The following is a 58,375-nucleotide window of genomic DNA, read 5'->3' as shown; positions in this document are numbered from 1 at the left end:
GTAGTCAGCAAGACCCGCGACGCACACACCGTGTGCTAGGCTCTCGGGACAGGGAGGTGACCGAAACAGCTTTGCGTGGTCCCTGCCCGCCTCGAGCTTGGAGCCTGGCTGGGGACACGGGTGCCAGATTGGCCAGATGGTCACTGCAAAGAGATGCGGGCTCTGAAGGGAAAGAATGCGATTCTTGGAGAGCAAAGAAACTGGACCTAAGTCAGGGGTATCAGGTAGGGCTTCCCTGAGGAAGTGACATCTGAGCCGAGACCTGGAGGAGTGAGAGGTACAGCACAGTTAGAGGGAACAGATGCCCGATGCTTCTCTGACCGGGGCTTCTCAGCCTGGGACGTCCTGGGTGAGGCGGGTCCTTTTCGGGACACTTGAATAAGCAGATCCTCCGGGCCGAGCCTCGGTTTCCTCACGTGTACAATGAGGTTTGGACTTCCACCTGACTGCTGCCTCACAACATCCACCAACAAGTGGCAACGGCGGCCATCTAAGGGCTCTCAGTGACCTCTGTCCCTGTGACCCACAGATGCCTCCTTTGCGTCCTCCGTGGTCAGATAGCGAGTGACCTCCGGGCTTATCAGCCTGACCTCCGATTACCCCCACATATGATGTCACATACGGGTTGCAAAAAACCGCCTACTTCCCCAGAAGACGGCCTGTCCAGACCCGCTTGGCCCAGACCGCTGTTCTTGCCTGCCTGGGAAATGTCAGCCCCCAGGGGAAACTGACCTGGGGTCAGTGCTTTGAGGGCCGTTGCAGAAACAGCTCCATTTCTGGAGAAAGTCTGCCTTCGGTGGCAGCAAAGCTGGGTCCTGGGCTCACAGAGCCACGAGTGCCTCGGCGTATGTCCTTGGGCCATCCATGACTGCATAGTTATCACGTCGTACCCTGGGGGGGTCTTTGAGCTTCCATTGGGTGTCCATTATTGACAAATATTTACTGACTTTCCACTACGTGCCGGGCACTCTCCTGGGCGCTAAGAGAGATCGTAGCCGACAAAAACCAAGCAGAGCAAAACCAAACCAAGAACCCTGTCCTCGCGGAGCTTCCGTTCGACTAAGGGGGTGAACGAGGGACAGACAAACGTACCACAGTGCCAGCGGTGACAAGCGCTTTGCAGAAAAATCCAGGCTAGGAGCCAGCAAACAAGACAGGGGTGTCAAGGTAGTAATCTTCTCTGAAGAAGTGATGTTTGAGGATAGACCTGAAGGAGGTAAGAGAGGGGACTACGTGGAGAAAAGATACACCAGGCGCTGGAGGATTTTTTACCTCAATACCCGGGGTTCGTTGTCCCACCGCTTCCAAGAATGAAGAGGTGGGACACAAAATGAGCAGCAGGCGGAAGTTGGTCAGAAGATCAGAAAGTAAGAATAGCAGGAGAGCTCTCTTTACAGAGAGGGGGCTTTCAAAGGTGAATGCCCCCTGGCATTCAAGCGCCAAGGGTCAAGGGTCAAGGACAAGGGTCCTTGTTTTATAAGATTCTGGTCAGCACCACCACCCCCCCTCCTTTCCCTTCCCCCTTGTTCCTTCTCAGGCCCTGTCCTTACTGGTTGGATCACTGGGTGCTGGGTGGTCCGTTCCTGATTGGCTCCGCTCCATTGCATGAGGCGTCAGACTGGTCATACTGTCCCTTGTGTGACACAAGTTTTATGGTTTACCTTTTTTAGTTAGGTATTTGGATTGTCAAATTCCTGAGAGGAAACTGAGGGGGAGTAGGTGATGTCTGTCACATTCCGAAGAGGGCCCTTGCACCCTATGGGGTTTGCTGTGGTCAACCGCTAACAGCATTGCTCCAAAATATGTATTTTTCCCCACCCAGGGCCCTCAGGTCCTAACCTTTGCCTCTCTGCCTATTTATCCTATCTTTCTTTATCATACAAGCAGGAAAAAGGGGGGGGGTGGGGAAGACAGTGCAAAGGTCCTGAGGCAGCCATGTGCTTAATGTGTGAGGAATGCCAAAAGGCCTGTGTGGCTTGACTGGAGTCCAGTGAGGGAGAGGGAGAGTGTGTTGAGCATCGGAGTTGCATTCAGGAGTGTGTTTTGTCAGTGTGTGTGTGTGTGTGTGTGTATGTGAGAGAGAGAGAGAGTCAGAGACACAGAGACAGAGAGAAACCTAGAGACTGTCTCCTTTCTTTCTTCTTCCTCCCCCTCCCCCTCTTGGCCTCATCAAGATTAAGAGGGGAAAAACACAGATGATTAAATGATTTAAATGTGCGAGTAAAATAACACCTCAGTGAGCACATTATGCAAATCTATGCGATTAACATCACAAATGAGGTGAAGCCACCCAGGCCAAGGAACTAATTTCTCTGGGGGTTCCAGCTCCATTCTTGCCCCTCCCAGCATGCCAGAAACTTCTCTGGGTAGAAGGGAAGAGAAGCGAAGTCTTGCCACGTGTCTGGGCACAGTGTGGTTTTACCTTCATCACTTCTTCAGCGCATCTAGCACCTGTCAGAAGCAGCGAATTATTGCCCTATTTCACAGAAGAGGAAATCGAGGCCTGGAGAGAAGGAGGTTAGAACCCAGGCCTCCTGGGGACAAACTTAGAGGTTTTTTTTTTTTTTTTTTTTTTTTTGCCGAGAGGTTTCCAATGTGTCTCTGGGGAGGTTTGCACTTCTAGAAGGGGCTGCGGTTTCCCCGGGCCTTTAAGGAAGGCAAACTTTCTGGAAAGGGCCAGGAAATAAATGTTCTAGGCTTTGTGGACCATCCTGGACTGTGCCCTCGTAGCATAAGCAGCCACGGGAGTTCTGTAAGTGAGCCGGTGTGGTTGTGTTACAATAAACCCGCTTACGAAAACAGGCGGTGGCCCAACCTGAAGGCTGTCGAAGGCATCTGGTTTAATAAGAGTTTCCCCTGCCGCAGAGCGTTTAGCCGCCCAAGGCTGTGTGACCCCGGACCAGTCCCTGGTCCCTCTGAATCTGTTTCTTCACCTGAGCAGTGAGGGGATGTTCTAGGGGAGGCTGGGTAACGAGAGGGGAGGAGAGCAGCCATGGTGGGGAGACCTGAGAACCTCGGGTGGGAAACCCTCAGCAAGGCACGCTGTTCCAGTACTTTCTCTGCATCACAGACCACTCAACGCTCCATGGGGTAAAATGACCATTCCATGACGCTCCTAGGTCCCGTGGGTCAGGAATTCAGACCCAGCCCAATTAGGGACAGTTTGTCCCGATCCATGATGTCAGCTGGGAACACTTGCATGATGATTCAATGGTGAGGGTCTGGAACTATCCAGAAGCATCCTCACTTGCAGATCTGGCGACCAACGCTGGCTGTCAGCTGGGGGCTCGGGGAGGCTCTGGCCAGAACACCTCCACGGGACCCTTCCCAGTGGGGTCTCTCTGTGGGCTAGTGTGGGTTTCCTTACAGCATCGTGGCTGGGTTCCAAGCGAGCAAAGTAGATGAGTGGTTTTAGGACTTAGCTTTGAGAGCCACATGGCGTCACTTTGGCCGGGCTCTTTTGGTCAGTCACAAAGGGGAGGGAATATAGACACCCCGCCCGCCCCCCCCCCCCACTCTATGGAAGGAAAGTCAGGGTCACATCATAAGAAAAATGGAGGACATGGGAGATGTCATGCCCATCTTTGGGAAACACAGTCTGTCCCATATACATGGTAGGAGAGCCCCCGAGAGGCGTCTGGACCCGGGATCTCCTTTGCCGGTTCCAGGCAGCACCAGCGCTGTCGCGGGGAGCCCATTCTGCTCAGACCCCTCCCTCAGACCCAGTCAAGACTTTTCTGGTCCAACTCAGCCCATGCTCAATCCCAGATCTCCACGCAGAGCTGATCCTGGGACCCTTCCTGCAGAGGGAAGAGTGGTGAAGTCTTTTTCTTACAAACAGTGAAGGAAACACAAGCAAACCCCACCCCCCCACACACACACACACATCAGCCCTGTGACCCCAGCATTTGCAGGAGGGCTGGCCAAGCAGATGGGGAAATGTCGAGACAAAACCAGCTGGGAAACGCCTCCTCAAGCCAGAGGACGCAATTGCGCGAGGGCTGGAGGGCGGAGCTGGGGTCCTGGCCTGGCCCAAAGCGCGGAGACTCTCAGAGAGCCGGCTGTCAAAATGGGGCCTCTGGAAGAGGCCAGGAGCACACGAGGGTCACCTGGCTGTGAGCAGATGTCTGAGTGGAAAGAGCCATTGAGATTGGGGTTGCTGAGGTTCTGGGGGCAGATGTGAGAGGCGGGCCAGCCCCCTAGTTAGATTAACGACAGGTCCCTAGAATCACATCCAGCTGATTCCCGACTTCTACGCTCCCCAGCAGAGCGAGAAGAGCCTGGGGTTCAGAGAAGCTCACAGTAAACCAGTGGCCAGGCTGGGACTTGAACCCAGGGTTCTGCCTTCTTCTGCTGAGGTGGCCCGGCAGAGAACTCTTAGGGTTCAAAGTCTCTTGTAAATGGATCCAAATGTTAATAACAATGTGGAGCCCCTAGGCTGAGCGTTACATGCCTTTCCTCACCCAGCCCTACGTAGGGCAGGGCGGGAGGGTGGGGGCTGTTACTGACACAGCAAATAGGTGGGTTGAGCAGGGATGAGACCCTGAGCCCGGCACTCACTCACTCCGAGAGAGGGAAGCGTCCTGCTCTGAGAGGGCTGGGCATGCTGGCATATTCCCAGTCCTCGCTCAAGCGTGTTGGCACTTCCTGCCCTGGATCATTGGCGACTAGAACTCCCAAGAACCCCAGTCAGATGTGGCTATGTCAACAGGAGTTCCTCGGGGTGGGGGTGGGGGGGTGTGGAAGCAGGTGGTCCCTACAGACATCCCGCTCCCAGCCATTGTATCCCGGCCTCCCGGCAACCAGAGTCAGGACGATCGTCCCCATTTTAACAGATAGGCAAACTGAGGCCCAGAGGAAAAATCAGATCATCCCTCTTCTGGAGGAGTTGAGTTGGGGCGGGGAGCACAAGCCGCAGCTAGATCCCACCTAATATCTTGCCCACACGGCTGCTTCCCCAGGGTGACTAGGATGTGTAGGAATGATGGAGTAACAGGAATGAGCCAGCAGCTCCTTCCCTGCAGACATCAACTGATCAGATAGTCCCCATGACTCATCCCCACATCCCCATTGCCCCGAGGCTGCTCTAGCTTCAGCCTCCTTACCCCAGCCTCCTTCCTCAGCAGCGAGGAAGGCACCAGACCTTCCCCGTTCCTGGGGAAGCGTTGTCCTCCAATGAAAGGCACCAGATGGGTAGGGTGACCATGTAATTTACTGTCCAAAGCAGAATGCTTTGGGGAGCTATTAATAATTATGTGGGGACAGGAGGCATTAACCTAGGCTTTCTAAGGCAAACAGGGAAGTCTGATCACTGTACTGCTGGGCTAATTGCTCAGCTCAAAGTGCAGAAAGCACAAATGTCTGACACCAAGGCTCCGGCCACAAACTAGGGCAAAAGAGTTCTTTGGAAGATATATTCTTGAGAACCTCTCAAGTCCTAGGACATGCCTAGGGGGATTCAAATCTATGTGCAGAGCTTCAGAAACACATACTCTGAAATGAGACTGTCTGGGTTCACCTCCTGATTCTACTAAGAAGTAGAATCAGCCCTCAAGAGAGGGCTGTGTGAGCTCAGGTCTCTTACCTAACCTCTCTGACCCTCAGTTTTCTCATCCATAAAACCGACCTACCCGCAAAGGACTGAGGTGAAGGGGAGCTGAGATAATGCAGGGGAGTCATCACAACAGTTTTGGCACAGATTAAAGGCTCAGGGAATGAGGCCATTGTTATTTGTATTAATTTTATTGTTATTAATGAATGATTCCAGGCACTGAAAGGGGCAGACCTCTGAGGTCTCAGGTAGGGCCCTGTCCTCCCGTAGGCACCCTCTGGTGGGAATGAAGTCTTGAAAGACAGACCCAGGGCTGTGGAGTTCAGAGATGTAGGAGGGTCAGAGTTGGCTGGGAGCATCAGGGTGGGCTTCCTGAAAGAGGTAGCCCCTGGGCAGGGCCCTGGTCCAGGCCCTTCTGTAAGAGTCAGAAGTCATAGTCATAGTCAGAAACTGCCTGGCATCGCCGATTCCCAAATTCAAATCCTGGGGAAAGAATCTTACTGGCGAACTTGGGTCACATGTCTCCTCCTCATCCAACCGGCTGCAGCGACCCTGGACCTGGGATTCACAGAGGACTCCTGGCTGAGGGTGTTGGACCGCCACTCTCAGAAAAGGGAGGTCGCTTTTGCAGGAGGGGGGCGCCGCTGGGGCAAAAACACGGAGGTGGGGAAGCGGAGGCTTTGCGTGAAGCGCACCCAATGGCTGAGTTCGTGTCAACCCCGCTGTGGCGGCTTGAAGGGTGGTTGCTGCAGCCACAGCCCTGCCTCTGTGCCCAGTGGCCCACACGTGGCTGAGAAAAGGGAAGTCGAAAGTGAATTAGCAGCCGAACCAGAGCTCAAAGCCGGGTCCTTCTCCCAGCCCTGCTGGCTTGAGTGTCTGAGGGGTGGGGGGAGTGGGGGTAGAGAAGCAGGGAGAAGGAAATCAAGAAATAACAGGCTTCACAGGAGCCATAATGACATTTTAACTTGAAAATTGCAAGGAGACGGGGCTGTGGAGGCGTATGCAAATGTCCATGCAGATGAGATGCAAATGAACCTGCCTGCTCTTGCCTGGCGCACCTGGATGCGGTCGGTGACAAATCCTAACGGGCACCGCATGGCTGTGTGATTGATTATCAAGGCCAGCTGGGATGACAACTGCACTCCCCTCCTGGGAGCTGGGCGGAGATGAGATTGTTTCTAGAGCGCCCTCTGATGGGGGACCCTGAGGCATGGCCCTATCTAGCTCAGCGATGGCAAATTTGGGACACATCTATTACTTCTGTCTATACTGGCATCCATGGCAGACATCATTAATCAATCATAGACTTCTTTTTACTGAGCCCAACGTGCACTCTAGGCAGTCCCTACTAATTGATCAAAGTTGGCATTCATTCATCCATTCATCTGATGAATTTGGTTGAGTTTCTTCCCCGGTTGCCAAGGATATATTGAACAGAGACTTTCAGTTCCTGCTCTCACGAAACTCACAGTTTAGAAGAGGGCGTGAGCATTAATGAAATATTCCAAAACGGCAGTTGGGATAAGTGCCGTGATGGAGAAGCCCTTGGTTCTAACACAAAAGGGGTTTGACCTGTCCACAGTGGCCAGGAAAGGCTGATGTTGCTGATATCTGAAGCATGAGAAGGGCTTAACTAATTGAAAAGGTGGGGGAAGAACGTTCCAGGCCTTGAGACAAGGAAGAGCTTGTAAGCAGACATCGTCACTGTTACACCCACATTCCCTATGATCACTTTTTGTTTCTCTGCATGCTTCTGGTGGCTTTAAAAAAAGAATAAATAAATAAATAAATAAATAAAAATAAAAAAAGAACAAACAAACACCTTTATTGAGGTAGAGTTCACATACCATACAATTCATGCAAAGTGTATGATTTAATAGTATTTCAGTGTATTCACAGATACATATAACCACCACAGTCAATTTTGGAACATTTTCAGGACCTCCAAAAGAAACCCTTTACCCTTTAAGGATTCATACTCTCCCACCCCACACCCCCAGCCCTAAGCAACCACTAATTTACTTTCTGTCTCTACAGATTTACCTTTCTGGACATTTCATGTAAATGGAATCATATGATATATAATCTCTTATTATATATTAACATATATGAGACTGGCTTCTTTTACTTAACCTAAACTTTATAAGGTTCATGCATGTGGTAGCACTTATCAGTACTTTTTCCTTAAAAAATTTGTATTTTGATAAAATATATATAACATAAAATTTGCCATTTTAACTATTTTTAAGTGTGCAACTCAGTGGCCTTCGTTTACATTTGAAATGTGCCATCATCACCACGATTTCCAAAATATTTTCATCACCTTAACAGAAACGCTGTGCCCATTAAACAATAATTCCCCATTCCTTCCTCCTCCCGAGCCCTGGTGACTTCCAACTTGCCTTATATTTCTATGAATTTGCCTATGTTAGATATTTCGTATAACAGAATCATACGCTATTGGTCCTTTTTGCCCGGCTTATGTCACTCAGCATATTGTTTTCAAGGATCACCTATATCGTGGCATGCACCAGAACATTCCTTTTTATAGATGGATAATTTCCCATTTCATGTACATTCCACATTTTGTTTACCCATTTATCTGTTGGATGCTTCAGTTGTCTCCACCGTTTAGCCGTCGTGAATAATGTTGCAACGAGCATTGGCACACAAATGTCTGTTTGAGTCCCCATTTTCAATTCCTTGGGGTATGCTTCTAGGAGTGGAATTGCTGGATCATTTTATGTTGATCTTTCGGAGGAATCCTCACATTTTTCCACAGTAGCTGCATCATTTTACGTTTCTGTCAGCAAGGCAAGAGTTTCAACGTCGCTACCCTCTTACCAATATTTGTGATTTTCTGCCTTTTTGATTATAGCCCTCGTTGCAGGTATGCAGTGGTATCTCACTGTGGTTTTGATTTACATTTCCCTAATGACTAAGTATGTTGAGCATCTTTTCACGTGCTTGTTGGCCATTCGTGTATCTTTGGAGAAATACCTGTTCTTTACCCATTTTTACATTGCGTTGCGTCCTTTTGTTGACTTATAAGCGTTCTTTATAGATTTTAACTATTAAACCTTAATATATATATGATTTCGACATATTTTCTAGGTTGTCTTTTTCACTTTCCCGAATAAGGTCCTTTGATGCACAAAAGGTTTCATGTTGATAAAGTGAAATGTATCAACTTTCTCTAATGTTTATTTATTTTTGATAGAGAGAGAGAGACAGAGCACGAGAGGGGGAGGAGCAGAGAGGGAGACCCAGAATCCGAAGCAGGTTCCAGGCTCTGAGTTGTCAGCACAGAGCCCGACGTGGGGCTCGAACTCACGAGCTGCAAGATCATGACCTGAGCCAAAGTCGGGCACCCCACGGACTGAGCCACTCAGGCACCCCTCAAATGTATCAATTTTTCCTTTTGTTGCTCATGCTTTTGGCGTCATATCTAAGAGTCCACTGCCAAATCCAAGGTCATGAAGATTTAGTTCTATATTTTCTGCTGAGAGTTTTATAGTTTCAGCTCTTACATCTAGGTCGTTGATCCATTTTGAGTTAATTTTGTATATGGTGTGAAGTAGAAGTCCGGCTTCCTTCTCTGACATGTGGAAATCCAGATGCCTCAGCACGGTTTGTTGAATGGACCTGGCACCCTTGTTGAAAATCAATTGGCTGTAGATATATGGGTTTATTTCTGGACTCTCAGTTTTATTCCATTTGTCTGGATGTCTGTCTTTATGGCAATGCCACACTATTTGGATTACTGTAATCTCGTAGTAAGTTTTGAAACTGGGAACTGTGTGTCCTCCAATTTTGTCCTTCTTTTTCAAGTTGTTCTGGTTGTTTGGGGCCTCTTGAAATTCTGTGGGAATTTGAAGATTGGCTTTTCCATATCTGCAAAAAAAGGCTGTTGGAATTTTGATATGGGTTACATTGAATTTGTTGATCGCTTTGGGGTAGTATTGATATTTTAATAATGTTAAGTCTTCCTATCTATGTGCCTAAGATGTCTTCCCATTTTTTTAGGTCTTCTTTAGTTTTTTCCAGCAGTTGTTTTCAAGTTTATTTACTTTTGAGAGAGAGAGAGAGAGAGAGAGAGAGAGAGAGAACACAAGCAGGGGAGAGGCAGAGAGAGAGGGAGACAGAGAATCCCAAACAGGTTCCGCACCGATAGTGGGGATGCAGGGCTCGAACCCACCAACAATGAGATCACGACCTGAGCCGAAATCAAAAGTGGGCCACTTAACTGACTGAGCCACCCAGGTGCCCTTCCAGCAATGTTTTAAAGTTTGCAGCATATAAATCTTTCACCTCCTTGGTTAAATTTATTCCTAGCTTTTATTCTTTTAGATGCTATTGTAAATGGAACTGATTTCTTCATTTTCTTTTCAGATTATCCATTGTTGGTGTACAAAAACACAACTATTTTTGTGTGTTGATCTTGTACTCTGCAGCTATTAGCTCTAGTAGCTTTCTTGCGGGTTACTTGGGATTTCCTATACACAGGGTTATGTCATCTGTGAATAGAGGCAGTTTTACTGTTCATGCCTTTTATTTGTTTTTCTTGTCTAATTGCTCTGGCTAGAACTTCCAGTTACAATGTTGAATAGCAAGGGTGAAAGCAGGCCTCCTTGCCTTTTTCCTGATCTTAGGGGGAAAGCTTCGGGGGAAAGATCATAGGTCTTGCACCTATGAGTGTGATGTTAGTTGTGGGTTTTTCTTAAGTGTCCTTTAGAATGTTGAATAAGTTCCTCTCTATGCCTAGTTTTCTGACTTTTTTTTTTATCACAAAGAGGTGTTGGATTTTGACAAATGTCTTTTCTGCATCAAGATGGCCACGTGGGTTTTTGAACCATTCTTTCTGCTACTGTGGTATGTTACATTGATGGATTTTCATATGCTTAACTACCCTTGCGTTCCTGGGATAAATCTCAATTGGTTACACTGTATAATCTCTTTAATATGTTGTTATATTTACTTTGCTAGTATTTTGTTGAGGATTTTGGTATGTATATTCATTCACAAGGTACGTCGGTCTATAATTTTCTTTTCTTGCAATATCTTTATCTGGCTCTGGCGTTAGGATAATGGTGCCTTTGTAGAATAAGTGAGGAAGTGACTTCATTCCTTTTAATGATTGAATAATGTCCCATTGTTTGAATATGCCACGTTTTGTTTATCCATTCATTAGTTGGTCAATATTTGGGTAGCTTCTACTTTTTGGTTGCTATAAATAATTCTGCTGTAAACATCCACGTACAAATTTTTGTGTGGGCACACGTTTTCTCTTGGGTATATTCCTCATACTGGAATTGCTGGGTCATATGGTAACCACTTGAGGACCTGGAAAACTGCTTTCCAACATTGGCATGTTGTGTCTCTTCTTCGGAGAAAGGCCTATTCAGATCCTTTGCCCATTTTTAAATTGTTCACTATTATTATGTAGTTGTGAGAGCTTCCTGCATATTCTTTATACAGAATAGTATCTTCTACGGATGGACCCACACCTGCAAAGACTTCCAAAGACTGCCCTCGGGCTCCTGGACCCTGCTTAGCGCGGCACATTTTGCACACAGCCCGTGTGCCTTGCAGGTGTAAAATGCCCTCCAGCGTCTCCGTGTTACCAGCCAGAGGCTGACGCTGCTCTGCAATTACACCTTGGCCTCCTTGCCTTTCTGTCCTGATCGCCTTTTCGACAAATCACCCGCACCGGAGCCTCATCTCCAGGTTCTGCTTTTAGGGGAACTTGACCTCAGAAAGAGCTTGGAGTGGCTGAGGAACTCAAAGGACGTCAGTGTTGCCACAATTCAGAGAGAACGTGGAGATTGGGGCACATGGCGAGGCTAGAGTGATAGGCAGAAGCCTGACCACACACAGCTTCGTGCAGCACAGCGAGGGCTGGGTTTATGTCCGGAGAGCCATGGGATGCCACTGGGCGGTGACATCGACGTTATCTTACGTTTTGTAAAGGTTCCTCTAGGTTCTGTGGCTCGGGAGGACCACGGAGGCTACGGTTACAGCCGTCCAGGGGAGAGAGGATGGAGGCTGGGAGGACGGTGGGGATGCGGAGGGAGACAGAAATGGAACATCAGAGAAGGATAGGCCGGCGGATTTCAGGGCTGTGGGGAAGTTCAAGGACAAGCTGCAGATTTCCAGCCTGAGCACCTGAATGCGTGGGCAGTGCACAGAGGAGGAGGCGGCGTTGGGACAGTAGAGCAGAGTTCCACATGCAAGACGACCCCAGCTTGCCATCCGTTTCGGGCCCGACCCCCTCATTTCACAGATGGAGGAAGTGAGGCCTGATCGGTGCAGTGGTTCCCCCGGGGCCCCCCACAGTGCCCCAAACAGAAGGGACAGGACTTCAGGAATCCTGTTGCCCAGACAGAAGACTCACTCTCTGGGGGACGCACTGGCTCCAGCCTCAGAAAGCTAATTTGTCAGCTAGGAGAGGGCGGGGGTTTGAGCCAGACGGGTTTGTCCTGGGCTGGAAGCCAGTTCACAGCCCCCAGAGAACAGAATATCTCTGTTTTATGACGGCTGCCTGCGCCGACTCCAACCGGCTTCCCTGTCTGGGTCTGGTGTGGGTAACTTGACGGCAGGAGGGTGTGGCGCACCCCCTTCCGAGTGGCTGACAACTGGAGGCTTATCTGCGCCCCCAGATTTGGCACTGACCAGAAGCGGGACAAGATTCTGGGCTTTCCCCTTCTTGCCCTGCGACCCCTTTCCTTGCAGTTTGACCTTGGGGACGTCACCTCCCCTCTCCGGTCTTCATTGCGTCTTCTCAACTGCAACACGGGGACATCCCAGAGTATGACTTTGGTGCCCTCGGGGTTGCAGTGACTCTCAGAGGAAAAAACCGACGGACAAAAAAAAATACTTTGTAAACTGTGAAGTGCCTCAACTTCAATCTGGGCTCAACTTCTTGCCACGGCCCAGTGGATTCCTAAGGCTTTGCTCCTTGACACGACAGTCACCCCTCTGGAGAAGAAAAACGCTTGGTATGGAGCTCGGGGATCCGGAGATCTTATCGTGCTGGCCCGGGAGGCTTGATAAACCCATTGGAAGGTGGGGAAAACTGAGAGGCTGCCCTGCTCACAGCCGCCAGGCGGGTAAGCCTGGATTCAAAGGCAGGGCTCTCTGAATCCAAAGACAAGAAAAATCCTTATCCTTTTAGTGATCTGATGGGACGGATAGGGCAAACTGAGGGCCAGAGGGGAAAGCAACCCGCCTGGGGTCCTGCAGGCCGTCTGCAACATGGTGCGTCACCTGAGGCCCCTGCCTCCCAGGCCGTGCTCCTCCTGCAACCCCTCAAGCACGGAAAAGGGGCTCCTGTCACCGTCATGTCACTGGCGGACTCGGGGTTCCTTAACGGTCCACCTTCCTCCCATCGGCACAGAGGGACCGCACCTTCGCCTCTGCACAGCAGCCTCTTGGGGCTGAGGCTTTGCTGACACAAAGCTCTGTTGTCACTAGAGCGACATCGCTAGGGGGAGGCCACGCCACGCCCCCTCCACGGGTGGGTCAGGGCAGAAGTCAGTTAATCAGAAAATTAATTAAGAGATCCACACGATTCAAAGACCAAAAAATTCTTTGGGAATCTACTGGTGGCCTCTGGAGAAATGTCTCCCTTGGCTTGCTAGATAATGAAAGCAGGGGCTGGCCGGGCCGGTGTTAAAGTATAATACAAGATACCCATTTAATGAGCACTTACTATGCTCCAGGCACCTTTCTAAGGACTTTCCACATACTAACTCACGTAACGCAGCAAGCCTCTGAGATCTGATTATTCTCTCGAGAAAGGAAACCACGGCACAGAAAGACCACACAACTTGGCCAAGGGCTCACAGTTCGTGAGCCGCGGAGCCTGGGCAGAAATCCAGTCTGCCCAACTCCAGAGCCACGTGACTGACCACACTGCCACACTGGCTTGCGCACTACCGGAGACCAGGTGTGAAGGGCCCAAAGGACCAAGCCTGGTCCAGCCTAGGCACACAGCTGGGCACACAGCAGCGGCCAAGCTCCGCAGGACTTCCGAGGGGACAAAGCTGCGACCCCCGCGGAACCAGCGATTGGCCCGGGCTTGTCCCGAGGTGAGTCCAAAGCATCAGCGTGTGATCAGGTCCTGGCTCTGCCACTCTCTGCGTGGCACTTCTCGGAGTCTGTTTCCTCCTCAGTAAAACGGAGTGAAATTGGTATTGGCCTCACGTGACTGTCGTGAAAGATTCAGTGAGCCCTGTACAGCTTTTCAGGTGTTTAGCACCGAGCTAGGCAGGAAGAAAATGCAGAGTAAACGTCAGCTATTACATTATGTATTATTTTATTCGTTATTATATTTCGTTTCGGCGTCCCCCCTCCATGGGCTACTGTGATGGGATTTGGCTCTTTTTAGAGAGCAGAGGGATGCGCAAGATGGCTTTAGGGAGCCCTCCCTTCCAAGAATTCCAGGACCATCCGTCCCCTTCCTCAGCCCCCCTCAACCCTCGCAGTGTCTGTATCCTCTCAGAAGTTAGTTTCCATCCTTGCACCCCAGGTGCCCTGGCTCCCTGCCTGTGGTCCCCACTGGTTGGATGCTGTTGCTATAGCAACAGCATTTTAAGAGCCTTCGGCCCCCTGTCTGAGGCGACAGGCATGGATGGAGGGAGGTGGGCTTATCAAATGCCTCCTGTATCCTCAGGCCTGTCTGGACTGCAAGGCAGGAGAGTGGAATGCAAGAAACAGAGCTAGCCTGGGGTGGGGGGCCAGCTCAGACCCCAGCCCCAGGTGTTGCCCAGCAGCACCCCACCTCGCTGGGTCACATGGGAAACACCTGAGCGGTCGATTATAAATGCAGATTCCAGCCATGCCCTGGCCCCAAGGGCCTGATTTTAATTAACTGGGTGGGACCCCCTAGGAGGCTGCCTTTGATCAGCTCTGCTAGTGGTCCTGAGGCAGGCAGGCCACAGACCACACTTGCCAAAATCTTAAGTCCTAGAAGATTCCTGAAAGCCAACTTGGGCACTGAGGTTTGTGTTGCTTTCCCTGCTGAGCTGTCTCCGGAAAAACTCGCCTCGTCCTCCACACCAGTGCCGCCTCCCTCTCCTTCCACAGATGAGCTAAGGGCCCCACCCTCTGTCTGGAGCCAGGAAAATTCCAGGGCCGGGCTGCCAGGGGCCACCTTGGTAACGCACCGGAGGTGGAGACAGGGGTTCACAGTTTCTCAGCATCAGGACATTCCGGGGAGGTGCTAGCAGGGGATACTCTGGGCCATGTGAAAGGCCGGCTGTCTTCTAGATACTCTGAGATCAGAGGTGTGAAGGCCTCCCCACCTTGACCCCCTGCTGGACGGGGATGTGGCTCCCCACTCTCACCCAGTCCCAACACCAGCAGAACCCCATGGCGCTGTGCCTAAAGAGCGTCCTGGGGTCGGGGGAGTGGACCCCACAGAGTCTGAGAAGACATGTGGGGAGGGGAAGTGGGTTCTCTCTGGAGGGCCAGGACAAGTGGGGTCCCTGGAAGGTGGGACAGAGGGCCCTCGCCGGTGGGAGGAGCAGAGCAGAGAGTGCATTCTCACTCCTTTGGGGTGCGCTAACTGGCTTCTAGGAGAGGATTCTCTTCGCGGAGGCCAACGGCCCAGAGAATAAACAGCCGGCTGTGCGGGGATTTGCCTGACAACACACCCTTTATTCCCTTCCCAGACTCCCCTCTACTCCTCCACCAGAGGATCCTGAGTTCACCGCCAGATAAACAGGCACTGGAATCCGTGTCTCAGATAAGAAGCCACTCCCGAGTCCCCCCCGCTCACGACAAGGGTGCCCCGTGGGCAAGCTTGTGCACCCCTGAACGCCAGGTGGTTGCCTCTGAGACTTCTGGAAGGGTCTGTACCAATTACTCTTTCCACGACGGGACCGGGGGTTATGCAGTCGGTCCCGGGGTCCCGGGCTCTACTCTGTCCTGCCCTGCCCTCCATACTCCCTATTTCTACGTGAGTCGGGTCTTCCTGGAGTTTCCCGGAGCTCAGAGCGGGTTCAGGCTCCTGCCCTCTCCTGGCGACACATACAGCAAGGGTCAGGAGCCATGTCCAGAGGGGTTCAGCCAGGGCTCCCGAACTGCCTCTTGTCGCTGGGCCCCTCCCCAGTCACCCCCTGGAGCCTGGTGTGAGTGGTGGGGGTCCTAGCTAGAGAGATGCAGGGGACTTGTCTGGGTGAGTCCTCCAGAGACGTCTGTGAGTCTGTCCCCTCTGAGGAGAAGCTGCCTCCAGCGGGGTGGGGGGTGTGACTCTGCCTGGGGAGTCACTGCCAGGAGACGAGAGGGGCAAGGAGAGGCTCCGAGGCAGGATCAAAGGGCTCACGGGGACCTCTGCCTTCATCAGCCTCTACAGCCTGGCCAGCTTCCTGGGCCAGAAGGCCTGCCTGGAAACTTCCATTCTGCCCCTCTCGGGGGGCCCGAGGCCAATAGGAATTTGGCGGTCGATCCAGGCCCAGGGAGTCCCGGAGGGGCAGGCCCCGCCTTCCCCTTCCCCTAGAAGCAACCGCTGCATTCAGACCCCGACCCTCGGCCGCTGCCTTTCTTAGTTCTGGGTGCGCCGAGTGGGCGGCGGGCCCCGCTGGGCACGGACAGTGGGCCAGTGCCCTCTTCAGGAGGGTCTGGATCTCCTCGTGTCTCACCCGGGCCTCCTCCCACAGGGCCTGGCCGGGGCCCTCCTGGCTCAGAGAGGCCACCTGCAGCCCCATGGCCGTGAGCTTCTCGGCAGGGAACTCGGATGCCAGTCGCCGCAGGTAGCGGTGGACGAGGCGCTGGTCTCCGGGGCTGGCCCTTTGGGTCTTGCCCAGCCTGAGCTGCCTCATCAGGTCCTGACAGTCCACGTGAAACCAGGTTATCTGGGGGCGAGAAGAGAGGGATGTGGGGTTCAGGCTGGGAGCGGGGCCGTGGGGCTCCATGAGGACGGGATGTGCATCTCCGAGCAGAAAACACGGACTGCCGGGTTGAATTCTTAAGACGTAGCCCAGTCGATGCCCCGGCCTCCTCTGTGGGGTCATGAGAGTCTCTGCCGCCAGCCAAGGCCACGGTTTCGCTCTCGCCCCTGAGGTCAACACACCTGTGACCAGCAAACAGCCCCCGGCCCCCTGGGGATCCTCAGGCATGACCTGGGGGCCAGCCAAGCCTCACCCCTCTCCGGGGCGATCCAGAGCGGGGCATTCGGCTCCTCGGGTTGTCCTAACCACTGCATTCACCCCTCACGACTGGCGCAGAGGGAGGCGTCGCGCTGATGTTTATCGAGCACCTTCGGCTGGCCAGGCTCTGTGCATCTCACGCGCGATCCCACTGAACCGCACCCCGCAGCCCGTTTTACGGAGGACGAATCCGAGGCTCAGAGACAGGAAATCACTTGCCCCGGGTCACACTGCAGTTCAGTGTGGGATCTGAACTCAGATGTATCCAGTCTTTGACAGAGTATCTTGCAAGCACCTCCCTGCCCGGGGGACACCGGCCCAGGCAGGGCTGCGTCCCCGAGCAGTCGCTGGAGAGACCATCAGCCAACCCGGCCCGGGGTGGGGGGGGGCCCTCCTCCCTCAGCCCGGCCTCTGCCCCACTGTGGGATTCTGCGTGTCCCTCTTTCACCCACAAAATGTCTGCAGGCTGCAAAGGAGCCAACACGTTTCCCAGCAGCTCGTGAAAAACATAATCTTTCTCTCCATTAATTTAGAACCGACAGCGAGCTGTTAGCTGTGGGGATTGGAGAACCGTTTTCTCCAAGGAAACCATCTTTCCGCGGATTAAGGGAACTTGTCTTTAGATAAATGGCTTCATATTCGCGGAAGCACACGGAGCTCACGGCTGGGAAAGGGCTCCATAAATCTCTGTTAGCGGCGCGATTGTGTTATTATTATTTAGTGCCAAAGCCGCCGCACGCGCGCTCTCTGCCCGGGGCTGGGCCCAGCACAGGGCTGTCCTGTCTGTCTGTCTGGCACTTGATCTTCCAGGCTGAGCTGGACAGGGGTGGGGGCAGCCCGCCGAACCCTTCGTTGTGCGGATGAAGATCCGGGGCCGGAGAGGAACCGGGTCAAACAGCGAGAGGGCCACGCGCAGTGGGATTCAATGTCAGGGTGCCACCTCCTGTAGGATTCCCAGGCCTGGGTGGGGCTCTATCTTCCCACATGCCCCCAACCTTCCTGCTCCCTCCTCCCTCCTCACTCTTCCTCCATCCACTTGGTCACTGACAACAGACAAGCAGGTGAGGAGGCGACAGGAAAATTCCAGATCACGGTGAGCACCGTGAAGTGAGGAAAACAGGGGGGGACGAGAGGGAATGGGGGCCAGGGGGCCAGGAGGGGCCTCGGCGGGGAGGGGACATGTGAGCTGAGCACTGAAGAAAGTTAAGAAACCAGCCGGTCTTAAGGAAAAGCGTTCCCAACTGAGGGAAGGGCAAGTGAGAAGGCCCAGAGGTGCAGCAAGTGTGTTTTATGGGGCTGAGATCAGCGGGAGTCAGCACGCGAGGAGAGAAGGGGCCAGCTGCCCTTGACACACGGGGCATTGCTACCACTCCTACTGCTGCTAATGATAATAATATTGGCGTTTATAATAATCATCCCAAATTTGAGTAAAGCCTGGGGGGGTTACTTACATTGAGTTTAACTCTCTCACTACCCAGCAAGAGCCAGATGATCTGCGTTTGAATCTCAGCTCGGCCATTTCCCAGCTGTGTGACCCTGGATGCGTTATTTGACCTCTCTGTGTTTCCTTGTGTGTAAATTGGGCGTAATAATAGCACCTGCCTCAGAGGATGGGTGTGGCAATAAAATGATATGTGAAATGACAGACAGGGCCTGCCACATAGTAAGAGCTACAGAAGCCTTGGTTATTATTACTATTTTGATCGTTATTATTGACGAGGAGCGGAGGCCCAGGGCAGTGAAGACCGTGGCTGCGGTCACACAGCCTGGGCGGGCAGGAGCCGGCCCTGGCTCTAAGCCTCAGGTTCTGCCACTGCCTGGCTCTCTTCTGTCAGCTGGGAGTGAGATCCCCTGGCTGCCACCGTCCCTATCCCTTGCCCGCTGCGCCTCAGAGGCAGAGAAAATGACCTGTCCTCCCAGCGCCCCAGGGGGACTTGAGCAGAGTCCCTCTCGACTCCCCTCTGAAGCATCCTGACTTCTCCATCCTTTGTGTGCTGAGCCAGCCTGACAGCTGGGTGGCCGGGGTCAGGCTCTTCCCCCGCTCTGTCCTCAGGGGCGAGTCTGGGGGTGCTGGGCCTGGACCAGAGCTGTGGGTTCTTGTCCCATCCAGGGTACAGCTCTCCCAGGCTGCTGCTGGTCCCCCTAGGCCTCAGTGCCCCCAGGAGAAAAGTGAGAGATTTGGTCAAATGGATCGGGGGGTGGGGTCTCTTAAGTCAAATCCTGCTTGACCATCGGCCCTCTGGGGAACCTTGTGCAAGGCACATTCCTCAGTTTCCTCATCTGCGGAATGGAAACAATGTTCGCGCCCCTCCCCCATAAAGATATGGTGAGATTAGGGGAGCCTGGCTGGTTCAGTCAGTAGGGCATGTGACTCCTGATCTCAGGGTTGTGAGTTTGAGTTCCACGGTGGGCATAGAGCCTACTTAAAAAAAAAAGAATTGAAAAAAAGAGAAAGATATGGTGAGATCAAATCAGATAAGGTTTGTGAAGCACTTAGAAGAGTGTCCAACAGGGAGTCCACAGTCACGAATGCGGGCTACTCTCATCATAATCCTATCATCATCACACCTGATTGAACATGGGAACCTGTTACCATCCACACCCCCACCTTTGGAGAAGAACACAGAGCAGGAACGCGTCTGTGTTCAAATTCCAGCTCTTCTTTTCTGCAGCCGTGTGGCCTTGGGCAAGGCCCTTCTCTTCTTAGGGCCTCAGCATCCTCATCTGTAAAATGGGACCACTCTGCCTTGCCACACTGGATTGCCCAGAGACGACCGATGCAAAGCAGCGGAGTTCGTCTTGCCTCCGACCCCAGCACTGCCCCCGATCCCCTCCCCCGGAGGAGCCCTGTCTTTTCCTCCCCACTGCTGGCCAAACTCTGGGCTCCTGGCCAGGACTAAGGCCTCTGTTCTGGGGGTGCTCAGAAAAGACTCCGGGCCCACCCTCCGCCAACTGTCCCCTCCTTCCCCAGCTCCCACCCACTGTGTAAGGCAAGGCGAGGCATGGAAAAGAGCACTACGATGGTGCCATGGGCTTCCCGTGTGACACTGGCTAAGTGTCAGTCCTTCTCTGATCCTGTTTCCCCAACTCTGCAACGGAAGTTTCTCAGGCTGGTCTGACCGCCTGAAGTTGTCTGCAGAGAGCTATGCATAGACAGGAAGTCTATGGCTTTGACTGGATTCTCGGAAATACCAGGTCCCCTTCCCCTAATGCCAACGTTTAAGAGGCAGATGATATCTGAGTGTCCTTTGAGAGCTGACTTCTAGGCTGCTGGGAGGCTGCCTGGTGTAATGGGACAAGCTGGGGTCCGAGATCGGCTGGGACTGACTTAAGGGGTCACCTATCCTCTCCAACCTTGCTTCTCTTCTGGAAAATGCAGGTGACAATAGAATGAATCCTCCAGAGAGCCTCGTGCTGTGTGTGGGCTGCTCCCTGCCCCCTCCCCCCTCACCTCCCAGCTGGACGAGGGTCTATGCGGGCGGCCACAGGCTCACCTTCTTGCAGAAGTGGTGTAGACGGAGCAGCGTCTCCAGGTCCGTGCGCTGCCGCTCGGCCGCCATGTAGAAGTGGGTCAGCTTGGCCTGGAAGGCCCGCTGGGTGGAGGTGAAGGCCACCAGTTCCGGGAGCTCTGCTCCTCCGGCCGCAGCTCCCAGCTGAGCTGCCTGCTTGGACAGCTCCAGGCCCCGGCGGTACTGGGCCTGAGCGGGAGAGGAGAGGTGTCCATTCGGGTGCCATCTTAGCTGAGGCCTCCCTCCGAGGCCAGGAACCTCTGCCGCCCCACTGCTGAGTTGTCGGGCTTCCCAGACCTCTGTTGTGTCATCTACAAAATGGGCACTGGGCCTCCGCCTCAGCAGTCCATGCCTAGCTGGGACTCTGCTCGCTGTCACCTCCTTCGGGGAAACTTCCCTGACCCGGGGTCTGGGTTAGGGACTCCTGCCATGTGTCCCCACATTTCTCCCTTTCTGTTTGTTGCCCTGTTTTTCCGGCACCCCTAACCCCCACTGGCCTGGGAGCTCCCTGAGGGCTGAGAGGGGCTGAATCACCCGTGTCCTAGGCTCCCGTACATCAAGGGTGCAAATTCCTTGCCCCTGACCTGTGAGGCTGACTTAATAGGTCTCTGGTGGGACCCTGGAGTCTGCATTTTATAAAATCTTCCAGGGATTCTGAGATAGGTCTTCTTTTGGATGTGGTGATCCAGGAAGGCTTCCTGGAGGAGACAGCATCTAAGCGGAACCCTTTCCGATCCATGCCGGTCTCTTCACTGTCTCTGGACGTTTCCTTGCACTTTCCCACCTGCACACCTTTGCCCTAGCAGTGCCCCCCCCCCCACGGCCCTCTCCATTTGCTCCGATCCTGCTCCTCAGTCTTTAGGAACGCACTGCAGCCTGGAGAAAGAAGTCCTCAAACTCCGCGTGGGCTTTCTCCACAGTCTCCAAGCTTCTGTCTTTGGGGGTCAGCATTTGCAGGCACCGGCTCCCCTCCTGCTCCATCCAGTTGCTGACCTGGGGCAGGGGAGGGAGGTGCGGACATGAGGGGTGCCTGGGGAGACGTCCCTCGGCCAGCTCCCTGCTCCCTTGGAAGTGGGGATCGTGTCCTCACTGATTCGGTGGCGGGGTCTGCGCCCGTTGGCCTGGACCGAGACCCTCCCGGTTCTGGGCAGAAGGGACAGTTTGGGGAGGGTGGGTGCATTGTCATGTTCTTCAAGTAGCTGAAGGGGACAGGACTCTCCGAGTGGGACCCCAGGGGGCATCTGGTCCGGCCAGTGCCATGCACGAAGTAGGCCGTCCGTGCGCGCTTGTCTGAAGTCTCACGGTGGCAAATTTGAGCTTACTCTAACCACTCAGCTTTGCTAATCAGAAAAGAGGCAGCCTTGAGAGTAATGAGCTCCTCATCCCCAGGGCTATGCAAACAGGAAATGCTGCCTTCTGTAGAGCGAGGTGCGTGGGCCCGCTGTGAACTAACTCACTGTGCGAACTGGGCAAGTCGCGTCCCCTTTCTGGGCCTTAGTTTATTCAGTGGCAAAGTGGGGTAGGCGTGAGGATTGGATGAGGGACAGAGGGGATAAAACGGCCCTCGAACCCAGGAGCAGAAGTCCCCTTCTTACCCTGGGATGCCTTAAAGAGTATGTACTCACTCCCTTTACCCTCGAAAAGCCCATTTGTGGCAGGCACTCCTATTACCCCCCCATTTGACAGATGAGGAGACTGAGGCAATGAATAGTTAAATAACTTGTCTGGGGTCCGGGTCAGTGCTGGAGCCAGGACTAGAACCCAGGCCGTCCGTGTGCCCCCCAGCCCCCAGCACGAAGGGCTGCACTGGTTCTAGACGCCGGCAGTCGGGTGAGGTGATGCCGGGGGTGGGCTCCAAGGTCAGATTCCCAGGTGTGTGACCACAGGCAGGTGACGTAATGTCTTCCGGCCTCAGTTTCCTCATCGATGAGTGGGAGCAGTCCTAGCATCTTCCCCCATCCCTGGTAGGCGGTAAGGTTGGAAAATCATTGTATACGCAAAGGCTCTGGCCCGGGGCTAGGCAGGATGAGAACAGCTTTCGGGGTTATGTCTTCACCCGCGCGGCACTTCTGTAGTGCCGTGTCATACGCCGCGTCACAGGCCGCCCGCCTGGCTCTTGACTTACACCAGAGCAGAGTGCCTGTCTGGGGCAGGGCCTGGAGCAGGGCCTTCCCCCACCCAGAGGCCAGCCTCCCCTTTCACCTGGTGGATGGCAGCCTCCAGGCGGCCGAGGCGGACGCGAAGCTCCAGCGCCCCCAGGAGGTGGTTAGAGGCAGTGACCAGGACATGCAGCTGTTCGTCCACGAGGCCGTACCAGGCGACAGCTTCGGCCAGATGGCTCCTGGGAGGTGGAAGAGGGTGCAAGAGGGCCCAAGATGCCCTCCCCACCAGTACGCCTGCTCCCCGACCCCCACCGGTTCCGTGGCTCCAGCCTGGGTATTCCAGCTGCCGACTTGCTGGGTGACCTTGGGCAGGTCCCTATACCTCTCTGGGCCTCAGACTCGGCCTTTCCTGGGACGGAGAAGGCCAGAGGACACAGTGGGAAACCGAAAGACCCTCCCCTTCCCTGGGAGATGCCCTGGGAATCCGAGTTGGACAGATCTGGGTTCAAATCGCAACACCCACCCTAAGCCAACTGAGTCAGGCTCTGAGTGCAGCCTGGACATTCGCACTTTCTAAAGCTTCTTAGATGGTTTCAGGGGGGCAGCAAGGGCTGAGAACCAGCCCTCACACATTCAAAACTCTTAACAGTATCCAACACCCACTGTTAGTGCTTATTATTCCTATTGTAATGATGGTGAGTGGCTGTAACCCGCCTTTCCACCACAGCCTCCATTTTACAGATGAGAAAACTGAGGTCCAGAGAGAGGAACTGACTCTCGCGCATCGCATTCTGAATTGGAGTGCAGTCTACAGCTTTCTTTGCACATAATTTTAAAAAATAGTCAAAGCCAGCAAGACATAAATGAAAGGGAGCAGACGGGAGTCAGGCACGGTGACACTCCGGTGAGGGGAGGACTCTCGGGAATCCCACCCCACCCTCCTCTGCCCTACAGGGTCTTGTTTCAGATGGAAAAGGGAAAAAAAGGACACGGAACGAAAGCCTGCCATCTTTGCTCTGGGCCTCCCCCATCTGACTGCAGCTTCCCGCAGATCACTGCCTTTCCAGGAAGGGGTGAAGGCCCAGGGTCGGTGCATGGAAAATGCCAGCCAGCCTGGCGGACACCGGGAGGAAGGGGTGGGCAGGCGGGAGCTGCAGGGACCCCTCTGCAGAACAAGCGCAGCGGCTCATGTGGGACCACACCGCCCCCTGGTGGAGCTGCTGGTGGCCAACAGTCTGGGGAGGCCTATGGCCGACAAGGACAGTGAGGCGGGGTCACGCTGGGAAAGACAGTGCCAGGCTGTGTGAGAAGCACCAGGACCCACATCAGTGCGAATCCGTCCGTGGACGCAGCTCAGGGCGGTGTGTTCGAGATTCTGGGCCAGGCTGCCTGGGTTAAGTCCTGACCCCCACACATCTCAGCTGTGTGACCCTGGGAAAGTCACTTAACCTCTCTCCGAGCCTCAGACCCCTCCACTGTAAAATGAGGATAATACGAGACTCCACCTAGTGGGAATTAGACATGTTAATATTTGCAAAGCCCTTAGCACAAGGCTATGCTCGTACTAAGCGCTATTTAAGTGTTAGTTAAATAAACAAGTTGTTCTTGGAAGCTTAGGCGAACTTAGTAATTGTGTTTGTTCTAACGGAGACAAAATATCTCCAATTACTGACTGATTTAATTACTGATTGGCACCCCCGCCCGTAAACTTAAGAAAACCCGTAATTTCCAGGAATGTGTATTTTTTTGTGTTTTGTGGCTCTGAGACCATGGCCACGGCTGACGGTTCTCTCGGCCAGGCTGAGAAGCCCACCAGGGAAGGCCGGGCGGTGCAGGGGTTACTGCTCAGATGTCCTGGCTCATCTATCATTTCGCTGAGCCTCGGTTACCCATCAGCAAAATGAGGACGATGTGGCCCTCACAAGGTTCTTTTGAGGAATCAACGAGATGGACCCTTGAAGGGATTCAGCCCAGTGTCTTAGAAAGTCAGAGAAAGTGCTTGGGGGTGACTGGAAACGAGCAGGGGCTGTCCTCTGATGCCCACTTTGGGCTGAAGATGGCCGGGGCTGAAGGAGGGGCAGCAGAGAAGGGACCTTACCAAAGCCTCAGCCCAGGATACGGACCCTGCAAATGCCCCCAGGCTAGGCATCCTTAGGGCCCACCCTACGCGCTCCCAGCTCCCAGGCCAGTGGACAAAGCTTGGGGAGGAAAAACCTGGCTGTTCATACCTGACGTCAGGGTTGAAGTCCAGCCTACTGGCTTCCTGCCGTAGCCTGGCCAGAGTGGCTCCCCCTTCCCGCTGGAGGCCCAGCAGCCCTGGGTCCCTCAGCACGGTCTCCATCAGCTCCTTGGACTTGCTCAGACACCTGGAGGCTTCCTGCCAGTGTAGGGAGGTGGCCTGAGGCCCCATCCCCACCCTCCTTCTACAGCCTTCCAGGACTCCCCACACCCGGATCATGCCTGACTCCCCCAGTTCGGCATTCAAGGTCCTGCACCAAGTCTATCCTTCCTATCGCTAAAACATCTCCTCGAGCCACGCCTCCTCTTGTCACCATGGCAACCTCACTGGGAGCAACCCCCACCAACCCAGGGTTTACACCTCCTGTTAGGACACTCACCCCTGCCTCTTCACTGGTCTCCCTGCTGCTCTCTGGCTCCCCCTGCAGTCTGTTCCCCACATGGCAGCTGGCAGGATCTCAAAGCGGCAATGTGTTCGCCCTGCTGCTTAAAATTCTCCGGGGCCTTTCCTGCCGGCTTAGAGTCGAATCCCAACCCAAGTCCTTGATACAACCTCTTCTGGTTTCTTCTCTTCTAGTTCTTCTCTTCTCTTGCTCCGCTCCCACCGCTCTGTTCTACATTGGCCTCCATGCTATTCTCGAACATACCAGAACCCCCCCACCTCAGCACCTTGGTACGTATTTGTTCTCCAGGTGGAGCAGTCCCCCTCTGTTCCCATGGCCAGCTCCTTCTCATCTTCAACCGAAATGCCATCTCTTTAGGGAGGCCCTCCCTCCTTCCCCTTGTTCTCAATCTCATTTTCATAGCATTTGGCACAATTTGGAACTACGCACCCGTTTCTTTGCTTATTTTCTTAATGACTACTCCTGCCTCTGCACCCTAAACCCTATGAGGGCAGGGACAGGACAGTGTGCCCCAGGCTGGGTCTCCAGGATATGACATAGAGTGAGTGTCCAGTAAATATTAGTCAAGTGAGCGGATAAAAAAAAAAAAATGAGGTGATGACGCCCACCCCGGCTGCCCCCCTCACTGAGCCCTTGGTCCACGGAATCTGGGGTGTAGTGAGGCTTCCCCACCCCATGCTCCTGGCTCACCTGCACCCCTCCAGGGAGGTCGCTCTTCTCAAACTGCTTGATGGAAGCCTTTAGCAAGGAGGAGACCTGGTGCAGGTCAGCAAGGAAAGGGTCCAGCTTCTGCACGATGGAAAGCCAGAGTGGGAGTGTCAGCCCGGGCCAGTGAGGCCACCTGCCCACTCCAGGAGGACACAGGAAGGGCCTTAGGCAGTGGTTCTCAAACTTCAGCTGCATCAGAATCACCTGGAGGTCTGGAGAAAATCCGGACTGCTGAGCCCTACTCCTGAGTCCCCGGTTTCATTCCTTTTGGGTGGGGCCTGAGAATGTGCACCTAACAAGTTCCCAAGTGATGCCGATGCTGCTGGTCCAGGGACCATACTTTGAGAACCACTGGTGCTGGGAAAGAAAGAAGGAGGAGAAAGAAGGCCCCCAAGGGGATACTTTGGGGAAGGGGAAGGAGCAGATGGGGGAGGGCAGAGTTAGGGGGCGTCTTCTGCTGGGTCCCACTTCGGCCCAGCTTTCCCGCCGACTAGCTGTGAGACCTCGGGCCAATCGCCTAACCTCTTTGTGCCTCGGCATCCTCCTCTGTAAAATGGGATCGCAGTCGTTCCTACCTTAGAGGCTAGCGTGAGGATGAAACGTGTGCATTTGTGTGAGGTGCTCAGTGTATCCTATTAGCCAACATCATTGTCAGTTTCACATTCTGGGTCTACAGGTTAGATGTCATTTCGAGGGAAGGTTTTAAAGTGAAAATACAGTTCAAAGGCCACTGGATTCACCAGAGGGGAACTGGGGGGCGCCTGTGGGATGAGTAGGAAAGGAGACCACTCAATATATACCCTTTAGTACCATTTGAAGTTTTCACATACTGCTTGTTCAAAAACAGACACATGATAAGCGGGAGAGCACCGGGGCCAAAAACAAATAAACAAAGCACCACATTAGATTGTTAGTGGAGACGCGTGGCTCTCACTGGAGGGGGGGGGGGGATTTCGATCCCCAGGGGACAACAGGCAATGTCTGGAGATGTTTTTGCTTGTCATCATTTGTGAGGTGCTCCTGTCAGAGTGGGTAGGGGCCAGGGACGGTGCTAAGCACGCTACAGTGCACAAGATCTCTCCCAACAACAAAGAAGCAGCCAGTCCCAAACGTGACTGGTGCCGAAGGTGAGCAGCCCTGGTCTAGGGAAAGTCCAGGGCAGCACTTATGGGCACTGCTTTCTGTGCGAGTTAAGCCAGGAATCTTTTGTGTGTTCTTGTGCCAGCCACCCCCGTCCTGTGTGTCCTCATGTACTAAAGTGGGCATGAAATGCCCCCTCCAGGGTTGTGCGGAGAAGAGCCTGAGATCATAGGGAGAAGGAGTTTCCTTATTCCCTCCCTCTTTCAGGAGGGAACGAGTCTGCCTCCCTCACCAGACCCTGAGCTCTCCGAGCTGCGTGGGTCCACAGAACGAATGTCCGTCAATTTCATTTGCACTTAGCGTAGACACAGCTCTTAGCGTGCGCCCGACACTCTTCTAAGCTCTTCGCCCACATGAACTCAGTTAAACCTCACAACGGCCCCCTCGAGAGGTACTGCCATTACCCCCCATTTTGCAGTGGAGGAAAAGGGCTCAGAGAAGCTATGTGACTTCCCCGAGTCCTGGGACTGGAACCCAGGCAGTCTGGGTGCAGAGCTTGAGCTCCTCGTTACTGGACTCTGCACCCTCATCATAAATGTATGTTGGATGACTGTCTCTGGACCTGACGGGGTCACTAGATCCAGGGGGCAGGAGAGTGAAGGGAGGAAGAGAAGGAGTTAGGGTGGGCGGTAAAGGCTTTGAGGGTAGGCACCTGGAAGAATTGCACCCACTCGCTGTGGCAGTAGGGGAAGGGGCCTTCCAGGGCTGCGGGCAGCTGCCCGGGGTCCACGTGGTGGCTGAGAGCTCTCAGTGAGGTCACCACCTCTACCTGCAGGTGAAAGAAGACAGTCAAGATGACCAGGGGGCTCAGCGTGGGCACACCTGTTTGAGAAGGGCCTGCCAGATCCCTGCCCCAACACCACTCCATCTGCCACAGGTAAGGCTGGCCCTGGCGTTAAGAGTTGCTTTTCCGGGCAAGGATCTTCTCTGGAAAGTCTGACAAATCAAAATTCAGAATGAGACCCTGGCTAAGGAATGGTAAGTAAACAGCACTCCGACTGCCCCTTCCCCAGCACGTGCCCGAGGCAGACATCATTAATCAATCACCGCACTGACTCCCTCTAAGCTGGGCTCTTTCCCAACACAGATCTCCAGGAAATCACACAAATGGATGAAAGCTGACCCTGGTCACGTAACTTCTTTGTTGTAATCCTTGTTCTGTTCTCCAGTGACCCACCAAGGTGCCGTCTCCTTCTTGGGGCTGAGAAAGGTCACCAAATCCTGACCGTATCCTCTAAGACATGGAGGAGGGACGAGGTGGCTGCTTCTCCCGGACGGTGAAGTTGGAGGTTTATGCTAGGAACAGCTCCAGATACCTAAGCTTGGGATTGGGCGGATTCTGTTTGTTTGGGCCCATCTGTTATCCTCGGTACTCAAAGTGTGGGCCACGGACCAGCAGCATCAACATCACCTAGGAGCATGTTAGAGATGCAGAATCCCAGGCCCCATCCAGGGCTACTTCATTAGAACCTGCGCTTTGACAAGGTCCCCAAGGGATTCACTGGCACATAAACCCTTAAAAAGCACATCTCTAGGGGCGCCTGGGTGGCTCAGTCGGTTAAGCATCCAACTTTGCCTCAGGTCATGATCTCAGAGTCCGTGAATTCGAGCCCTGCATCGGGCTCTGTGCTGACAGCCCGGAGCCTGGAGCCTGTTTCAGATTCTGTGTCTCCCTCTCTCTCTGCCCCTCCCCCGTTCATGCTCTGTCTCAAAAATAAATCAACATTAAAATTTTTTTTTTAAAAAAAGCACATCTCTAGCTCCCAATGCGACTCTGCACCAATGAGGAGGAGGAAGGAGGCCTTGAAAATCCTTTCCCGAAGCAGGGCAGAGGGCAGGGGGCCCACGCTCATGATTGCGGTACACGGCGCTAATTAAAGAAAACTGCAGGGCTCTTTGCTGTAAAGTCCCAAATCATCTCAGCCTCTGAGCTGGCGATGGTGAGAGAGAAACCAGGGAGAGAAAGGCGGGAAGATCAAGGCCGCAATACGGAAAAGGCGTCTCTGCCTCTAGCTTACTCGGTGGCCTTGGGCCTCAGTCTCCCCATCTGAAAAGGAGGGAGGGGTCGAGGAGCTGAAACTTTAAAAATCGGTTTCATGCCACAGGCACCTCTCGGTCACGTGGTAGAGCCCACCAGGAGCTTCTGGGATTGCCAGAGAGCGAGCACTAGATGATTGATTTGGCCACACCTGCCACGGAGGCAGGGCTGACAATTGTAACGCCCAGCCTTGTATTTGTTGACCTCCACTAGGTCACTCCAGGCGGGTCCCAGCTGGTGAATTCTGCACCCCGGCTCAGCTCAGCCTCCCCCTCACCTGGACGTCAGGCAATGTTTCCAGCTGGAGGGCAGCCTCCTTCTCTCCCAGGTAGAACACAGCACGGATGGAGGCTGGGGCCAGGGCCTGTCAGAGAGAACCGTTTCAGAGGTGCTCTGTCTAGACCTTCACTGAGCCCCCTGCTAAGACTCAGGCAAACAGCTGGGGCGGGGTCGGGGGGGGGGGGGGCTCGGCTGGGACGTTTATGTGGTATGTTTGAAAGATGAATGGTTGGAAGTCGATAGAGCACCAGGTCCAAGCCGAGTTGCAAGCTTCCTAGATGACCAGTCCCCTCTGAGCCTCAGTTTCCCCATCTATAAAGTGAGGAGGGGAAGGAAGAGGAGGGGATCAGACCATAAAGTAAGTGTATGCCAACCTTCCACTTTCTCCTAAGTTGCCTAAGCCAGCAACTTACAAACCTCTTCCTTGCTCCTCTGTTCATGAGGCTCATGGGACCTAAGTCTAAGCCCATCGGGGTGGCCACAGAGATCGGTTGGTGGATGAACACCTGAGCTAAGGAGACAGAAAGAAACCTCCTGGGACCTCTGGGAAGCGAATCTCTCACTCTTTCCTACTGGGTGGCCTTCAATGAAAAACCATGGGAAGTGAGAACCAGACTGCCACCAGGGCGGGAAGCCTGGCTGAGAATAGCGCCCTCCCAGGAGAACTCGGCCAGAAATGGAGACAGGAACCAGGTCTTGGTGACAATAGCTGAGCCCCTGAATCCAGGCATTTCACTTCTGGATTATCAAGTCACATGGACCAATGAGCTCACTCTGTCTTCAAGACTGGGCTGGGATTTCTGTATCTGCAACGAAGAGTTCCTGCCTGGGGTTTCCGGTCCCAGGTCTGTGCCCCCTGGGGCCCATGAATGTCAAAAGTCCCCTGGAGTTCCCAAGCTCCTTGCTAGGCTGAGGCTGTCCGCCTCCCACTCACCTGGGTGGCCTGCAGGGCACTGACCAGACCAGGGTGTGGAGGCTGTTTCCTGGAATCAATCATAACCGCCAGCCCCTTGGTTTTATCTTCAGGCCTGTGGGTGGTAAACGGAATCGGCAGTCTTGCTGGATGGATGGGACTTTCTAGGGGGAAGGACCTCGTGGAAGGGGAGGGGGCTGGCTGCCAGAAACCTTGATGTACTGGTGAGCTCTTCATCTCGCAAGACCGACTGCCCATGGGCACCCCACTCCAGGAAGCCTTCCACGATCTTTCTCCAGGCAGAGTCCATTGCTTCTTCTGTGGTGTTCCCACAATACCTCACACAGCCCTCTCTCACACCCTAACAATCATAAGCTATAAGCCACCATCCCAGTTGCGGTGGGTGAGTCGCCCAGCATTTACCCCACCCCCTTCCCATGGGCAGAATTCTGGTTTCGTTCAAGAATCCAATTCCCTCCATAGAGCAGGTCCCCCAGGCGCTGGTTTCTGATTGGCTGAGGCCGAGAGTAGCGAGCCAATTCCTCTGGCCAATGGTTGCTTTACGTAGGGGCCACGTGACATGTTTCTGTCCAATGAGGAGTGAGGAGACGTTTGCCAGGGGACTTCTGGGAAACACAGGCTCTCCTTGAAGAGGCTCTTACTTAAGAGCTCTAAAGCAGAGACCAAGAGAAATAAATTTCCTCATGAGTAAAGACATTTCGAATTGGAACTTGTTACTTGCAGCCGAAACGCTGTCACTGGTTCACTCTGTACTTTTCAGCGGTTACGTTAGGATTTCCCAAACTGGCTCAATGGTCAGGAGTTGTTAAAAATATCGATTCCTCACCTCCGCCCCTACCCCGAGCCCCCAGACGTCTGGCCCAGCACGTACAGGGGGGGCAGGGCGTCTGTGTGGTTCCAAGTGCCCTTGGCCATCCTGATGATCAGGCAGGTTGGGAAAATAACCCCCAGTGCCTTCCAGCCTTATGTCCAGCCAGTTCATAGATAAAACCAGAGATCGCCAGTGTGGAGGTGGGGTTTCGGCACTGCCATAGCATCTGGTCACCCCGGTAAGTTGTTTCACCTTGCCGAGAGCCAATTTTCCCATCTGTAAATGGGGAGAATGGTAGTTTGGGCCCTGTGGGGTGCGGTGAGGACCGATGAATTCATGAGCGTAAGGCACTCAGTGACTGCTGTAGAGTAAGAGGAATATAAATGTCTTCCGTTGCTATTCCCCTAGAAGGGAAACTGAGGCACAGAGCAGCAACGTAGCAGACAGTGAGAAGAGGCTCTTGGAGGTGAAGCCCCTGTGTTCATGTCCCACACCTCACCTGCCTCCGGCTGTGTTCGTGCTGGGAGAGCGGTCTGTTTCCACCCCTGCCTTGCCACCAGCCTGGAGGCCCCTGGAGGGCAGCGGCCGATGTGAGGAGTCAGAGTCTCTGGCATGTCCCAGCGTGAAGCTGGGCCCAGCACCCCACAGTTTACACCGCTCATCGGAGTCCACTTGGTGTTTCCTTTTGATCGGGTGAGTCTCAGAGGGGGAGGTTACCGCCCCAAGGTCACACGGCAAGTTGGTGGGATTCCAGGGCTCTGTTTACCACACTGGCCACTTCTCAGCACGGAAGAGGGGGTCCCATCTCCCCCCTCAGGCCAGAAAAGCCACACCACTTTGGAGAAGAGGAAGAAAAATCTCAATGGCCAGCAGGTGGCAGTGATAGCTCCCATGAGATGGAGCACGGGGAGAAGGTTCCAAAGGGTTCCACGAGTCCCTCCACCCCCTACCCCTAGCTGCACAACCTCTAGGTTGGGTTGGGGTCTGTCGCCACGGTCCTGAGCAGACACCACTTCTGAGACCCTCCTAGCCGGGGGCTGGGACTCGCGAGGAAAAATGGTGACTTTCCCCAGCCGGTCCAATGTGAAGTCTGAGCGGTGGGGGAGGAGAGGTATTAGCATCAGCCTGGATCGCCCGTTACTCACAACTTCTTTCTTTCACTCTCTTACTCATCCACACATTCACACCCATTCGCCCTTTATTTGTTCAACAGTATTTATGATTATCACCTGCCAGCTCAGTTATGACCTCTTCGGAGATGCCCTCCTTGATCTCCCGATTGAAATTCGTCACCCACCCTTCCCACTCTACAACCGTGCTTCTCCAAATGGGTCCCTGGCCAAGCAGCATCAGTAGAATCAGGACATTTGTTAGAAATGCAAATTCTCAGGCCCAAGACCTAGCGGCTCAGAAACTTGGGGTGTGACCCGGTGATGTGTTTTTAACAGCGCTCAGGGTGACTCATGCATGCTCGGGTTTGCGAGCCACTGATCTACAACATCCCCCCGTTTTCTTCACCACACAGACACCCCCTGAGCGCTTCTTGTCCATGCTGTTTCTTGCACACCATCCACCTCCCCATCAACCTGGGAACCCCCTGATGGCAGGGACTAAGTTTGTCTTGCTTTACCCTACCCCCCCCCCGTCACCCCAGCATCTGGCTTGGGACTGGCTCTGGGAACAGAAGTTCCTGGGGTCTCTCCCTTCAGTCCCCGGTCCTGGGCTCTGGGCCAAGAAATTGACGGGGGACAGAGCGACCAGCTGGCCCGACCCCTTACCTGGGGACAGTGCACAGGTAGGAGAGCAGCTTGGTGACTTCCGAGGCCGTGCACCACGGTGCCTCCCAGGCCCCCTCGGTGGTTGACACCAGAAGCAGGCGCCTCCCGGCCCTGTCCCGACCACCTGGAGGAGAGAGGACACTCGTGAGCAGCGAGAACTTTGGTGGAGCCCTCACTCCAGGAATCTGCTCTGGGGCCTCCGGGTCTCTCCACCTGGGATGCCCTTTCTCTCGTCCCCCATGAAGTCTGACCTCTTAGCCTTTAAGACCCAGCTTGAACGCCACTTCGTCAGAAAAACCGTCCCTGAATGTCCCCCCCGCATGCAGAATTAGCCTCCCCCTCTGTGGACCCTGCACAGGGCACCCTGGGAGGCACAGCTCGCGGAACAGACTGCAGCCACGTGGATGGGTTCAAGTCTCAGCTCTGCACTGACTCACTGTGTGTCCTTGGGCTGGTCCATGTGCCTCTGAGCCTGTTTCCCCATCTGCTAAATGGGGAGAATAAAATGCTGAGCTTGTTAGGTGATTTCGAGGACTAAAGGAGACAGCTCCTGAGAAGGACGCTGAGCCGAAGGCTCGGTGACAGCGGTTGTTATAAAGATCATAATCCTGTCCTCGTCTCTGCCCCCCGCATGGTTGGCATGCAGCCACGGCCGCCAGCTCACCATTTACTGTTGCAGACTTTTACCCACGGCTTGTCCACAGACTATTTCCTGTTCCGGGAATCGGGGCTGTGTGACCCACTCTCCCCACGGGGGTTGAGAGTCCGGGGTCCGGGGAACCAGCACGGCCCGGTCGCACCGGGGCGAGGGAGAAGGACGATGGGAATAAGAGGCTCAGACCCGTGGAAACGGGGCCTGTTTCACACTCAGGGCTCAGAGCCCCGTCCCCCCGCCTAGAGTCGCCTCACACAGAACTTTCCTGCAATGGTCACCCCCCACTCCACGTGGGCACAACCCTCCACAGTGTGTAAGTGTGTAAGACCCTTTGTGGCTCGTGAAGTCTCAGACACAGACTTAACTACCTTCACAAGTGCTGTCATACGCAGGGGTGCAGACCTTGAACTTTGCACCCCAAACTTTGAGGGGTGCCTCTCAAACTTCCATGTGCCTGAGGATCCCGCTAGAACGCAGATTCTGACTCACCGGGCCTGGGAGTCTGCATCTCTCCGTAGCTCCAAGGAAATGCCGACATAGTTGGTCCCCAGACCACACTTTGAGTAGCAGAGGGCTCAAGTACTCGGAACATTACCCACGGGGACACGGCTATCTGTTCATGTGTCTGGTCCCCCACGAAGCCCTGCCTGGGGTAGGGCCTGCACACCACCAGGGCTAGCTGGGCACCCAGATGCTGGCTGGGTCCACTCGAGCCATGGGCAGCTGTCCCCCGATGTGCCTTCAGCTGGGAGGCCCTTCTGCCCCCAGATGCCTCCCTCGGCTACGGTACGTGATCTAACTGGCAAGCAATTTAGAGCATTTTTTTCTAATACCGAAACACATACGAATGTATTCTTAAGTAGCATACAAAATGGACAGAAATTTTAAAGACGGAAAAGATTTCAAAGATATGTGCAGAGCAACTGAGAGCTGGGGGTGAGGTCTCAACCCCTGGGACCCTGTTCACTTTCTTCTGCATCCGGGGTTTCTCTGCAACAACTCTGAGAAGCCCTTTCCAAAGGCCTGGGCCTGCGGTCGGCAGAGTTATGGCTCCAGAGATGCCCACGTCCTAATCCCACAGCCTGTGAGTAACGCCAGCTTACCGGACAAAGAGACTCTGCAGATATGATTAAATCAGGACCTCCAGTTGGAAGATTAGCCTGGGTCACGCACCCTAGTCACATACTCTAATCTAATCATGGGATCCTTAAAAGCCGAACACCTTCCCTGGCTTCAGGCGGTCAGAGAAAGGTAGGAAGACAGATGGGTAATGGACCAGCACATCTTACGCTGGTGTGACTGGTCCGAGAGAGAAGAGGAAGGTGAACACGTAAGGAAGAGAGGAGAATCTTGCTGGAGGGATGTCTCTAAGTAGGTGAGCAGCAGCGGAGCACCGGCGAGGGCTCACCTGTTCTAGAACGCTGGCTGTGCAGAGGCCAGAAGGTAGCTACGTGGGGCAGCAGGAGTTTGTAGCCTCCTTTGGGTTGCTTCTCCTTGCTCATTGAGAGATAGAGGAAGGTTCTGGGCTGAGAGGAAAGCTGAGGGAGGCAGTGGGGAAGGTCAGAGAAGTGGAGTGCAAAGTCATCGATGAGGCCGGTGGGGGGATGCACTTAGGACTCGGGAGGTGAGGGGATCCACAGCACCACAGGGCCCCATGGCCGGTCAGCGGTCACTAGTCTGACGGGCCACCAGTCAGCGCCGTTGTGTGAATCCCGGGCTTTGTCCAGCTATGAGGGTGCGGGTCGGGGACAGGCAGGGAGCTGGACTTAATGGAGGGCCGGGATGTATCCAGGGAAGCCGGCAGGTGGCAGGGAGAGGCTAGGGGCCTGTGAGTGAAAGGGAGAGATTGTCATGAGCCTGGGATCTACGCTGGGAAGGAGTGAGCACAGGGTGGAGGTGAGGAGGGACAACGAGAAGGCGGTCGGACCGACAGGTTGAGGGCCTGGGGGACCAAAAGAGGGTTAAAATTGGGCCCGTGGGGGAGCAGGGAAGAGGGGCAGTATGGTGTAATTACGGAGGTGGCTGTGGCAGGAGTCCCTGGGGGAGCGAGGACAAGATCACCGAAGACAAGGAGGTCAAGGAAGGAACTGGAAGGAGCATCTACATGGAGAATATTCATTCACTCAGCATATGCCTTTTGAGCACCTACTATGTACCAGACCCTGCTCCAGGCACTTGGGACCCATCAGTGTATGTTGCAAGTCCCAAAATTACAACAAGAGTCATTGTGGAAAGAGTGACGGTGAGCCAGGTCCTGTCTGCTGCTTCTCCTGTTACACAAGGAGGAGCCTGAGGCTCAGGGAGGGCAAGTGACTCCTCCAAGGTCACACAGGAAGCTGACAGATCCGAAATTAGAATGGTCTCCCACCTCTCAGAGCAGGGCCCTTCGACGGATAAAATCTGAGCGCTTGGAATGTGACAGCCCTAAAAGGACTGTGAGATCCCTTGTGTGCAATTAATATGGGGAAAAAAAACAGCATGAGCTTCAACAAAGATGACCAGGAAGAAGACAGACAGTGCTCCCCTAGGAGCTTCGAAAAGACACAGTACTGTCCCGGATCCTGCCGGAGTCTATAAGGTAAAATAGAATTTCAAGACAGCAGGTCCCAAAGACCACTGTGGTCTCTCTCAACCCCAGACATTTGCACATCCTGCTGCTTTTGTCTGGAACACTGTTCCCACCCCTTCACCTGGATAACACCTACTCATACCACAGGACTGAGCTCTATATTGCTTCCTCCTTCCTCCCTGACCTCTCCTCCACCCCAAGCCTGGGCCACGGTGCGCATCTGTCCTCCCACAGAGCCCTGTACTGCCCCACAGCTGCGATATGTTTACACGGGGTTGTAATAACCTGCTGTAAAAACCTGTCGAATTTTCTCTACCACTAGAATATAGCCTTCTTGAGAGCAGAGCCCACATCAGACTTGTTCCCTGCTGAGTCCTCAGTGCTAAGCCCAGAGCCTAGCTGTACACGGCAGGTACTAAAAAAATATTTATTGCAAAGATGCATAAATATTAAACAGGAGTGATGACACCGTCTGTATTGGATGCTGGTAACACCCCACTCCGATCCCTTTGCCAGACCAGACTACCCATCCCCCAGAGGCGGTTGGCCGTTGGCGGTACTGGCTCACAGATGTTCCCTTCTCTGGAGAATTGCCCCCAACTGAACTGGATCATGGGCTCGGGCATCATTCATGCATCCTGGATCATGCACCCCCATCCCAGGATCAGCCTGGGGTGGTGGCCAACGGACCCAAGCCTACAAAAGCCCAGCCCCCTACACCTTAAAATGGAACCGGCTCCGTGGTATGAATTGATGCTCCTCACAGGGTCAGGCCACATCCTTGCTTAGCTCCTCCCCTGCCCTATCCTGCTTCGCTCGCTCCCCTTCTCCTGAGAGCAACCTTCAACAAATCGCTTTCCCAAGGAGCTCTGTCTCAGGCCCTGCTTCCACGGAACTGACCTAAGACACCTGGCTGCCTCATTGAAAGTAGGATGGCTGGCTGGCTGGCTGGATGGACGGGTATCTAGAAATTGCTTCATAGAATCCAACTCCTTCGCTGGAAAAATGAAGAACCTGAGTCTCAGAGAGGCTTGGCCCAGAACACAAGCCTCTAGGACTTTCCCTGTCTCCTCCGTACCCACCAGCACCAGGATGCTCAGAGGCCGCCCTAGCCCCCCCCCGCCCCCCCCACCAGCACCCTCCCCTTCACCTCCAGCCGCCCTGAGACCCCCGAGACCTGGCAGGCATGCCATCCTCGACTGGAGGATCTCCACACTCAGAGCCCCAATCCTAGGCTCAGGCCCTGGGGGCTCCTCATCCAGAGGGGGGTCTCTTTCTGGAGGGACTTCTGGGAAGCCGGCCTTTTCCCCAGTCCGTGGGCCTGAGTCAGCAGCCGGGCCAGATGTTTCGGTCTGAGTCTTTCCAGCTGGGGATGAACGACAACAAAGAAAAGGGTATTAATCCTCTGGGTTTTCCCAAAGGAAATGTCTTCTCTTTCACCTTCTGACTGATGATGAAGCTTCCGGCTGTTGATCTCCTACTGGGTGGCCGGCGTTGTGCTAAGCTCCTTACCTCTGGCGTGTCTTTGAACCTCAAAACGACTCTGGGAGGCAGGTGAGGCCCCCGCTGCACAGAGAAGGAGCCCTTGATCAAGGTCACCCAGACCCAGCCGGGCGAGGACTCAGGCCCACTCAACCCAAGCCAGTTCCAGACCCATGAGACCTCAAGCCTCTCGACATGCCACCTGTGCACCAAATCCCCCAGACTGAGCCAGTTCAGAGGGGCTCCGTCCCTGGCGACCCGCGCCACCTTGTCGCCTGGTCACATCCAGAGAACAGCATCCCCGTCCGGCTGAGCGAGCGGACACCTTACCTTTCCCCGCTCTCTTGGCTCGGTTGGGCGTGGGAGACGAGGGCGAACGCAAGACTTTCCAGGGCCTGTCGGGCTGGAGGGAGGCTTTCTCTGGGGGCCCAGGGGCTTGCCTCTGCCCTTTCAAGAGGGAGAATCTGAGCCCAGAAGTGGGGGATGTAGAAGAGGAGGTATTCTGACTGGGGCCAGTCTCAGGCTTGGGAAGTCTCCCGTGCCCCCGTTTGGCCCTCTCTTCCAACTTGGTTTCAGGGGCTGGGGCAGCAGGAGGGGAAGCCGAGCACAGGTGCAGGGAGGACGCTCGTTCTGGTGCAGACCTGAGTTGCGCCATGTTTTCTGGGCTTCCCAGAGGTTCCTGCATCCTGGAGGAACCACCTGCCTCAAGGCCAGAGGCACACGGCGGTGGCTCCTCAAGGACGCGGAGGTAGGGCTCCTGGGGCTGGGGTTCTGAGTCCTGGGTGGATGTGTTAACTTTATAGTTGACCTTTCTCCTAGAGCCCAACCTGCAGGGCTCCTCTTCTGAGCTTGCTGTCTTCTCACAAGCCCATTTTTCCAAGGAAGGTCCCCCCCTGGCCCCTGAGAGGGGCGGCATCCTTTGAGAGAGCAGGATTTCCTTAGTTCTGGATGGTTCCTCCAGCGCCCCCAAAGGACACCCACTGGACGTCTCCACTTCCCTACTGGGAGGCCCTCCTCTGCTCTCCAGGAGGGCCACATAGTCTCCTTCTAAGTCCTGGCTGGCCACATCGTCCATCCGAAAAGCCACCTCCCCCGGCCTGGCTTGTTCCACCTTGATGAGTCCTGGGTACTTGTTCCCGTGTGTCCTGCCCTTACCCTTGGCCAAGCTCCGGGCAAGCAGCCCCTGGCTGCCGGAGGGCCTGGGCTGATGAGGCTCTGGAGGGCTGCTCAAATCGAGGGCCTCTAACTCGAGGGACCCCCAGGCCCGGGAGAGGACATTCACTGCTTGGGGTCTGTCATCCACAAACTCTGGGCTGGCTATCTTGGTCCAGGGCACAGGGGCAATCCCATCTTCGGAAGCTACCAGGCAGCTGTGCAGAGGGCTTCCCTCAAAGTCACTGTTGATGGCCTCCAGCCACGTTTGGGTGAAGAGTGTAGGGTAGGATGACGCGGGAACAGGCTTTGCGTCCACTGTGCGGAGGTCCAAGGAGAGGCACTTGACCATGATGCAGACGGACTGCTCCTCCTGGGGCTCCACTTGGAGGTAGAAGTCTCCCTGGCGCAGTAAGAGGGGGTTGAGGGGGGCCAGGTGCACCACGACCTCATCTCGCAGGCACAGTGGCCAGCCCTCATGCAGGAAGAGGCAGTGTGAGTACGGGGCCTGTGGACAGAAGGGCGATGTCAGAGAGCCCCGCCCTGAAAGACCTTGCCCCTGCCCGCGGGTCTGCTCCCTTCCCTCTCCCAGATGGACTCGAGCAGGTCGGGCAAGAGAGGTGCCTGGCCTCTAAGAGGTGCAGCACCTAAGGACAGCCCGTCTCTTGCAAGTCACACAAACCTGAGAGTGGGTGCCTTCTCTTGCCTCACCCTAGTCCCGGCCGTGACCTTGAAAACGCTTGCTAGCCTACTAGCCCAAGGGAGAAAAGCTCTGCGTGGCAGGCACCAATTAGCAGGTGCCTTTCCCATGAAGACGGTTCTGCTCGGGTCACAGTCCCTTCTCCCCACCTATTTGAAACCTCTCTCAACCTCGCTCAAGTCTGAGCCCTCCATTTTGGAGCCAGGAGACGTGCGTTCCAAGGTCTGAATCACTACTTTGTACAGATGATATAACTGCTTCCAGCCTCAATTTTCCTATCTGCAAATAGGAATAACAATATGTATCATATGATTGGGTCGGCAGGAGGATTAAGTGAGATTATATGTGTGTGTGTGTGTGTGTGTGCGCACGCGTGTGTGTGAAAACAAAAATCCACAACCCTATGCCTGGCATACACTACTTAAGTGGATGTTCAACAAACATTAATTTCCTCTCCTCTCGACATTTGCCCTTTGAAAGATCGTGGGAATTTTCAATTAAAAAATAAAACAGTCTGGGGGCGCCTGGGTGGCTCAGTCGGTTAGGCGTCCGACTTCAGCTCAGGTCATGATCTCATGGTTGATGAGTTCGAGCCCCGCGTCGGGCTCTGTGCTGACGGCTCAGAGCCTGGAGCCTGTTTCGGATTCTGTGTCTCCCTCTCTCTCTGCCCCTCCCCTGCTATGTTCTGTCTCTTTCTGTCTTAAAAATAAATAAAAACATTAAAAAATTAAAAAAAATAATAAAACAGTCTAAGGGCACCTGGGTGGCTCAGTCGGTGAAGCGTCCAACTCTCGATTTTGGCTCAGGTCATGATCTCATGGGTTGGTGGGTTCAAGTCCCATGTCGGGCTCTGTGCTGACAGCTCAGAGCCTGGAGCCTGCCTCGGATTCTGTGTCTCCCTCCTTCTCTGCCCCTCCCCCCCTTGGTCTCTCCCTCTCTCTCAAAAGTAAATAAAAACATTTTTAGAAAATAAAATAAATAAAATAAAATAAAACAGTCCAGGGACGCCCCGGGTGGCTCAGTCAGTGAAGTGTCCAACTCCTGATTTTGGCTCAGGTTATGATCTCACAGTTCGTGGGATTGAGCCCCGTGTCAGGCTCTGTGCTGACAGCCCGGAGCTTGCTTGGGATTCTGTCTCTCCCTCGCCCTCTGCCCCTCCCCCACTCAAACAAAATTTGAAAAAGATAAAATAAAATGGCCACTTACTGCATTTATACCATTCTATAATTTTTTAAATGTTCTTTTTGAGAAAGAGAGACAGAGAGAGAGAGAGAGCACGTGCAAGTAGGATAGGGGCAGAGAGAGAGGGGGACAGAGAATCCAAAGTGGGCTTTGCAATGACAGCAGAGAGCCAGATGCTGGGCTCAAATCCACGAACCGTGAGATCGTGACCTGAGCCAAAGTCAGATGCTTAACTGGCTGAGCCACCCAGGCGCTCCACACCACCCCCCCCCCACCACCATTCTCTAATTTTTAGGCAAAGAGATTACAGAGAGGTCAAAACAATACTGAGAGAAAGGTCAGGAAATCTGCCACTAACTTGCTGGATGACTGTGAAAAAAATCATTCCATTATTCTGGGCCTGAATGTGTATTGTTTCCCGGTTTATGATCTACTTACTTCCTTGTTTATGTCCCTTTCCTGGGCAACAACGTGGCAGGTGAGGCGAAACTGAAAAAAAGCTTCGTTTACACAGAAGGTGCCAGCAATTCTCTGTAGAGACACAGCAGGGCATCCAGGAGCCCTTCTGAACACAACGATCCCTCTTGGTGGGACCGCTCCACTGGGTGGTGCGGGACCCGCGTCCAGCAGTGACCCCACGTGGCAACAACAGCCCCGCCAGACTGACAACAGGTCTCTCGCTACCTGGCTTTTGGGAAAGGGTCGGATTCCTGCGGATTGAGTAGAACCCGGATAATCTTATGTAATCTGGATGGGGCGGGGCGGGGAGACCTCCACACGATGACGCTGACGTTCCCGCTAATGAAGCAGGTGCTTCCCGGGACTATGAACTGGGGGAAATATCAAGAACCGACCGTATCTGTACCCCAAGTTGATACGCCGGTTCACGTCAGTGACACTGTAAGTTCAGCTGCCTCGGGGAAACTTCACATCCATCAACCCCATGAGTCCGTGAGTTCCTCCACCACTTTCGTTTAGTGCTCTGTTGTTGACAACGTGCTGTCCCCCACCGTCCCATTGAACGAGGCCGGACAACCCGGCCGTAGTTTGCAAACGGCAATGCACCATAGAGATGATGGTGATGATCGTCTTATCTGAACGTCGCAGTAACTCAGTGGGGCAGGGAGTTGAGGCATCACTGTCCTCACTTTGGAGACGAGGAAACTGAGGCTCAGGGGGCGTGAGGCTCGGACACCTGTGTCTGTCCCTAACCCCCACGGGACTTCATCTGAGGGTGCTGGCTGCCTCTGGGTGCTGGCGGTTACAAGGACAGACTGAAGCTGGCACATTACTTCCAAGGGAGAGAGGCGAGAGTGTGATAGTAAACGGCCAACAGCTACTAAGCACTCACTGCACGCCAGGCTCTGTGCTAAGCTGCACGCATCATCTCTGTGAGGTAGGGACTGTGTTATTAACATTCCCACTTTCCCATTAAGGAAAGTGAAGCTCAGACAGGCGACACGGACACCCCCCCCCCCAGCTCCACAGTGACGGAGGCTGGATTTGAACCTGGGGCACCTGACTCCTGAAACCAAACTATTGATCCCACCCCTGGCTCAGAGGTGATAGGGAGTCACCTATAATTATAATTAAAGTCGCCTGTCGTTAAAAATAGAGAAATTAAAACGTTGTGACCCTTGTTCCCGGGAGAAACAGGGAAAGAGATGGTGAAAATGCAGTTTTAATGACCAGAAAAGGGAAGCGGGAGTTTCTAAAGCTTGCCACGGGGAAGGCGTCAGGAGGGGAAGGACGTACGTGAAATAGTGTCGGGGTGGGTATGTGGGAGTCGGCAGCATAAGCTCGGTGTGAGTCTTCCCTCTGCAGTAACCATGACTGTACCTCACTGTTTCTCTGTGCCAGGAACCATCCTGAGCACGTGAGATGAATGGCCTCCGTCTCCTTCCAGGTCCAACATCTCTAGTTCTGGCTCCAAAACCCGAGCTTTTAGCTACTGCCACATTCCATTTCTTTCTACCACTGCGATGATGCACACAGCCTCTGCTCTTACTTTTTGTGCCTGAGGTATCGTGTCCCTCACGCACATCAGCCAGCAGGACCTTTTGGGACCCTCTGGGACCCTCTTAGTGATTCCTGAGGCAGGAGCCGCAGGGGACCGAGCAATCCCGTGGAGGGTGTGCACAAGTTCCCGGGTGTGGTCTCCAACAGCCTGTCCCCACCCTTACAACAGTCCCCACGTCTGGCCATAGATGTAGGGGTATGATTCAAGCCTGGCCAATCAGGATCCCTCCTTGCAACTTTTCTATCTGCTGTTGTTGGGGAAAAGTTCTTTCTCCTCCCCAGGACAAGATTTGAACCCAGAGCTGCCCTGGGCTCCAGGCGTGTGGAGACAGCCTGTAAGAATGATGTTGGCAAGGGCCGCCTGGGTGACTCAGTCAGTTAAGCGTCCGACTTTGGCTCAGGTCATGATCTCGCAGTTCGTGGGTTCGAGCCCCGCGTCGGACTCTGTGCTGACAGCTCGGAGCCTGGAGCCTGTTTCGGATTCTGTGTCTCCCCCTCTCTCTGCCCCTCCCCTGCTTGTATGCTGTCTCTCTCTCTTCCTCTAACAAATAAATAATAAACATTAAAAAAAAAAAAAAAGAATGATGTTGGCAAGCAAGGAGAAGCAGAGACAAGAGACAGAAACCCCTTAAGGCATTTGATTGGTGCATCAACTCGGGGCTGAGACCGATTACCTTGTCCCGGTCTGAGTAAAGAACGGGTTATTTGCAGCCAATGAGCCCTACCTAAAACACTTTTCTTTCCACTTTGCCTTAGAGAGGCCTCCCTGAGATCTGGGTTCAAAGGGGTCTGCTGGGAAGAAAGTGAGTCCTGAGGCCTCAAGGGCTCCAGGAAAGATCTGGAACATTCTCTATTTCCACTGAAGCTGACCCGCTTCGGCCAAGGCAGCCTGGTGTTGCCCACAATGCCAGCCCCAGGGCAGGCTCCGAGGGGCCATCACGCAGGGATGTCTTTTATCCAGGACTTCTTCCTGGATAAAAGACTTCTTCCTGGATAAAAGCATAAGCGTGATTGGCTTCTAGATGCCAGAGAGCAGAGGGTCAAATGAACCTCCCGTTCCACTGGGGGGCTGAAGTCTCCCTTGGGCGAGCAGTGATACCCGGAGAACCATCCCGTGTCCTCAGTTCTTGCTCTGAGACAAGACACGCACCGGCCCGCTTCCTTCTCTGCTCAGCGCCAGCCCCGCGGTTCTGGGAGAGCTTGTCCCCCGGCCCCACTGTCCCTTCCAACTTACACAGGCTGCTTCACGCACTTGCTCACACAGGCGCTTGGCAGGAACGAGGAAATCCAGGAGGAAGCTCAGCCCATCCCCCTGGAAGTCAGAATCCAGGAGTCGGAATACCTGCCCCAGGATGGTGGGCGCTGTGGCCTCAAAAGGGGGATAGAGGCCCGCCAGGGCGTGCTGAATGGCTGTGTCCAGGGACGGGGGGTCCTGTAGGGGATAGGAGGAGAGTGTGAAAAGTGACAGTAGCAGCAATAATAAGGGTAGTGGCCACTTGCCATGGCCTTCCGGGCCCCATATGACCGAGGCCCCTGACCTCCCCTGCACCCCTCAATCATGCCCTCCAGCCGCACTGGCCTTCTTTCCTGTTCCTCAAACACAAACACAGCGGGCACCGTTCCACCTCAGGGCCTTTGCACCGGCTGCTCCCCCTGCCTAGAATACTCTTCCTCGAGACATCTTCACTCCCTCACCTCCTGTAGGTCTTTGCTCAAATGTCACCCACAGGCTCAAGGCAGAGTGGAGGAAGAGTAAGGGGGGATTCAGGTCAGGGCCCGAAGGAAAGGGGAGCTCAGCGTCCGTAAGTCCCACCACCTGACAGACCTGCAGACCTTGTCTGAAGCCGAGCGGTCAGTGAAGCCCAACCTGCAGTCGACACGCAGGTGCGTCAGCATGCGGGTGCGTGAATGATAATAAATAATTGTTGCTTTTTACCACTGAGTGTCGGGGTGGTTTGTTACACAGCGGTAACTGATGAATGGAAGTTACTGTAGCCGCCTCATGAGTTCCTATATCCAGACTCACATAACCAGGTGCCTCCTGGATGCCTCCCCTAGATGTCCATCGGGCACAGATCATCAACACGTCAAACCCAACTCAATACCTCCCTAAACCTACCCTTCCCCCATGTCCCTACCTCAGTGATGGCCCCACGGTCCACTCAGACTCCCAGAACTCTGCTCATCATCCCACCCCTCCTCTTGCCTCCTCTATTCACACACAATCCTCAGCCATGTCCTATAACTGTCTCACCTCCAGAGTTCACCAACTTGCCCACTCAACCCTGTTGCCCTGTGCCCGCCCTGACTCAGGCCTCTGGCTCTCCCACTCAATCCCCTCCTCGTTGCCGTCCAATCTCTAGGCTGCCTCACTTCCAACCATGCTAGACCAGGACCCCACAGTGACTTCCTCAAATGCAAAGCTGATCACGGATGTATCATGCTCAAAACCCTCAAAGGCTCCCTCCCCACGGCCTTCAGGAAAGCACTGGCCTCTAGGCATTCAGGTCCCCTGTGATCTTGGCATCCCATACTCAGCCTCCCCACCCCCTCCCCGGCCAGCCTCTCTGCCTCTCTCATGGTTCAGCCACGGTACATTCTCTCACTCACCTCTGGGCCTTTGCACATGCTGTACCTTCCTCCTGGGATGCCTTCCACTTCCACTCCCTCTCCACCTGGCTAACTCCCTCTCACCCGTCAAGATTTGGGTCGGCCTTCATCTGTTCCATGGAATTTTCTCTGACTTCCTTCTCCCACACCACCCGAGTCAGGCGCCCCCTTTCCTGGGCTTCGATGATGCCCCTATCATAGCAGTTTCCACCCTGATTGTCATCCCCCTCAAGGACTCTAGACTCCCTGAGGATGGGAAAGGTAAGCAGAATAATGCCCCCCGCAAAGGTGCCCGTGACCTAATCTCCAAAACCTGTCCATATGCTACCTCATAAGGCAAAGAGGAATTGAAGCTTCAGATAAAATCATCATTGCCAATCAACTGGCCTTAAAATAGGGACGGTTTCCTGGGTTTTCCAGGTGGGCCCCACGCAATCGCAAGGGTCCTCCAAAGTGGGAGAGGTACCGGAGAGGTGAGCGTTAGGGGCGAATGTGATGAAAGAAGGATCCGAGAGATGTGATGTCTCTGGCTTTAAAAACGGAGGACGGGCCAAGGAATGCAGGCTGCCCCTAGATGCTGGGAAAGGCGAGCTGACTCTCCTTTGGAGTCTCCTGGAAAGAATGCAGCTTGCCGACCCCTCGATTTAAGCCCAGCGAGCCCCGCGTTGGACTTCCGATCTACAGAACCGCCAGGCAATAACTGTGTGTTGCTTTAAGCTACCGAGTCTGTGACCACCGTCAGCAGCGACAGAAACTACCAGAGCAGGCACTGGCTTCTCTTCACCTGGGGTCTCCCATTCCTGGCACAGGGCCTGGGCCAACATAGGGGCCGAGTCGATGTTGTGGAAGGACAAACAAAATGTCCCTCTCTGAACCACAACGTTTTCCATCTGTAAAAACAGCTTGGACAAAGCCAGAGGTTTCTGACCAAGTGTAATAGAACCCATGGGTTATGGTTTTCAACTCTTAAAAAGCCTAATGGAAGCCAGGCTGGGTGGCCCAGACTGATTGCAAGCTCTGGGTCCATCTGTCACGGAGGGATGTAAGGGAAGATGAGAATAAATAAGATTCCCGCACAAAGGAGCTTATTTAAGACAGAAAAATCACTTTTTTTTTTTTTTTTTTTTTTTTTTTTTTTTTTTTTACAAATGAGGTCCCTTGAATCGGGGAGATTAAACAGGGACTTTGAGGAGGAGGAACATGGCACTACTCTACCTCAGTAAGAGTCCAATGCCAGGAGGCTGTAAAACAGGGACGCTAGCCCATGGCATTTGGACAAATGTCCCTGTCACCGTTCTGTCCCCAGCACCCACACAGCGTAGGGCCCCCATTACTCTCTGCAGGAGGAATGAATGAATGTCTGCAACCCCCATTCTGAAGGAAGGAGGGTCTTGCCCCCGACGTGGCAGAAACCCAACGGGGATGATGTATTGCAGGCAGGCACTTGATGACAAAATTGCGCGTGCCCAGGAAGGGCTATTTTCACACTGAGGGGCCAGGTAAGGGGGGAGGGGGACGTCTTCGATTTGGCAGAGTAAGGAAAGGCTCCTCTGGCCTGGCGACCTCTCCTAATGCTCTTCCCCTCCAAAGCAAGGCCAAACCCTAATAGTTACCCCCTCACCCACGCAATCATGAGGACGGCAGTGGGAATGGGGACCCAGAGTTAGAGGACCCCGTCTGACATCGGTGAACACACACACACACTAAGTCAGGTAAGCCCGGCCACATGCCCTCCCACTCCACCCAGCCTCTCTCGGGGCACTCCCTTTCCTGGGTTCCCCTTCACTGTGCCACCTTGAGTAGATGCCTTCCCTCCCTGGGCCTCTTTTCTCCTGTGCACATTGCATTGGGCTAGGTTTGCTTCATCTTGGTTTTGGAAATTGAATCATTCACCGGCATCGTCACGAATTTTAGCATCTCCAAGTACCATTTGCATTATGGGCGCTTACTGGTTTGTCTGTGTGTCGTGTTTGCGAATCCACTCACTTTTTAAAAGCTTACATAATTGCATTCTAAATGCCTCCATACTGGTTATGAGAACGCAGCCGGCCTGCCCGAGTTCAAATCCCGGCTCTTGCCACTTCCTGGTGATGGGACCTTGCAAGCTGCTGAGCCCTCTCGGCTTCAACTTCCGGGAAATCGGAGCCTGTGATCGCACCTGCCTTAAAGAGCTGAGCGAGACAGAATGAGCTGGGACACGCAGGGTCTCTGCACAGGCCTAGCGCTTCGCAGGTGCCCATTCAGCCACAGCCTTTGCTGCCATGTTTCTGGCCATTACCAGGGCTGTCATCGTGTTAAAAGGAAAAAATCAGCATCAACTGGCATAAATAGAATGGAACTCCGAAAATAAGCCAACGAGGCTTTGGGTGGTTTTTACACTATTCCATTTGTATTTATTATATATACTTACTAGAGAGCTGTAGGATATACCTTGTGTCAGTATATAGGTACATCAATAATGTACTCTATAACTATATAACAAATACGCATCTGTTATGTAAAATATATCCCATCTTTACTGTTCTCGTTCTACAAAAATAAATTACTTTTTAGAAGAACAAGTAAGCCATGAGAACAAATACATTTTCCAAATGAACTTCTAGGACATCTGGTCACCTCCTGAAGGCTCATTAAGGTTCTCTTTGTGTTAGAAAGGTGGTAATGGTAAAGACATCTTATCGTGAGAGGGGGGTTTTCGCTGGGGGTCCTCAGAAGATCAGAGGGAAGTTCAAAGGGACCGAGTCTCCCAGCACACGGTCCCCCGCGTTATTTCGCTCCAGTCCATGACAGCGTGTGGCCCAACCATGGCCTGCATGCCAACCTCTGGGCAACAGCAAACTAAACCATCTCTGCCATGACATGCCTCAGTTTGCCCATCTATAAACGGGGATTCTAGAATTATCCTATCTTGCTCCGATGATTGTTCTGCAGGTGCCGGGGCGATGACGGATGTAGGGGTCCCACGAAAAGAAAAAGGTACGACCGCCTGTTTTTTATTTTTACTGCTCCTGTCACACCGGCCTAGAGTCCCCACCTCTGTGTGAAGACAAGGCCCCCTCTTGATCCCTTCCTGAACCCACTACCGTTACCCCAAGAACAGCAACAGTTTCCAGGCACCTGCTGGGCACCAGGCCCTGTGCTCACATTCTCTTGCTTCCGCACATGATCGGACTGGAGCAGGGAAGGAACATCCCACTTTGCAGATAAAGAAGCCAAAGGTGATCTTGTCCAAGGTCGCAGAGAGGAGGGGAAAGACAGAGCCAGCATCCAACGCAGCCTTGGCCAGTCCGGTGCGCTCTCTTCCCCTGCCCCCAGTGCCTTGCCTGTCTTGGGGCCACGAGCAGCCACCAGCCTTTGGGGCGGCCTTCCCAGCTGCCTGTCTTCCAGTGTTTCAAGCGGGGCCCGAAGAAGAAGCTGTTTACTTCTCGCACACTAAAGCGCACAGATGGGACGCCTTTGGCTTTCGCAAATTGGCTCACTGGCCACACGCTGTAACCGTTTAAGGGGCGGCCAGTAAAAAACAAGAATGTTCCAAGTTAATGGGGCTCCAAGCTCTTGGCCAGAGCTTTACCTGCTACGGGCCCGCACCCCAGGGCGTCATAAGCCGTCCAAGTACGGGATAACGAGCCCAGGAGCCTGCAGGAAGGAAAGCTGGCCACTCTCCCCTCAGAATCAATCGGGCAGCCCTGCCCGGGACCGCAGGAACCCAAACACCGTTGGCCAGACGCGGGCCCCTCAAAATGATTTCCGTGAAACTTAATCGATGTGTTTCCATTCCTTCCCAGTGAGTGTAGCCAGGCTGGGCCTTTAACTGTTCCTCGGCAGAAGCCAGCGTGAAGCTGGAAAGGGAGAAGGTGAGACAAGCCAGAGCCGTCTGTCCTCAGCCCTCCAGCCCCTCCCAGGCAGGAGACAAGGAGCCCCATGTGGGGGGGCGGGGGCGCAGAACTATGTGTGACGCGCAGGGGCCTTCTGGGTGGATTCGGGGAACCTGGTATGGAGCTCAAGGCCACATAGAAAAGTGTCTGTCCCCAGTGGTTCCCTCTGGGTATGAGAGGAGCGGGGAGGAAAGGGGTTTCTAGAATTCTGTGTCAGCCTCTTGCAAGGAGCCTCCATTATTATTTTACAGTAAAATAAACAAGGTCGATGCATCTTTACCTACGTGCATATCCCTGTGACCACTACCCAGGTCAACGCACAGGATCTCACCAGCCCAGAAAACGGCTCCCTCCCCGGCATGGCCCTCACCCCGAAGGTAACTACTCTTCCGACTGCTGGGAGTTTTTAAAAGAAAAATTCCCATGCAGTGTGATCTCCGTGGCGTAAAAATGCGTGTAAGCCAAGAGGCCATGAAATAAAGTGTTAACTGTAGTCACCCCTGAGCGCTGTGAGGGGCAGGGGCCTCGTAAGGCACCGTTTTAATTTTCTTCATAGTTTGCTGGATTTTCCGAACGTTCTGTAACCAGCCTGGGTAGCTTTTATAATCAAGGGGGAAAAATAAAAGTGCGATTGCGTGTGTTTTTAAGGTCTGTTCCCTTTTTAAATGGTCTCACCAGATGTTGTTAGCTGGGCTTTCTGAGATGTGTGCTGAACTCTTCTTAAAGGCCCAGATTTACCCACCTACCGCAAGATACAAAGCGTTTTCGCATCACTTAGCATCAGCACCTCCTAGCTTGGGAAAAGCTGAGGCAGGCAGTGTCCCAGGGCTGCTGCCATCCCCTACTGTCCTCTATGGCAGAAACATCTAGGGAAGGTGACATTCCACCCCTGATTCACGGGGTGACCATGGCCTCAATTCCCCCATCTGTAAAATGGGGGCATTGGGCTTATCTATCTCTAAGGGTCCTTCCAGTCGGGGCCATTCTAGAAGTCAAGCTGTGATCGGACTCCAGAAGGTCTGGAGCTGGGACGTGGTTTCTAAATGGGACCCACGTAATCCTCAGTTGGTGGGAAAGTTCGAAAAGACCCTTCTCCATCTCTGTACTCAGCCCAGGAAGAGTCTACACCACCAGCCACAGACACAAATGCCCACAGGGGACCGACAGGTGACAGGGAAGACAGAAGTAGGCCAAGTGTGAGAAAATAACCCCTCCGGTCCCTCGGTGAGAGGCCCTTCACAGTCAACCTCAGTGTCCGGGAAGCAGTAGGGAGTCATGGGGCTGGGACACATGCCCCACCTCATCAGCTCCTGCCCAGCCTTGCCTTGGCCCAGCGTTGCCGGATCTGCTGATAGTTTAGTAAAGCCTCCCAATGTTTTAAAGGTTAGCCAAGCCAAATACGTCTGTGAGTCAGCTACAGCCCAGCGGGTATCAGCTTGTGGCCGCCAGGCTCAACGATCGGGGACTCTGCCCTTGAACTTCTCCAGGCTGGAGGTCCCAAAACCAGGGTTCTGCTGCCCTGGCTGCCAGGAAGTGGTTGATCATGTCCAACTAAAACTTCTCCTGCTTTAAATCCCTTGTATGTGTGTGTGGGTGGAGGTAGGAGTGAGAATTGGCTCCTCATTAAAAAAAAACAAAAACAAAAAAACTTTCAGAAACTGGAAAAACAGCCCAGATGCAGTGAACTGAGAAGCAAGTAGGTGTTAGAAGACCCACATTCAGAAATCCAGTTCTGTCATGTGTCGTCTTGTGGGTCACCTTGAGCAAGTCCCTTCACCTGCCTGGGGCTTTGTGTTGTGTTTGTTCTTTTCGCTCCCCGTCCCCTTGGCCTTTGCTTTTTGGGGCTCACCGTCTGCCACCCAGAAAACATAATGATAATAGCACTTATAACTACAGCTGCTAACTGAGCAAGCTTCTGTATCGGGTTTTATCCTAAGCGTTTTCCATTCTCTTATTAACATTAATTATTTTTTTAATGTTTATTTCTTTTGAGACAGAGCCACACAGAGTGAGAGCGGAGGAGGGGCAGAGAGAGAGGGAGACACAGAATCCCAAGCAGGCTCCGGGCTCCAAGCTGTCAGCACAGAGCCTGACTCGGGGCTTGAACTCACGGACCGTGAGAGCATGACCTGAGCCGGAGTCGGACGCTTCGCCGACTGAGCCACGCAGGCGCCCCCTTTTATTAACATTATTTGATTTCCTCTTCCCAATAGTTCTGTGGGATACGTATTATTATTCCCATTCCATAGGGTAAGAAACTGAGCCCAAGGCTCTCTACCACCAGCAAATAGTAGAGTTGGGGTATCGACACGCGCACATCACCACCAGCTCCTCTACCCCTTCCCCTGCTCCCTCCCACCAGGCCAGGCTCTCCTTTGGCCACTACGATGGCCTTTTAACACACAGACCCGGTTGTGACCCTCACTGCTCAACAGTCTTGAGTGGCTCCCCACCGTCTTAACAACTCAGCCTGCCGATAGCGGCCATCGGTCCACACCAGCCCACCTTTCCTGCTTCTCCTAACACACCTGACACCCTGGCCCGGGGTTTCCCAGTCACCCGTGCGCCTCGCACATGAGTTTTGTTTGCGGTTTACATACCCCAATTTATTTTACTTGATATGGACTGTTGCTTACTTCACATTTGTCTTTTCGGCCAATTTGTTTCCGACTCAAATCCACTGATTTTTATTCATTATCACGGGTTTGTGCTGCTTAAATTACCTTCCTAACACTAAGCCGAAAAATTGTAGAACAATAAATGTGTAGCCAAAGTCTCCCCCTCCCCCCTCCCCCCTCCCCCCGCCCTGGGACCCATGGCAGGTGCCCCACTTTGAAAGCACTGCCTGAACTCGCGCTGCGCCCCTCCCTGGATCGGGTGAGCTCCTTCCCACCCTTCAGAGACCCACGCAACGCGCATCTCTCTTTTATGACACTTCCGCTTCTAGGCAAAGAGAGGAACTCCCGCCGCCCAGCACCCGGCCTGGAAATCCCAGTGAGTGGGCACTGTAACCCCAGGCCAGGGCCCAGGGCTTCGTCTTCTCTCATTCGGGTCCTTACACAGGGCCCGGCACCTCGGGGGATCGCCATGAGGTAAGTACTTTGGCAATGTTAAATGAATTCAATTGGATTCAACCGGCTTTTCTCAAAGCTTGGGATAGGATGGCAGGTAACCACAGGATGAGTTGGGGAGGACGTGAACTCTATGTGAAACCACAGAAAGAAAGTTACCCCAAGTCTCATCCAGTCCTCACGGTAACACCAAAGAGACGGTCTCAGTTCAGCCGGTAGATCTTAAAATACCTCCCAGACACTGAGCGATTATTCCTTTTAACAAAAAGAAAGCAGCCCCCTGGCTTGGAATCATCCACAGCCGACCTCTTCCGGCCAGAACTGACGGATACAAATTCGCCTTCATGGTATACATTTTTAGAGTGACTTTGTATTGATGACAATGGATACAGATTTTTCATGGTCTTGATATAAAATGTCTTGTTTAAATATATCTTTACGTTTATAAAGTGAGTTGATTCAGAGAGAAATAGTAAGCAAAGAATAAATAGTAGATTGTGTTATTTCTTTATAATACCTTATCCAGTAAGAGAAGATGCAAAAAATTTCACGATGATACTAAAATTTCGGGAACATGAACCTGGACAAGCCCGAAGCCCCTCTGCCATAAGGTGCTCTGACACTGGGCTGCTTCAGAACACTACATAGCCTTTAATCAAATCGTCCCATGAAAAGGACAACTGTGATGGGGCCACGAAGGAAAGATACATGGCATGCTAGAGTGGGACTTGCCTGAGGACACGATATTGGGGTGGAGATTTATAGGAGGGATAAGAATTCTTTAGGTGAAGGGGTGACACCCAGCAGGCACGGCATATGCAAAGGCCCTGTGGCGGGAGGGAGCTTGAAACATACGAGGCTCTGAACCAATGTCAGAGCAGCTGAAGTACAGAGGTGAGAGCAGAGAGGTAGGTGGGTGGTGGGAGAAAAATCTGTCCGTCATTCCTATTCAGGAAGGAGTTGCTAAACCTTTTCAAGGAGCCCCCCCGAGGCCTGACTCTTGATCTGAGAGTCTGGCGTTCAGCAAGGAATTTCTGGATTTTAAAAAAGTAATCACGGAGTTAGGTCCAAAACTAGGTAAAGCTTAGCAAACACTGCTTGGTGCAGGTGTGGCTCTGGGGTGGCCGTGACAGCTGAATGCACGTTCAGAATTCAGGCTATCCTACCTCCTGCTTTCTGGTTGGGTGACCTTGGGCAGCCACGGAAGCTCCCAGAGCTTCAGGTCCCCATCTGTGGGGGTGGAGATACCAGCAGGTGTATTCTTAGAGCTGGTGTGAGCTACGCGAGCTCCTGCACACAAATCCCACAGCACAGGACCTTGCCTGTGGTGAGAGGTGAATACCCATTGGCGTATGAAGGTTACCGTCAAACAGCTCCAAGAGCGATGTGCGAATCCACCTGTCCCGCGGGTGTGTGGATTTAGCAGCCTGGTTTTGCAATAGGTCTGCGGCACGCACGCCGGTGTGTGCTCATATTTCAGCGGTAGAGAGAGCAGGTGGGTAAGGCTTGTGTGCGTGAGAGGGCGCGTGGGTTCGGCCACGTAGGTCAGTGGAACGCGTTTTGGTGTGCTCAGCCTGGGTGCACACATGTCTCTAAACAGAAGTCCGCGTGTGAACGTGCATCCAGTGAAAGCCCACACCAATTCGACACGCTCGATCACAGCTAAGAGGTTAAAGCCTTGGCCTGTCTTCAGAGCACTTTTCCAAACCCCCACGGCTCCCATGAATCCGCCCGGGGCTCCGGGGCCTGTTCGGGGCTGGGCTGGGATTCCCTGAAAACAGACTTTTCTTTCATCCCCTGTTCCCAGATACTGGCATGCGTGAGGTGCACGCGCACACACACATACACACACACACACACCTCTCAGAGCATCCCAACCTTATCGAGGTGCCCCCTGCCCTCCTCCTAGGCCTACCTCCCTACCCGATTCCCATGGGGCCACCTCATGTCAGGACTCTGTGCACATCTGACTTTCCTGCCCTGACTCTCAAGTGGCAAGAGCACTCCAAATTTTGGTGAGCAGCTCCCTCCTCTCCCCTGGGCACCCTTAACCCACCTTGCCCAGCTCTGTGGGACTGGGAAGGGCCTTTAACTCCCCTCTCCATCCAAACCCTGCGTGGGGACACTGGGCATACCCGACCCTCCACCCCAAGTCTAAAATGCAACAGCCCCCCCCCCCCGTTTCGTCTAAGGCCCAAGGGCTGGAGTTCAGCTCTGATCTGTGCCTGCGATGGGGCGTCATCAGAAGTTCCCAAGTCATCCAATCTTATCCATCCACTTCGCGCCTCGATCGACGGGGCCCAGAGAGGAGAGAGGATGTGGCCAGAAGGGGGTTACCCGGCACCGCCAGCCCACCTCCCTCCCAACCCCACCCCCCCCCCCCGCCCCGCGACCAGTTAACACGGACCGGTGGTGAGGTGTTGAGGGTCATAGTATAAAAGGTTGGGGTCTGCCCTGACACCCCCACCAAAAGGGGACAGCGCCAGGTGGTCCAGGCCTTGGCAGGCGTTACCATGATGACGGGCTTCTCCTGTAGCTGGTGCCGGGTCAGTCGGTCCGCGGGTCCATCTATCTGGTGCGCAGCCCCAGCCCCCACCTAGCCCTGGAGCCAGCGGAGCGGGCTGGCCGGGAGGGGAAGGGGAGGCCGGTGACCCAGGGAGAGAGCCAGAGAGAGGCGGCGGGCCAGAGGAGACTGGCGGCAGGGCGAGGCGAGCGGGGGCCGCCGGCGGCCGCAGGGGCGGGTCGGAGCGCTGCTCCCCGCGTGGGACGGGGCGGCGCGACGGCAGCCCTTTTGTGCCGGCGCCTCGCCCGCGCCCCGCCCGCCGCGCGGGATGACAGGCAGGCGCCCCCCTCCCAGCCAGGGCCTCGGCTGCCAAGAGGAGCTGGGCCGCCCGCCGCCTTTCCCACCGCTCCCCTGCTCCCCTGCTCCCCTGCTCCCCTCGGTCCTCGCAACCCCTCAGCTCCCGCTGCACAGACGGGCCAGGCCCCCCGCCGGGTGAGGCGCGCACCGACCCGGGCATCAGCCCTGGGTTCGAGGCTCCTCCTCGTCTACTTCCCAGATGGGCGATTTGGGCAAGTCACGAAGTGTCGTAAGCCTCAGTTTCCTCATCTGTAACATGGGGGTGATGCTGCTGGCGATAGTATGATGATGGTGATAGTATCTGCCTCTTAGGGTTGGTGGCGAGGAGTAGGCATCTGTCCCAACGTCCTTCCCCTGTGAAGTCCACGTTGCACACCATCAAGATGGCTCAATTCAAGCTTAGAGGTGACAGTGGCTGTTGGCGAGTTCTGGGCTTCCTTCTCCTAGAAAATGACAGCTTTGTGACCTCGGTCAAGCCATTGTTCCTCCGCTTTGGAGGGAGACTAGAAACTAAATGATTTCTGGTTGGATGATCTGGGATTCATCCATATATTGACCAAACAGGGTCCAAGCCCTGAGCCAGAATAAGTCAGAGTCTCTGCCCTCAGGTAATGTATAATCTAGTTGGACAAGGAAACAGAGAAACAGGAAAAAAATAATAATTGAGTGTGGTAGCTACCGAGGCAAAGGCAAATATTGGCTCTGGGAACTGTGGGGGACCATCCTGGAGCTGGTGGTCTAGGAAGGGACAGAGAAGCCGAGATCTGAAAGAGGGTAAGGAATTAGGTGAAGAGTGGAGGTAGGGTTGGGGGAAAGAAACAGAGTTCCGGGCAGAAAGAACAGCATGTGCAAAGGCCCTGAGACACCATTAAGCTTCAGCCCAGAGAGTCCCCCGATAGTCTGTATTAAGCAATCAAACAAGCATCTCCAACCTTCAGGAGCCAGTCTGCTTTTGGTAACACTGCCCCAGACATGAACTTGGGAGAGAACAGCCCTGTTGATGTCAGGTGCAGAATTTACTGGGAATTGGAGGGATCGCAGCTTGGAGGGACCAGAGTCCCAGCTTTGCAGGGAGACAGATTTGACATGACATCTACATCTAGTGTTCTGGGGTCGCAGGCAACAGAGACTGACTCTGAGTTCGTTTATCAAGAAACAATGGATTAGCAGAATTTCGGGAGCTCACAGAACCAATGAAAAGGCTTAGGGACCCGCCCTCTGGAAAGCACAGGAAACAAATGAGATGCGCCGGGGGTCTCATTGTGGGAATGAATTGCAAACCCTTGAAGACTGATGACAATGCAACAAGACAGAAAAACACGCCAAAGGAGAACCTTCTCCGTGTCAAGTACTTCTCTACGTGTGTAACATTTATGAAGTCGATTCTATTACGGTCCTTATCTTACAGATGAAAAAACCAGGGCACAGAAAGGTTATGTAGCTTGCCCAGTGTGGGATAGGTACTGACCGTGGAGCGTGGAATTGAACGAGGCTGTCCATTCCCAGAAATCATGTTGTTAGCCACCTTCCTGCGCTACCTGAATGAATCCCAAGCCGCGTGCCGCTCCCTGGCAGATTCAGAGACTTAACGGAGAGATTCTAATCGGACCGTGTGCACAAGGTCCCCTAACACTGGACATAATCGGGAAGAGCTGGTCACCTAAAGGGAACTTAGGCTGCATGAGAAGGTGGGATTGGATCTGAAACGGCTGATAAAGATCAGTACTCACAACAGTCCAGCCCTTGGGCCCCTCAACATCCTTGCACCTCTGTTCCCATCCACACTCTTCCAAAAATACTCCCTGTTGACCTGGTGCTGTTCCGCACGCAGCCAAAAATGTGCACACACCTACCTACAGCCTTGTATGGCTTGGCTCTGTTCTGGGTGTGACCTCAAGGAAGTTCACCTTTCTGAGCGTCAGATCCATCCTTCGTAAGACAGAGAGCATGTAACTTCCGTCCTCACGAAACCATGCTGGACATCAAACGAGCTAATGATTGTAAAGCGCTTTGCACCGTTTCTGGTACCCAGCAGAATCAATACAGAACCCGGAAAAATGGTGTTTTTATGTTAGGGGCCAATGGTTGTGAAATCAGTCTCCAGCTACACAGGCTTGACTATTGGATTGGATTTGGTGTATTTCTCAGGGACTTTCCAGAGGACTTTCCAAGGACTGTTCAAAGTATTTCCTCTCTCTTTGGCAAACGATTCACTGAATACTGCTCCGCTTGCTACACCAGATTCAGAGAAATAATGAAAGCCATCACTGGTCTTACACATGCTGGTGTGGCGTATAAGGGGAAGCGCTGTAGAAATGGGTCTCTGCTACTGATTCGCTGGGTAGCTTTGCACAGATGCTTCCTCTTTGGGGACCACAATTTCCTCCGCGTAAAATGGAGGCTCTCATCATTTCCTCATGAGGCTCTTGGGAGAATCCAGTGAGATAATGATTGCAAGAGCTGAACTCAGTGCCCGGCATATAGTAGGTCCTCAGCAAATGCCAGTTGTCCCTATGATTCTGAGATCCCCAGGGCCGGATGCCGGGACACCTCACCCGGAGACGGTCTCACTTGGGGGAAGAGAGTTGCCTACTTCAGAATTCATTCATTTTCAATACATATTTATCTGTTCCTTCCATAAGGATAGCAAATACTTGGCACACATTTGCACGTTTCACCCCTTCCCTACCCATGGTAGACATCATTAACTAATCATGGAACTTCCTGCAGAACTTAGAAGCAGCCTCGGAACGCCCCTCAACACAGAGCCCAAGCAGCCACTACCAATCAATGTGAGTTGGCATTAAGACAATGCTTATTTGTTATTTACGGTCCCTGATGTATAAGAAGATTAACACTGCAAACAGCACAGGCTCTGGAGGCAGAAGGCTTGGGTTTGACTCCTGCGTGAAAATCCCCTGTAGACCGTTATTAGAGTGAGTAGGGACTGAGGCACCGTATCAGCCATGGAGTGTCCCACTTAGACATCCCTTCAAGAAGGATCCTCTAGCGGGAAGTTCCATGAGTCGTGGATTCTCCTAGGATACAGGCTTCTGGGGTAGCGTCCGGCTAAGCACAGTGTGCTCAAGGGGTCACCATGTCTGCCTGATGTGGGCTCTCTTACGAACAATCTTTGTGCCAGAGGTCCCCCCCGGGCTGGCTGAGACTTTCTCAGCGCTGTCCCACAGTCTGAAATTCTTTCTCCGCCGTCCTTCTCTCGTCCCCTCTTCCTTTCGCAGATGCCAGGACTGTGGCACGGTCTGCAGGCTCTCCCGGGCTCTTCCTGCCCCCAGCTCCCCTTCATCCTCAGAGGCATCACCCCCAACAAATTGCTCGCCCTTCTAACTCTGTCTCTGGCATCTGTTGCAGACGATGCGGTTCACACAGCGCTGAGCCGCCTGAGTCTGGGTTGCGAGGGAGTGTGCTCCTCTCCGGGATGCTGGGACTAAGGGGAGGCACAGAGATTATTGTCAGGGCCGGAAGCAAAGACCCAGAACAGGGAAGCTGACGAGTAGAGAAACAACCTATGGCCCGCCCTCGGTGAAATTGGCCTTGCCC

At 53.8% G+C, this 58,375-nt stretch overlaps 1 protein-coding gene across 1 annotated transcript; it reads right to left on the bottom strand.

Annotated features, from left to right (window-relative positions):
* Positions 1-13,851: 13,851 nt before the first annotated feature.
* On the bottom strand, positions 13,852-54,613 carry KIAA1755 (KIAA1755 ortholog). The gene is made up of 14 exons (XM_047067846.1): positions 54,470-54,613; positions 43,636-43,833; positions 37,679-39,008; positions 37,044-37,232; positions 32,643-32,766; positions 30,054-30,147; positions 29,118-29,204; positions 27,455-27,571; positions 25,645-25,743; positions 24,541-24,689; positions 22,413-22,551; positions 21,081-21,203; positions 20,196-20,399; positions 13,852-16,407 (listed from the first exon to the last, which is right to left on the bottom strand). The coding sequence occupies exons 1-14, from the start codon at positions 54,470-54,472 to the stop codon at positions 15,820-15,822; spliced, it is 3,444 nt and encodes a 1,147-aa protein (XP_046923802.1). The 5' UTR covers positions 54,473-54,613; the 3' UTR covers positions 13,852-15,819.
* Between the last annotated feature and the right edge of the window lie 3,762 nt (positions 54,614-58,375).

Source organism: Lynx rufus, unplaced genomic scaffold (assembly GCF_022079265.1).
Source record: "Lynx rufus isolate CCGP_SWC_20201006 ecotype Redwood Valley unplaced genomic scaffold, mLynRuf1.p SCAF_8, whole genome shotgun sequence".
In the NCBI taxonomy this organism is placed as follows: domain Eukaryota; kingdom Metazoa; phylum Chordata; class Mammalia; order Carnivora; family Felidae; genus Lynx; species Lynx rufus.
Note: the sequence above shows the minus strand (reverse complement) of the source record. Positions and strands in the feature narration are given on the sequence as shown.

Excerpts from the sequence above, each read along its gene's own strand:
- KIAA1755 (XM_047067846.1), bottom strand. Across the intron at positions 22,552-24,540 it reads GACTTCAACCCTGACGTCAG|GAGCCATCTGGCCGAAGCTG; the intron begins GTATGAACAGCC and ends TCCACCTCCCAG. Across the intron at positions 21,204-22,412 it reads TGGAGGCTGCCATCCACCAG|GTCAGCAACTGGATGGAGCA; the intron begins GTGAAAGGGGAG and ends CCCCTGCCCCAG.